General features: G+C 48.1%; 1 protein-coding gene across 1 annotated transcript; it reads right to left on the bottom strand.

Annotated features, from left to right (window-relative positions):
• Window positions 1–38,864: 38,864 nt before the first annotated feature.
• Window positions 38,865–41,235, bottom strand: LOC103641952 (protein DETOXIFICATION 49). The gene has a single exon (XM_008665251.2). It carries the CDS (start codon window positions 40,726–40,728, stop codon window positions 39,007–39,009), a length of 1,722 nt encoding a protein of 573 aa, XP_008663473.1. The 5' UTR covers window positions 40,729–41,235; the 3' UTR covers window positions 38,865–39,006.
• Between the last annotated feature and the right edge of the window lie 30,854 nt (window positions 41,236–72,089).

Consider the following 72,089-nt stretch of genomic DNA (forward strand, 5'->3'; position numbering starts at 1 on the left):
CCTGGGAAGCGCGTCCAGCCCCTCGGGCGACTCGACCTCCCAGTCTGCTTCGGGACACCCTCCAACTTCCGAAGGGAGACCCTGACGTTCGACGTGGTCGGGTTCCGAGGAACCTACCACGCCGTGTTAGGGAGGCCATGCTACGCGAAGTTCATGGCCGTCCCCAACTACACCTACCTGAAGCTCAAGATGTCGGGCCCCAACGGGGTCATCACCGTCGGCCCCACGTACAAACACGCGTTCGAATGCGACGTGGAGTGCGTGGAGTACGCCGAGGCCCTCGCCGAGTCCGAGGCCCTCATCGCCGACCTGGAGAACCTCTCCAAGGAGGTCCCAGACGTGAAGCGCCATGCCGGCAACTTCGAGCCAGCGGAGACGGTCAAGGCCGTCCCCCTCGACCCCAGCGGCGACACCACCAAGCAGATCCGGATCGGTTCCGGGCTCGACCCCAAATAGGAAGCAGTGCTCGTCGACTTTCTCCGCGCAAACGCCGACGTCTTTGCGTGGAGTCCCTCGGACATGCCCGGCATACCGAGGGATGTCGCCGAGCACTCGCTGGATATTCGGGCCGGAGCCCGACCCGTCAGGCAGCCTCTGCGCCGATTCGACGAGGAGAAGCGCAGAGCGATTGGCGAAGAGATCCACAAGCTAATGGCGGCAGGGTTCATCAAAGAGGTATTCCATCCCGAATGGCTTGCCAACCCTGTGCTTGTGAGGAAGAAAGGGGGGAAATGGCGGATGTGTGTAGACTACACTGGTCTCAACAAAGCATGTCCGAAGGTTCCCTACCCTCTGCCTCGCATCGACCAAATCGTGGATTCCACTGCTGGGTGCGAAACCCTGTCCTTCCTCGATGCCTACTCGGGGTATCACCAGATCCGGATGAAAGAGTCCGACCAGCTCGCGACTTCTTTCATCACGCCGTTCGGCATGTACTGCTACGTCACCATGCCGTTCGGCCTGAGGAATGCAGGCGCGACGTACCAGCGGTGCATGAACCATGTGTTCGGCGAACACATCGGTCGCACAGTCGAGGCCTACGTCGATGACATCGTAGTCAAGACACGGAAGGCTCCCAACCTCCTCTCCGACCTTGAAGTGACATTCCGGTGTCTCAAGGCGAAAGGAGTCAAGCTTAATCCTGAGAAGTGTGTCTTCGGGGTGCCCCGAGGCATGCTCCTAGGTTTCATCGTCTCCGAGCGAGGCATCGAGGCCAACCCGGAGAAGATCGCGGCCATCACCAGCATGGGACCCATCAAGGACTTAAAAGGGGTACAGAGGGTCATGGGATGCCTCGCGGCCCTGAGCCGCTTCATCTCACGCCTCGGCGAAAGAGGTCTGCCTCTGTACCGCCTCTTAAGGAAGGCCGAATGTTTCGCTTGGACCCCTAAGGCCGAGGAAGCCCTCGGCAACCTAAAGGCGCTCCTTACAAAGGCGCCAGTCTTGGTGCCGCCGGCGGACGGAGAAACCCTCTTGGTCTACGTCGCCGCGACCACTCAGGTGGTTAGCGCCGCGATTGTGGTCGAAAGGCAGGAGGAAGGGCATACATTGCCCGTTCAGAGGCCGGTTTACTTCATCAGCGAAGTGCTGTCCGAGACTAAGATCCACTACCCACAAGTTCAAAAGCTGCTGTATGCTGTGATCCTGACGAGGCGGAAGCTACGACACTACTTCGAGTCCCATCCGGTGACTGTGGTGTCATCCTTCCCCCTGGGGGAGATCATCCAGTGCCGAGAGGCCTCGGGCAGGATCGCAAAGTGGGCAGTGGAGATCATGGGCGAAACGATCTCGTTCGCCCCTCGGAAGGCCATCAAGTCCCAAGTGTTGGCGGATTTCGTGGCTGAATGGGTCGATACCCAACTACCAACGGCTCCGATCCAACCGGAGCTCTGGACCATGTTTTTCGACGGATCGCTGATGAAGACAGGAGCCGGCGCGGGCCTGCTCTTCATCTCGCCCCTCGGGAAGCACTTGCGCTACGTGCTGCGCCTCCACTTCCCGGCGTCCAACAATGTGGCCGAATACGAAGCTCTGGTCAACGGATTGCGGATCGCCATCGAGCTAGGGGTCAGACGCCTCGACGCCCGCGGTGATTCGCAGCTCGTCATCGACCAAGTCATGAAGAACTCCCACTGCCGCGACCCAAAGATGGAGGCCTACCGCGACGAGGTCCGGCGCCTGGAAGACAAGTTCTTCGGGCTCGAGCTCAACCACATCGCTCGGCGCTACAACGAAACCGCAGACGAGCTGGCGAAGATAGCCTCGGGACGAACGACAGTCCCCCCGGACGTCTTCTCCCGGGATCTGCATCAACCCTCCGTCAAGCTCGACGACGCGCCCGAGCCCGAGGTACCCTCGGCTCAGCCCGAGGTACCCTCGGCTCAGCCCGAGCCAACCTCGGCCCGGCCCGAGGTACCCTCGGCCCCCGAGGGCGGGGCATTGAACGTCGAGGAAGGGCAGAGCGGGGCCACGCCAGACCAAGATTGGCAGGCCCCGTACCTGCAATATCTCCGCCGAGGAGAGCTACCCCTCGACCAAGCCGAGGCTCGGCGGGTAGCGCGACGCGCCAAGTCATTCGTCTTGCTGGGCGACAAAGAGGAGCTCTACCATCGCAGCCCCTCGGGCATCCTCCAGCGATGCATCTCCATCGCCGAGGGTCGGGAACTGCTGCAAGAAGTACACTCGGGGGCTTGCGGCCACCACGCAGCACCCCGAGCCCTTGTCGGAAATGCTTTCCGGCAAGGCTTCTACTGGCCAACGGCGGTGGCTGACGCCACTAGAATTGTCCGCACCTGCGAAGGGTGCCAGTTCTATGCGAAGCGGACCCGCCTGCCCGCTCAGGCTCTGCAGACAATACCCATCACCTGGCCCTTCGCTGTGTGGGGTCTGGACCTCGTCGGTCCCTTGCAAAAGGCGCCTGGGGGCTACACGCACCTGCTGGTCGCCATCGACAAATTCTCCAAGTGGATCGAGGTCTGACCTCTGAACAGCATCAGGTCCGAGCAGGCGGTGGCATTCTTCACCAACATCATCCATCGCTTCGGGGTCCCGAACTCCATCATCACCGACAACGGCACCCAGTTCACCGGCAAAAAATTCTTGGATTTTTGCGAGGATCATCATATCCGGGTGGACTGGGCCGCCGTGGCTCATCCCATGTCAAATGGGCAAGTAGAGCGTGCCAACGGCATGATTCTACAGGGGCTCAAGCCTCGGATCTACAACGACCTCAACCAGTTCGGCAGGCGATGGATGAAGGAACTCCCCTCTGTGGTCTGGAGCCTAAGGACGACGCCGAGTCGTGCCACGGGCTTCACGCCGTTTTTCCTGGTCTACGGGGCTGAAGCTATCTTGCCCACTGACCTGGAATACGGCTCCCCGAGGGCGAGGGCATACACCGAACAAAGCAACCAAGCTAGCCGAGAAGATTCGCTGGACCAGCTGGAGGAGGCTCGGGACAGGGCCTTACTACACTCGGCGCGGTACCAACAGTCCCTGCGACGTTACCACGCCCGAGGGGTCCGGTCCCGAGAACTCCAGGTGGGCGACCTGGTGCTTCGGCTGCGACAAGACGTCCGAGGGAGGCACAAGCTCACGCCCCCCTGGGAAGGGCCGTTCGTCATCGCCAAAGTTCTGAAGCCCGGAACATACAAGCTGGCCAACAATCAAGGCGAGATCTACGGCAACGCTTGGAACATCAAACAGCTACGTCGCTTCTACCCTTAAGATGTTTTCAAGTTGTTCATATACCTCGCACCTACGCAAAGTTTAGTTGTCAAGGAAGGGTCGGCCTAGCCTCGGCAAGGCCCGACCCTCCCTCGGGGGCTAAAAGGGGGGAGACCCCCTCTGCGTCGAATTTTTTCCTCGAAAAAGGACCTCTTTTTAGCAGGATTTCTTCCGTGCTTCTTGACTACTTCGGAAAGCGGATCCTGGAAACGACGAGGTACACGTAAGCAGCCAAGGCTGACCGAGCCGAGGGACTCCTACGCCTCCGGGATACGGATACCTCACTCGTCCCCTTCTGCGATAAGTAACTTGCGCTCGGATAAAGCGACTCCGTGGACCGAACGAGTCATCACGTTCGGAAGCTCTCCCGCCGAAGCAGTCCTTCAAGCTTTCTCGACTAAATCGGGGACAGGGCCTCATGGACGGGTGAAAGTACGCGTAAGCGGCAAGGCCGACCGAGCCGAGGGATTCCCACGCCTCTGGGATACGGATACCTCACTCGTCCCTTCCGCGAAAAGCAACTCTCACACAAACATCCCTATTACCGACAGAGTCCAGATGTTCGAAACAAGAGGAAAAAAGGACGCAGCTTCGCAAGCGCGGCGAGGGCGTGTTCTTCTGGCCTCGGCGGCCGCAGAAAACACACGCTACAAGACGATCTGATCCTGCAGGCTCGGGTCTTCACGCCGAAGGGAGCCGTAGCACCATCGGCATCGACGACGTCTACAACAAAGCCCGACCCAGCCTCGGGCGGCGCCGAGGTCCAGGGGCTCCTCCGGGAATCCGGCCCGAGCAGGCGGCTCAACCGGTTACCCCTGGGGCCTCGGGCAACCGGCTTCCAAGGGCGCTAGCCCGATCCGAGGCCTCGACTGACCGACTTGGGCGTCGGCACCGCTGACGGGCGACACGGCTAGGCTCCGGCCAACCAGGTTCCCCATTCTCGAGCCAACTCTGCCTCTGTTCATACTGATATCGCTACCCCCGGCCTCGATCCACCAAAGGGCGGCCGAGGGGTCCCTTCAACTAAGCTAGAGGAGCCTCACGTAACAAGGCCAAACGGGCCGAGGGATTCCTACGCCTCCGGGATACGGATACCTCACCCGTCACCTTGACACGGGGCAACTCATGCTTGGTAAAGCGGTTCAGATAATAAAACAGGCGAGACTTAGTGCTCAAAAATGAGGAAAAAACACGGCTCCGTGCCGAAATTACATACACGTTCAGGCCTTGACAGCCACAATGAACGAACACACTGGCATACGAGATGCCACTACCAACGGAACTCCGGTTCCCCCTCCGCAGGTGCGAACAACCCCACTTCGAAGGGGAAGGCCTGCGGAGTAACTGAAGAACGATGGACGGCTCGCTGCCGCCCGATTCCAACTGCGACGACCACCACCCCCGCCCCAGACAGCGAAGCAGCTTGAGCAGCGGCTTTGGGGGGAGGTGTCACAGCAGAAGGGCTCCCCCCCGCTGAAGACGAGAACCAGCCATTCAGGCAGGGAGACGGGGACCCAGGGCCCCTAGCGCCCCGCGTATCCTGGCATGGCTGGAGGAAGTCTCCGTGGGGCTTAAGGACGCCCTTCACCCCCGGGCGCAGGGGGAAGAAAGGGGCAGCCGACCCGCGCGGAGGCGGCCCCCCGACTCGCCTCATCTTCCATCTTGGCCTGGATGACGAAAATCCTTGAGGCCAAGGGAGGAGTAGAGGCCGCGGCCTGGCCCGTTTTCCCCACCGTCGAACTGGAGGTCACCATCTTGGGTGACCGCCGGTGGCGGAGTATGGCCAGGCTGCGTGATGAAAATCCTTGAAGCCGAACGATGGCTGAGAGGTACCAACTCCCATGGAGTTGCGTTCCTCCAACGAGGGGGCGGAAAGGCGGCGGATACCCCCCATCCGGGGGCTTGGAAGACGGGAAGACCCGGCGCTTAAGGGAGGAAGAAGACATGGTTGCCTTACGAAAGGAGCCTCCCTCCTTTTAAAGGCAACTCCCCCTACGTGCGCCCCCAGGCGCCGCGGGCCGAGTCTTCTCCAGCACGCTCCAAGGCCCTCCCCTGCGACTCGGGGGCTGGGTCCCGCATGTCATGAAAGCCGGCTCAGGGCAGAAGAAGCCAAACCGCCGCGCATGGTGCGCACGCCCGTCCAGCGGTTACAGGCGACCCCCCATTTCCGCCCAGACCAACGGGCAGAAGGGGCGGGCAGCCATGCAGGCGGCATACAACCGCGCCAGATGGACGCGCTTCTCCGACTTCTGACACGCCAGCTTGGAACCCAGGCCCACGCGTCGAGCAACCGGCACGACAGTTGCTGCATGCAAGCAACCGCACCGCCACTTGTGCCACCATCGCGCCTCTTCGGTTGCGAAGCCTATGCCACGACTCGAGGCGACCCAACAGCGCCAGACTGGCGCGTCGGTCAAAGCAACCGAAAGTGGGACGGCAGTAATGGCGGTGGCAGGCGGGCGGGCGCAGCGGTCGCGTCGTCAGCCGGGCTCACGTCCCATCCTGAGACAGCGAGAGAGCCTCCTCTCACGGCGTGAAGACGGTGCACCCGTGACCCGTTCCTCGAACGGATCGCACACGTGTAGCGGCCGCCCCGCCAACCACTCGCCCCGTCGCATTAACTCCGCGGCGGGACACGCGGCGCTTCTGGCAGGAGGAGCGCGCGACGCTTCACCTTCGCCTTAATAACCGCGTCAGAAAAGGTACGCCACGTCGTCCGATTTCGTATCCTTTTCCGTTTTCCTCTTTCTCTATCTCTTGCAACAGGGACCGGGGAAGGGGGATACCCCGAAAGGGATCCTTCTCCACGAAGGAACCGGGCTCCGCGCCCCCCATTACTGATCAGGGGTTCGAAGGCTGGCCCCCCGAGGGTTCAACAGCCGCCTCAGATCGCGTGGGCCCGACACCCACTACTGGTCAGGGGTTCGAAGGCCAGCCCTCCGAAGGGCTCCATGGCCGCCTCAGGCTACTCGGGCTCCGCGCCCATTACTGATCAGGGGTTCGAAGGCTGGCCCCCGAAGGGTTCACAGTCGCCTCAGACACCGAGCGAGGGATGACCAGGGGTACGTTCGATACATAACCGAGGCTCGGGCTGCGCTCCCGAGGTACCCTAGGACATTTCCGAGACCAGCGGGAACGATCTTGTAACGGAATCCCATCGGAGGGAGGCATCGAGCCCTCGGACCCCGTCGCCAGGGGACCGGGTCCGGCAAATCACCCGCAGGTACTTTTGGGCGTGCCTCTGGGCCCCTAGCCGACCCCCAACGAACGGGGCACGGACGTCCACTCGGATTACCCGCTTGCAGCTCACCGGAGACACCATGTTCGGTGCCCATCGAGGGTAACATGGCGCACTCCCCCCCCTCCTCCTTGCGGAAAGGCGACGTAGGGGCGTATGTAAAAAGCCGAGTCTGTCCCTGATCGTCCTCTCGCCCTGCGCAGAGGCTCGGGGGCTGCTCTCGCAAAAACCGGCTCCGGCCAAATCGTTGACAGCGTCAACATACCAGCCCGAGAGCTTGGGCCCCGACCGTGCACCCGGGCTACGGCCAGTTCGCATGAGGGAACGACCAGACCAGCCGAAGCGTAAAGCGAAGCATTAAGACCTCGAAGGAGTGTAACCACTCCTCCGAGGCCTCGGGGGCTACACCCGGCGGGTGCGCTCGCGCGCACCCACCGGAACGAAATGCAACCGAGAAAGGCTGGTCCCCTTGCAAAAAAGTGCGACGAAAGCCTCCAAGCGAGTGCTAACACTCCCTTCGAGGCTCGGGGGCTACTGTCGGGGACCATAATTAGGGGTACCCTCAAGACGCCTAATTCTCAGCTGGTAACCCCCATCAGCATAAAGCTGCAAAGGCCTGATGGGCACGATTAAGTCAGGGATCAGTCCGCACGAGTGACTCGATCACGCTTCACCCGAGCCTAGCCTCGGCCGAAGGCAGCCGACCTCGAGAGACTTCCATCTCGCCCGAGGCCCCCTTTTTATGGCGGACACATCACCGGCTTGCCCAAGGTCTTGGCTTCGCTCAGAAGCAACCTTGACTAAATCACCACACCGACTGACCAAATTGCAGGGGCATTTAACGCAAAGGTGGCCTGACACCTCTATCCTGACACGCGCCCCCGGCAGAGCCGAGGTGACCGCCGTCACTCCACCGCTCCACTGGCCAGTCTGACAGAAGGACAGCGCCGCCTGCGCCACTCCGACTGCAGTGCCACTCGACAGAGTGAGTCTGACAGGCAATTAGGCCTTGCCGAAGGCGCCACGGCGAACTCCGCTCCGCCCGACCCCAGGGCTCGGACTCGGGCTAAGACCCAGAAGACGGCGAACTCCGCTCCGCCCGACCCCAGGGCTCGGACTCGGGCTAAGACCCGGAAGACGGCGAACTCCGCTCCGCCCGACCCCAGGGCTCGGACTCGGGCTAAGACCCGGAAGACGGCGAACTCCGCTCCGCCCGACCCCAGGGCTCGGACTCGGGCTAAGACCCGGAAGACGGCGAACTCCGCTCCGCCCGACCCCAGGGCTCGGACTCGGGCTAAGACCCGGAAGACGGCGAACTCCGCTCCGCCCGACCCCAGGGCTCGGACTCAGGCTAAGACCCGGAAGACGACGAAACTCCGCCTCGCCCGACCCCAGGGCTCGGACTCCGCCCTGGCCTCGGCCGGACGACTTCCGCCTCGCCCGACCCCCTGGCTCGGGCTCGGCCACGGCAGCAGAAGGCAGACTCAACCTCGGCTTCGGAGGAAACCCCACGTCGCCCTGCCTAGAGCACAGACCGCCACGTCAACAGGAGGCGCCATCATCATCCTACCCCGAATTGACTCGGGTCACGGAGAACAAGACCGGCGTCTCGTCCGGCCAGCTCCGCCAGAGGGGCAATGATGGCGCTCCACAAGCTCTATGACGACGGCGGCCCCCAGCTCTCTTACGGAAGCAGGACAACGTCAGCAGGGACTCGACCGCCCCAACAGCTGTCCCTCCATCAGGCTCCGCCGCACCTCCGATAGCCACGACATCACGCCAGCAGGATGCCCAGATCTCTCCGGCTGCCACATCGGCATGTACCTAGGGCACTAGCTCTCCCTCCGCTAGACACGTAGCACTCTGCTACATCCCCATTGTACACCTGGGTCCTCTCCTTACGACTATAAAAGGAAGGACCAGGGCCTTCTCAGAGAAGGTTGGCCGCGCGGGACCGAGGACGGGACAGGCGCTCTCTTGGGGCCGCTCGCTTCCCTCACCCGCGTGGACGCTTGTAACCCCCCTACTGCAAGCGCACCTGACCTGGGCGCGGGACGAACACGAAGGCCGCGGGACTTCCACCTCTCTCACGCTCGGCTCCGGCCGCCTCGCCTCTCCCCCCTCCGCGCTCGCCCACACGCTCGACCCATCTGGGCTGGGGCACGCAGCACACTCACTCGTCGGCTTAGGGACCCCCCCGTCTCGAAACGCCGACAATACCGGTCAATGATAGGGTCTTTACTTTATTTATGTGCTAGTAGACCGGATATTATGCTTAGCGTATGCATGTGTGCTAGATTTCAATCCGATCCTAAGGAATGTCACTTAGTGGCGGTGAAGCGAATTCTTAGATATTTAGTTGCTACGCCTTGCTTCGGGCTCTGGTATCCAAAGGGGTCTACTTTTGACTTGGTTGGATACTCAGACTCCGACTATGCTGGATGTAAGGTCGATAGGAAGAGTACATCGGGGACGTGCCAATTCTTAGGAAGGTCCCTGGTGTCATGGAATTCTAAGAAACAAACCTCCGTTGCCCTATCCACCGCTGAGGCCGAGTATGTTGCCGCAGGACAATGCTGCGCGCAACTACTTTGGATGAGGCAAACCCTCAGGGACTTTGGCTACAATCTGAGCAAAGTCCCACTCCTATGTGATAATGAGAGTGCTATCCGCATGGCAGAAAATCCTGTTGAACACAGCCGCACAAAGCACATAGACATCCGGCATCACTTTTTGAGAGACCACCAGCAAAAGGGAGATATCGAAGTGTTTCATGTTAGCACCGAGAACCAGCTAGCCGATATCTTTACCAAGCCTCTAGATGAGAAGACCTTTTGCAGGCTGCGTAGTGAGCTAAATGTCTTAGATTCGCGGAACTTGGATTGAATTGTAGCATACATGTGCTTATGCCTTTGATCATGTTCATTCTGCATTTTGTTGCTTATTGATGGTGCTCAAGTTGTACAAACAATCCCTGGACCTCACAAGTCCGTTGCAAAGTGATGCACTTGTTTAGGGGGAGATGTGTTACAACTTGACCCTTTGAGACTAACCATATGCTTGAGTTTGCTTGATTTAGTCTCGAAGGAGAATTGAAAGGGAAAAGGTGGACTTGGACCATGAAAGTCTTCCACTGCACTCCGATGAGAGGGTAACTAATTCCAAGTTCATCTCATGAAATCTTATTGCCATTTGCTCTTAATTGAAGACTTTGGTGAGGCAATGGGGTTAAAAGGCCAAGATTGATCCCGTTTTGGTGCTTGATGCCAAAGGGGGAGAAAATAAAGGCCAAAGCGATAAATGGATCAGCTACCACTTGAGAGATTTGAAAATAGTAGAGTAGAGCTTTTGTTTTGTCAAAACTCTCTTATTGTCTCTTTTGTGAAAAGTTGGAGTAGAGCTTTTGTTTTGTCAAAACTCTCTTATTGTCTCTTTTGTGAAAAGTTGGCTTCTTGTGGGGAGAAGTATTGATTATGGGATTTAGGGGGAGTTTTTGAAATCTTTGATCAATCTCTTTTGGAATGACTCTCTTTATACTTCAACATGTGTGTTTGACTTAGAGATAGAGATTTGAGTTTGATTTGCAAAAACAAACCAAGTGGTGGCAAAAGATGATCCATATATGCCAAAATTGAATAAAACTCAAAGTCAGTTTTTATTTGAAGTGATTTTGCACTTGTTCTAGTTACTTTATGTTGTGTTGGCATAAATCACCAAAAAGGGGGAGATTGAAAGGGAAATGTGCCCTTGGGCCATTTCTAAGTATTTTGGTGATTGAGTGCAAACACAAGTGCTTAAATGTGAAAATATGCCTATGGATGAACAAAGTGCAAATCACAAGTAAAGGTATGTTTCTAAGCCTTAGTACAGTAGTTTTGTGTACTAACATCTTGTCTAAGTGGTAGAAACAGGAGAAAGAAGAAAAGAAAAGAAGTGGAGAGTGGCTGTGTACAGCCAAAGGCTGCTTCGGACTGGGGCACCGGACTGTCCGGTGTGCACCGGACAGTGTCCGGTGCGCCAGACCAGCACAGTGCAAACCGGCCGCTCTCGGGTTTTTCTCCGGCGACTTCGGCTATAATTCACCGGACTGTCCGGTGTGCACCGGACTGTCCGGTGAGCCAACGGTCAGCCGGGCCAACGGTCGGCCGCGCGATCGGCGCGCGACACGTGGCCGAGCCAACGGTCAGGAAGGGGCACCGGACTGTCCGGTGTGCACCGGACATGTCCGGTGCGCCAACGGTGCGCAGATCTGACTCAGACAGCAACGGTCGGATGTGCTGTTTAAGGAAACAAATCGGGCACCGGACAGTGTCCGGTGTGCACCGGACTGTCCGGTGCGCCCGACGACAGAAGGCAAGGATAGCCTTCTGGATTTGTTCTCAACGGCTCCTAGCTGCCTTGGGGCTATAAAAGGGACCCCGAGACGCATGGAGGAGTACACCAAGCATTCCTTGAGCACTCTTGATCACTCACACATCAATCTCGCGCACTTGTTCGACATTCTAGTGATTTGAGCTCCGTTCTAGTGTGCTAGTCTTTTGAGCTCAAGTCTGGGTCTTGTGTGTGCGTATTCGCTGTGATCTTTGTGTCGTGTGTGAGTTGCTAATCCCTCCCTTGCTCTGTGATTCTCTGTGAACATCTTTTGTAAGGGCGAGAGGCTCCAAGTTGTGGAGATTCCTCGCAAACGGGATTGAGAAAAGAAAAGCAAGAACACCGTGGTATTCAAGTTGATCATTGGATCACTTGAGAGGAGTTGAGTGCAACTCTCGTCCGTTGGGACGCCACAACGTGGAGTAGGCAAGTTTTGTACTTGGCCGAACCACGGGATAACCACTGTGTCATCTCTGTGATTGGATTCTTGTGGTTATTTGACTCCTCTCTAGCCACTTGGCATAAACTGTGCTAACGCCTAATCAAGTTTTGTGGCTATAAGTTTAGTTTTTACAGGATCACCTATTCACCCCCCCCCCTCTAGGTGCTCTCACTATAGTGTATCCCTCCATGATTGAACCCTCTGGGTGAGCGCGATTTCGCACATAACCTTTTAATACTCCTAGGTATCGCTCCAACTGAAACATATGATGTAAATATAGTGGCCCTAATATTTTTATCTGATCCACGAGATGTATGATTAGGTGTACTTGCATATCAAAAAATGATGGAGGAAAACACATTTCAAGCTTGCACATAGTCTCGGTGATGTATGCCTTTAGATAGTCCAAGTCTTCTAAAGCTATTACTTTTTGTGAAACCGCATTGAAAAAGTAACACAAGCGTGTGATGACAACTTTGACATGCTCTGTTTCGAGGGCTCTTACCACAATTGGGAGGAACACCGTCATCATCACATGGCAGTCATGAGAGTTGTAGCCAAATAGAGACAAGTCCTTCATCCTGACTAGTTTGCTGATATTGGATGAGAAACCTGTGGGCACTTTGACCCCACGCAAACATTTGCAAATCTTTGTTCTCTCCTCAACTGACAAGTTGTAGCTAGCTGGGGGAGGTAAGGCTTCCCTTTGCCACTATCCACTGGATGAAGTTCCGGTCTGATTTGAAGATCTACTAGATCATTACGTGATTTAAGTTTGTCCTTTGTCTTACTCGGCATGCCCAGCAAGGTTCCAATGATGTTGTCAAAAACATTCTTTGTTACATGCATCAAATCAATGCTGTGGAAAATTTCCATATCCTTCCAGTATGGGAGGTACTTGAAAAAAATTGATTGCTTCTTGAAAGTTGTGTAAGTTGAAGGGTCAGTTCTCTTTCTCTTTTCTCCTTTGTTTTTTCCCTTTCCGAATACAACATGAATGTTCTTTACAATTTCAAAAACAAGTTTCCCACTATAAGGCTTTGGTGCACCTTCACTTTCCAGTTCATTGTTAAATTCCTTTTTCATCTTTCGGTACTTATGCTGATTCATCAAGAACCGTCTGTGTCCCATGAACACCAACTTCTTGGATGATTTAAGGTACATGGAAGCAGTTCCATCGACACACACTACACAACCATTCTTTCCTTTAGTCTTTTGCCCTGATAGTGTGGCGCCACCGGGAGAATCATGGATGGTAACAAATATAATTGCTCTTAAGTTGAAATACTCATGGCAATACTCATCCCATATTCTAACTCCTTCATTCCAGAGCTTTGTCATATCTTCCATAAGAGGTTCTAGGAACACATCAATATCAACACCAGCTGATTTCGGACCTTGAATAAGAATAGTCAACATAATATACTTTCTTTTGTGACACAGCCATGATGGAAGGTTGTACATCGTTAAAGTCACGGGCCAGGTGCTATGTACACTTCTTTTTTCACCAAATGTATTCATTCCGTCTATACCCAAAGCAAATCTTACATTTCTGGTTTCTTTGGCAAACTCAGGATACATAAGATCGAAATTTTTCCATTGTGATGCATCAACAGGGTGTCGAATCTGTTTGTTATTCTGCTTGCGATTTTCAGCATGCCAACGCATAAGCTCAGCCTCCCTATGATTTGAGAACAAACGTTTTAAGCGATCAATTACTGGAAGATACCACATCACCAAAGCTGAGATCTTTGACTTCTTTTTCCCATCCATGTCATCAAAAGTGTCATCGTCACTTTCAGGTCCAGTAGTGGATTTCTTGTTTTTATTTTTCCTCGGGAATTTTTTTACACAGTCTTGATTGTAGCTCTTCTTGTATCGACTGACATTGCAAACTGGGCATCTTGATGCATTCTCAAAATCGCCATGATACAGAATACAATGGTTCGGACATGCATGAATTTTTTGCACACCCAGAGCTATGGGAGATATAAGCTTCTTCGCTTTATAAGTGCTTGTTGGTAGTTTGTTGGGTTTTGGTAGTAATTGGGACAGAAAATTCAAAAGATCTGTGAAGCTACTATCAGACCATCCCGCGCTAGCCTTCAACTTAAGAAGTTCTAGAACTGTACGCAGTGTAGTAAACTCTTTGTCACAACCCTTTGATTCATCATATAAAGGTTCTTTTGAGGCACTTTCCAGTCCCTCCATTTTAGATAGTCCTTTCTGCGATCCCACAGAACTCAACATTTCTGGTTCCATATGGCGCAACATCTCTTCGCAATCAAATTCTTCAAAATCTTGATTAGCATCCACATAATCCACTTTACCATCAACTTTAAGATCTAAAATTCTGACAACTCTCTCGTCATTACCAGGCACTTCACACGGATCCAACTCACCATGTTCTGACCATATCGTGTAATTATCTTTAAACCCTCTTTTTAGCAGATGTGATTGGATTACTCCTGTATCTCTCCAAGCTATCTTATTATCACAATTGATGCATGGACATAATATCTCCTTACTCTTTCGCAAATTCGCGTGCTTGTTGGCCGCTTCAATAAAGCTTCTCAAATTTCGAATGTACGACGGATGTGGTCTTGGCACATTGTACATCCAACCTCGGTCCATTACCTATCCCTATAAAGATTAACATCAATAAAATCATTAATTAATTGAATTCATCCATAAAACATGAAACGAATTGATGTGCATAAAAATGAAACAAACATTGCAGCAATAGGTACCTTGAGGTGAGACAACTGTGTTTCTAAATAATCTTTTAATTAGATCAACTACTACAAGTCCAAATCTTGGAATTCCTAAGCTTTTCTTCAAATCCGATCTATATTACAAAATTGAGGCAAAATCGCATCAAAATGAGAAAGAAAACAAACAGAGATCATATATATGCATAAACTATTGAAATCAATCAATAAATTCAAAAACAAAACCTTCTCCCTATAGATCTCAAAAAACACCCGCCGCCGCTACAGTGTTGTGACTGTTCTGGGAGTTAGGGTTCTGGAACCCGTGGGCTAGTCCTTTTATAGTGTACACACATCGCAGGCGGTTTTTTATTCCGACCGCCTGTGAAGTTAATCTATCACAGGCGGTCGGAATAAAAAACCACCTGTGATGTTATATATCACAAGCGGTTTTTCTTAAAATCCGCCTGCGATGTGTGTACACTATAAAAGGCTTTGGTTCCGGCAGGAACCCTAACTCGTCCCGCCCGAGCTTACACAGTTGCGCCGCTAGGCTGCCGCGCCCGTCCACGAGCCCAAGCGTCGCGCCGTCCCCGTCCCCGAGCCCGAGAGTCGCCGTCCCCATCCCCGAGCCCGAGCACCGCCGTCCCTGTCCCCGAGCCCGAGCGCCGAGTGCGCCGCCGTCCCCATCTCCGAGCCCGAGCGCCGCCTTCCCCGTCCCCGAGCCCGAGCGCCGCCGTCCCCGTCCCCGAGCCCGAGCGTTGCCGAGTGCGCCGCCGTCCCCATCTCCGAGCCCACAGGTACAAGTGATGTGTCTTGTTACAATCTGCTTGAACACAAGTGAAAGCAAGTGATGAAAGTGATGAATCATCCATTGGAGGAAATATGTGTCTTGTTACCTACAACTACAAAAAAAATATTAAGTTATTATTCATCAGCAGCATTTTAATTGCCCTTCATCATCCACATTTGTCTTGATTTAGTTAGCCTTTTTCTTAGTTCAACTTATATTAAGTTACTTTTACTGTTCGTGCTAGCCAATTGAGTTTTTGTACTAAAAAAGTATGTTACATTAGCTTCTTCGGATTTAAACATGTTGATTTATACTGAAAGTGCTCCTGTCTCCAACTTGTTTCTCTCAGTTGTGTGTTGTATCCAACTTACATATTTTGTAGATTACTTGTTTATTGCAGGCCTTGAAAGTTTATAAGCGCCGAGTGCTTGTTGCCATCAATTTGTAGATTACTTGTTAATTGATGGCCCTTCAACACATCATGTCCAAAAGCCTCTTGATGGCAGATTACTTGTTAATTGATGGCAGATTACTTGATGGCAGATTAATTGACTTGCTAGAATCAGTGGATTACTTGTTAGAATCAGTGGATTAATTACTTGTTAGAATCAGTGGATTAATTGAATCATAGCTTTCCAAATTTCAGAAGTTAATTTATGGCAGATTACTTGTTACAGACTTTGTGTTGTTACTGTATTGTTCCCCTGATTATCAGTGCTTAGATTAATTATTGTTGATCTTATATTGTCACTATTGGTCATTATGCTTATATTGTTGGTGTTTTCACTTACATATTTTGTTAAGGTAATCATTTTTGCTTTAGTAGCTTGTTGCCAGTCAGTTATAAGATACTTGCTAGCTGTGTATGCTTATTGCTTGGTTGTCAATTACTTCTCATGTATCAGTTTTTTATTTCTTTTATCCCTTCTGATTAAATGTTTGTATACCATAAAGGTGTTAGTATCCTTCGAATGAAGAATTTTGTGTCCCTCCATCGATGTCAGTTGTTTGATCTTGTCATGGATAGTTGATGCAACTACTAGGACCCCTTCTTGGTAGAAAATCTCCATAGTGATTGGGGCAACAAGTCTATTTTTAGTGTTTTTTGACTACCTATCTTTGTTTGATAATCATTAGGGCAAATGTGCTTATGGCCACATACATCATGGAAGTACATCATGGAACCCCTTATCGAGCACTGAGTATGTGCATTGTTGGCACACATGAATTCCCTGTGCTTCCCAACCCTATGTTATATATAAGCCACATGACAGTGTTATTTGGACCCCTCTTTTTCTTATCTCCCTTCTTTGACTTGTTCATAGCCATGACAGTGTTATTTGGACCCCTCTTTTTGCCCTATAAGCCACATCCTTGTTTTCCCTCTGATCCCTGCCTTTGTTGCAATCTCAATTTTGATTGTGAGACTTGGTCATTTTTAGTTTCAGAGATGGAAAAAGAGCCACTTGACATGGTTGAGAGCTTAGTTCGAGTCATCGAGACACATGTTGACATCATTCGCAGTCTAGTGACTGATGGGGTTGTGGATACTAGTGAACCGGAATCACTGTACACACTTAAGACCACTTTGTTTCAAATTGGAGATGTATGCGACATGCTTGAGAAGTGTGCTTTGTCCATCAAAAAGTATGTTGACTCCAAGAGGGCTAAAATTATTCAAGATGAAGCCCTGCAATATGCTGAAGATGATGAAGCTGCAGATGATTTGGAGGAACTCCCAAGCCCAGATCTCCTTACTCAAGCCGACATATTGGAAAAATATTTTGGAATTGAGTATGATAGCGACCAGTCAAGGGGTTGTTGATGTTTAGTCCTAAACAACATGATATGAGTATCGTAGGTTTCACTATTTGAGATAATGTATTTTGTATGAACCTCTTAGAGAGTGTCAAGTCAATGAACTATCTTCGAGTACTATTGGGAAGTGGATCTCTTTGATGTATTTGTTTTCCCTAGTGATATCGATGGTGCCGAGTAGCACCAAATTTGGACTTGTGTCCATATCTATAGATGCTAGTAGTTGAGCACTAGCGCCTACAATCTTGACTACCTCATCCCTATTCTCTATTTGGGACTTATATGGAGAATGGCATCGGCTGAATGCCTGAATCGGGTCGGGAAGCACGGAGCAGATAGAAGTGCACTTTCCAATGCAGATAGACAGAGAAGGCATGGTTGTGATGTTATAATGCTGAAGGACCCCAAGAAGAGATTATGGTCTGTCGTCCACCACCACTGCCCGTTATTTGTAGGCTTCACCGAGGGTTGGAAACATTTGGTGACAGCAAACGACCTTCGGGCTGGGGACGTCTGCGAGCTTGTTAAGGGGCTAGACGATGGTGAGCTGGTGTACTACGTCCGGATGTGTGGTCACAAAATTTAAAGCCACCCAGACTTCATATATGAAAGGCCATTAATTGTTTCAATATATAGATTTCAAATGAAGAGAAGAAATATGATGCATGTTCTACACGAAACACGAAGGATGCTCTGATGCCTGAATCATCCGTTTCACATAAGCGGAAACGAGGGCGACGAGGTCCGAATCTGATGAAAGAAGGTGCAGTCATGTACATAACAAAACTAAATGCAGAGGGGTTTCCTGAAGAACCACTTGACGTGGTTACAAAGTTTCGAAATTCTTGCGGGTCTACTGTTAGAGATATAGTGCCAATCACACTTCAAAAATGGAAGGATTTAGATGAAGACACCCGCAATAAGCTATGGGCTAAGTTGTCTGAGTCATTCAAGGTCCCAAAAGGCACAGAGGATGCAGTAAGGAAGTCGATGCTCTCTGCTATGGGCAAGATGTTTCGTGGGTGGAAGGCCGAGATGAATAGGGAATTTGTTAAGAAGAATAAGGTTCCTCCGCCCAAGAAAATGGGGAAAATCACTCAAGCTCAGTGGGAGGAATTTGTTCGTCAGAAGACCGAACTGAAGGCCAAAGAACTGGGCGAAACTAATTCTCAGAGAGCAAAGATGAACAAACACCCCCATCGCCTGGGGTCAACCGGATATCACCATAAAGTTGTGCAGTGGAACAGGATAATCGAGGAAGCTATAGCTAACGACACTTTGGACCCAATATTAAAAGATATCGATGAGCGAGCTATTCGTTGGATCTTAGGTCGGGTAGGTTTGAGTGAGGACGGCAAACTTTTGCATCCAGAATTGGTAGGCGAAGTTTCGACAAAAATTCAAGAATATGCAGATAAGAGAAAGAAGGGCGAATTTAAGCCTCGAAGGGAGAATGACATACTAATTGCAGCACTAGGCAATCCTGAACACACTGGACGGGCTCGAGGAATCTCTTCTAAGATTTCCTGGAGAGAGGCATTTCCAGAGTATGCGGTGTCATATAGGAAACACGAGAAGTCGAAAAGGACCCTTGAAGAGACTATTGATGAAAGGGTACAAAAGGCTATTAATGACGTGATGAACAAAATGAAGAAAACAGAATGCATATCATTTGAACTCAAGCCAGGCCACATGAGTCCACCTATAGTCCCTAGCAGCGTAGGATCTGTGCAAGATTTCACCAAGTACCCTGTAGACGATATTGTTGAGGACAAGCCTTGCTTTCTTCATATTCCAATCAATCGATCTGGTACCAAAACAAAACAAGCTGCTACTGGTTTGGTAAAACCAGGACTTGTTAACTACAAGGATAATCCTGTCCCGCCATACTATGCTGTGGTCCAAGTTCTAGAGATCACAGACAGTGGTTGTGAAGATTGGGAGATAGACTTTCCAGTTGAGGGGATCATAACTTTGCAGGAGGCAATGAATGAGTTGGTCCTTTGGCATCGAGCGACATCAAGTTGGGTGATGAGCCGATCTTAAGCCGTGTATCGCGTCATAAGTCACCAACGCCGAATTCAACACCAATGCAACAGAAAGATAGTTCGATCATTCCATACCCCATGGTGCAGGAAAATATGACACCGACCTCCAAAAAAATCGTTGAAACAATCATATCAGCTCTTGCGAAGGAACTCAACGAGGGGGACGCAAACATCAAAAAGGAAGCAAAGGTTGACACCAATGTTGAAGGGCCAACTATTTCAAAGAAAATTCATCAGCGAATCGCCACTAACGATGTCAAGAAACCGTCAGACTCAGTGGCCCTACCTGCATAAATTGCAGAGAGTTATGACAAATCAATCAAAAGCGGAATCAACATCTCATGGAGTAGGCACACGGTCCCAAATAGACAATTTTGAAGTATGGGAAGAAGATGGAATGATTCATACTCGAGAATCATTACATGTAAAAACCAATATCTCGATATACAAGAAGGAGGATGTTCCTCCTAAATTTGTGAATGGGAGGCCGTTCTTGACGACGGTGCAACTTTCTAAGTTGTTGACTCCGGAGATTAGAATGCATGAGTGGTACATGGTGGCTAGCAACAAATACAAACTCGAGGACTTCACATTTGTTGTGCCAGAAGATGCATTTTGGAGCAAAGATAATATAGATCCTGTGCGGCATTTATTCTTTGACGATCTCTGGTCGTTGTACCACCGACAAAGGATGGAAACCAACTACTTAACCCTCTTTTGCTTGTAAGTACCTCTAAACTTTCATATTTGTTAGTTTTGTACACGCACACATAAACGAGAGTCTAACGATTAACACTTTTACACGTACGATGCAATACATGGATGATAAGAAGAAACACCTTAAGACAGGGTTTCTTGACCCGTTGATGATATCCCAAGCTCGCTACAAAGAAGTTGCTCGGAGACATGAAGAAGAATACAAAGACTTGGATGATGTTGAATTTGAGAAAGCCGTCAAACAGAATCAGAGAAAGAAAATGAAGGTAATGGCGGCATACATTGGATGAGCCATGTATAATCATGTACAACATTGCAAGGACTTAATAATAGCTCCGCACCACTTTAAGTAAGTTCTCGACATGGTTTTGAACTATAAATTATGGCAATCGTGATCTTAACATGTGTTTTCGTCTATGTCTATATAGTGACCACTACATTTGTATCATGATCTTTCCAAAGCATGGTAAAGTCGTGGTCTTCGACTCACTGAGAATGGAAAAGGCTACGTATAATGACTTCTTGAAGATTTTAGAGAAGTATGATTATTATTGCACACTTGTACTTATTACAACTTAACAAATGTATTCTTAATCTCACAATGCTATTCTTATATGCAGTGCATACCGTTTTTATTGGAAAGATCTTGGCGGCAAACATCCAGAGGACAAGCCTAATTTGTCAATATCATTATTTCCATATGGTGACAAACAACCTCCGGGTACTGTCCTGTGCGGTTATTATGTATGCGAATGGTGTCGTGTCACCTTCCATTACATGGTCAATCGTGAGGATGTAAGTTCGCTATCATTGTCTATGTTGCAATTTTTATGTTATATAGTTGCTCATCACATTACTCTTAGCACTGCTTGCTTTTTGCTTTCATGCAGGTTCCTAAATCCAAGATCAATGCTGAATGGTTAGAAAGAGATATGGTTTCCGTCGGCGTGGCTAAGGTTGTAAAAGACTTGCTTTACTTTATGCGCCGTGAAGTTCTTCATCAACAAGGGCTATTCTACAATACAAATGGAAATTTACAACAATTCCCAGAACTAAGTTTGTACACAATATCACACGGTGTTTAGATCTTTAGTTAGGAACTTTAGATGTTTAGTTGTCTATGGAACTTTGAGATGTTGAGTTGTTATGCAACTTGATATGTGTATAAATCTGTGTATGATGGAACTTGATATGTGGATGAATCTGTGTATGGAACCTGTTATGGAACTTGATATGTATAAATCTGTGTATGGAATCTGTGTATAATCTGTGTATGGAATCTGTGTTGAATCTGTGTTTGAAAATTCTGTATATGAATCTGTATATTGAAAATCGCCTGTGATTTATATTGAATACAGTCGGACTTATATTAAAAACCGCCTGTGATGTGTGGCTAACACAAGCGGCTAAGATTAGAACGCCTGTGATGTGTGTCTATCACAAGCGGTTCCTTTAAACTGGACCGCCTGTAATGTGTGTCTATCACAAGCGGTTTTTGATTGACCGCCTGTGATGTTGTTTTACATCACAGGCGGTGCACCACAAGCGGTTCCTGGAACCGCCTGTGTAGAGGCTAACCGGACCGCCTGTACAGATGTTTACTGTAGTAGTGACCAGCAGAGCAATGACTCCTTCGCGCAACGGTCAACTGCAAAAGCTGAAGATTCAGATGAACAGTGAAGAACAGTGTGCGTAGAGTCAGAGCCGCCCGTCAGAGGCGCACCAGACTGTATGGTGCCACTAGAAGACAAAGCCTCTAACGATCACAAGCTCCAGAACCCGAGAGTGACACCGTGCATGGCCCGCACATAGAACGCTTAGGTCACACCGTGCATGGCCGGATCATCCGGGTACAACCCCGGACAATTCGGCCCCATCACGGACCGTCCGATACATTACGCCGGATCGTCTATGTAACACCCCTGATGTTATTGGAAACTAAAACTTGGCATGACATCATATGCATTGGCATCTTTGTGTTGTAATACATTTAGAATGCATTCACTAGGACCAAGAAAAACTCTAAGTGTGATGTGGTGATGGATACAGAGTGGAAAACCTAGTTTGAAAAACTCCAGTTTTGATCCCAAAAGTGAAATGTGTGATCTCGTCACATTTTGTCAAAATTCAAAATATTAAATTTATAGAGTTTTCTATACCAAACAAGTTATATGTATATATTTTTAAGATTTATAGGAAAGAGTAGAGGAAAACTTAGAAAATGGTTGTGAGCTAGGGTTATGACTTCTGATGGAATTATGAGCTAGTTTGGCTTGACCTTGATAACCTTGAATCTATTCATGGATTGAGGTTGGTTACTACAGCAAACCTATAGAGTTACACTAGGTGTGCAAAATGGATTAACTCACCCAACCCTAAGTCCATATGGAACTAGTAGAAAATTTGTCTCAAAGACCCTATCCTCAAATCTGAAATCTCAGACTTAGTACAGTTCAGATTTTAAAAAATTTGTATGATTGGTCTAACTTTGGGGCCCTTTTGTGGATGATCAGTGGAGTATTGGGCCATACTTGTTATAGAAGAATTGTAGATTATATATCAGGGCTCAAGTTTGTTTAAAGGTGATTGGTTGAGTAATACATAAAGGGTGGAGTTAATGACACCTAAAGATGGGCTGTCAGACGCTTAGAATTTTTCAGATAAGGAATAGTGAACATATCTGAATTCTAGTGTTTGGCTTAACTTTGGAACTATATGGTGTTTATTATGGATAGTTTTGGAATGGGATCTTTATAGAAAAGTTGAAGAGTAGATATTGGTGTACAAGTTTACTTAACAATGATTAACTTGGTACCATTGCAAAATAAGTAGTAAAATACCCTTAAAGTTGCCTTGACAGTCGGCAAGTCTGGGTTTAGTTTCAGTAAACTGAAACTATGGTCCTTGTTTGATGTGCCTCACTTTGGGGCACTATAACTCGAGACCTATGTAGTATTTGAAAGGGAAATAGGGTTAACCTTTTCCCACAATTAATTTTGGTGGTTGAATGCCCAACACAAATAATGGACTAACTAGATTGCTCTAGATTATATTTCTACAGGTGCATAAAGGTTCAACTCAAACCAATAAATATACAAGATAGGGTTCAATTCAAAGGAGCAAATAGAAACCGAGTGTGCCCTGGTCTGGCGCACCGGACTGTCCGGTGTGCCACCGGACAGTGTCCGATGCACCAGGACCGTACAAGATCAAACTCGCCACTCTCGGGTTTCTCAGAGGCGCGCTCCGCTATAATTCATCGGACTGTCTGGTGCACCAGCGGAGCAACGGCTCCTTCGTGTAACGGTCGACTGCAAAAGCTGAAGATTCAGATGAACAGTGAAGAACAGTGCGCGCAGAGTCAGAGCCGCCTGTCAGAGGCGCACCGCACCGGACAGTGAACAGTACCTGTCCGGTGCCACTAGAAGACAAAGCCTTCAACGGTCACAAGCTCCAGAACCCTAACGGTCGGGTGACATGGCTGGCGCACCGGACTGTCCAGTGCGCCCATCGACAGCAGCCACCCCCAACGGTTGTTTGGTGGTTGAGGGCTATAAATAACCCCCAACCACCACCACTCCAAGTATCTAAGATTTCTGAGCATCACAGTCATTACAAAAGCTCTAGCATTCACTCCTAGACACAATTCAAAAGGTCAAAGCCCCTCCAAGTCCCAATTCCATCTCAAATACTTAGTAACTTGCGAGAGAGTGATTTTGTGTTCTTTTGAGCTCTTGCCTCTTGTATTGCTTTCTTCCTTCCTCATTCTTGTTCCCAAGTGTTTTGTAAGCAAGGCAAGAGACACCAATTGTTTGGTGGTCCTTGCGGGGTCTAAGTGACCGTTTGAGAGAGGGAAAGGGTTGAAAGAGACCCAGTCTTTGTGACCACCTCAACGGGGACTAAGTTCTTTAGAACCGAACCTCGGTAAAATAAATCACTGTGTCATCCGCTTTATTTCTTAGTTGATTGTTTTCCCCCTCTCTCCCGGACTCAGATTTTATTCTAACGCTAACCCCGGCTTGTAGTTTGTTTTTAAAGTTGTAAATTTCAGATTACGCCTATTCACCTCCCCTCTAGGCGACTTTCAGTATTGATCTTGGAAGTTTACAGCATAGTGATAGACTAATGTTCAGTAAGCAAGTTTGATGTGGGGAGGTAGCTTGGTTCTTATGGAGAAATTGGAGAAAGGGAGGGATAAAAATTGAGTCTGCAGCCGACTGAGACAGATCAGGTCTGTGCAAAACTCTGAAAACATATCCATCCCTAGTAGACATTGTGGTAATTTCAGAGGGTGCCATTTTTAGATGAACCTCTGTTTAAGATCTCGGCCATTGTAGTACTATGTTTTTTATGCGAAATGAGCATGTGAATAAGTATTAATATTTGGAAAAAAGATAATGGTGAGCGGTAAAAACTCTAAAGTCGGTGGCGTCAAAAGAAGAAAAAAAAATCTCCCCAAACCAGTGACTTAGCTGCAACCGTGCTCCTCTGTGAAAACCTCAGCTCACTCTTCAGACTTTCCCTCACTGTAGCTGGTTGTACGTGGATAGAAAAGGTTGAAGCCGCGTGCACCATTCTCTGCGAGTCCAGCTGAATAGCCTGAGCGCCCGATAAAAACAGACTCTACAGGCTGCTTCATTTACAAATCAGTTAGTGATCACCTGCGAGCCACTCGGCCTGAGACCGTCTGGATAAAGATCGTGCCCTGCAAAAATTGGTGAGCATGCCGTCAATATCTCCTATTATCATAATCCGTCGAACTCGATGCTGATAATATGTATAATCACCTGTTATGTATTCCTTTGGTAATAATAAAGCTTTTGTAGCCTTGGGCAGGGTAGATTAGGCGCGATATCAATACGATTTCAGAACTAGGTCTGACCGGTCCATTAAGGAATGGATTCGTGAAGGCTACCTTCGCCGGAGAGGTTCATCAACCACCGGTTTTTGCGCGCGGTTCAGGCTTTGACATGAGTTTGTCGCCTGCATGCAGTCTTGGACCGGAGTTGCGAATTAACCAAAGGGAAAGGACCTCGGTGCAAAATACCCATGACACATGAAATAGTAGCACGAGTTCCTGTGTGATTATAACGTAATGGAGACGACGACCGCTGTATTCAGTCATCTGTATTCAGTCATCGGAGCAGATTTTCTGGTTTTTAATGGGCCTTTAGAATGAATTTCAGCCCATTACTGCTCCATGGTTTTTCTTTTAAACTATAAACTGATACTTAGAAAACCTAGTCCAATTGGAAAAAAATGCCAAAATAATGAAATAAATTATGCAGAATCCACCAAAATAGGTAGTTCTATTGAAATTATTTTTCAGAATTTTTGCAACAACAAGTAAAAACTTTTATCGTTTAAATGTACCCTTAGAGAGATTAAAAGAATTTTAGAAATAAAACCATAGGTCCAAAAATCATAGAAATTTGTGAGAAATTTATATGCCTTTAGAATAGCTCCTAGTCAAAGTTTGAGTCTGTTTGAAATTTATTTAACTAGAAAACCAGAAGCTAATCAAGTATAAGTATTTAAAACACCCTAATCATTGATAATAATTTAGGATTAGATCAAACTTGAGTCGCACACAATGTCAAACACCAATATTGGCAAGCTTTGGAGTATATATTCTCTGATACTTTGAAATAGATTTTGTTGGACCACTTTGGGCCAACATTAGGTAACCTAAAACTATAAGTATAATAACTATATGTTTACTTAAGAGTAATTGATCATTCCACCTCTCCCTTGTGAGAGTTGCATTTCATAACATTTCATAAGCATCTATATACTTGTAATTGACTTGTAGAGCACCTAGAAGAAGTGGAAGTGGAAAGAGAGCCTGTTCCTCCATCTGAAACTCATCTCGCTGAGGTTGTCACTGAAGGTCCTCCAAAAGGTGTCCCATTTTGATTTGCTGCTAACTGCAATATCCTTGTAGAAGAGCCTGACTCTCCTCCTCACCAAGGCAAGCTCTGGTGCATTTGTCACCTCCTTCCTGTTTTAAAACTTTTATCACTTATATGCTGCATTAGGTGATAGAAATTGAGTGATGAAACAATTGATGCATTACCATTCCTTGGAAATTGATTATCTTCCTTGATACCTGTTTTATAAAAAAATTACTGAGGCTTAGCCCTGCTTAGAAAAACTAAAAGTTGTTTCTTTTAAAAAGAATGATATGTAACACTGGATATGGGTTTTATGAAAAAGGGACTTGCGGTAATGAAGTCATCACTCGCGATGATGAATTCATTATTCAAGTATTGTACCTCTGTCAGGTACATGGTTTTGGGAGATAAATAATAAGATGAGACCAGACGTTGAGCAGGAAAATTCTCCCGTCTGTGTCGCTTAAGGACCGTTCCAATTGTTGGCCTGCTGATCTAGGACCCTTTAACTGACCACATGTCTCATCATGGGTAAGCTTAGCCTTGGCTGGACCAATACTAGAACGGTCGGTCCGCAATGGGAGTGGAGAGATGGCGAGAGTATCGTGTATCCACCTGGCAAGAGGCTGGATGGTGGGGTACTGAGCTCTCGGTTGGCGGGGACCCGTTCTGGTCTTGAGAAACCCGTGGGCAAGTTGACATATTCAAGGGTTAAGTGTTACATATGTCGTGTGGTTGCAGATCCCCAGCTAGGTATTAATCGATTCGGGTCGCCGAACTTCTCGGATATGAAGACTGGATCTTCGACCTTCAGCGTAGATAACAAGTGAAACTAAAGTGGATAAAATGAAGCTAGTGTAGGACAAGTGAATGCTCTAGATTAGGCAAATCTAGATTCAGGAAACATATTTAACTTGTGAAGTAAAATTTTGGCATAAGGATCCACTACTAGTAAGCTTTCCTGCAAAACTGAGTCTTTGAAATTTGGTAAGCTTTACCTTGATTCCCGATAAACCAGCATACCCTTGAGAGTCTTTTCTTTAGTCGGGTAAGTCTTGCTGAGTAATTCCATACTCAGGGTTTTATTCCCATCGTTGCTGCAAGAGAAACTATCAACGCGTATGAGTTTTGTTAAACTCATAATGGTGACTTTTACTTATGTGCTTTATGTGTGTACTATGGGAAGATGGGTCCTTCCCGGTTGATGTAATAAGTTAGCACTTTAACTCTACCTCGGGCATGTAATAATAAATACTTCTTGGTTAGTAAACTTATTAGCTCGTTAATGTATATTATCTCATTGTAAAGTCTTCCACTCAACTCCTGTTTTTAAAGTTTATGTCCTTGTCTGGTTATTGTAATATTTGCAACTTTGGGTGAATGATCCTTGGAAATGAACGAGTTCATCGAAACTCGGCACCTCGAGTAAGTTATCTGATCCACTTACATATCTATCCGAGGCCTTGATGGCAAGGATTGGTGTACGTGGGCCCGATAACATGGTTGGATTGTGATAGCCTAGATATGTCGCAGACCGTCCGGATATGTTGCTGACCTTCTGATATCTTACGTCGGACCGTCCGGATATGGCATGAACCGGCCAGTGTATTACGCCGGACCATCCAACTCTACACGAGTCCACGCGCATATCATTCAAATTGCGCCATATATGACCGAACCGTCCGGGTACATCCCTGGACCATTCGACTCGATCGCGGACCGTCCAGCCCTTTACGACGGACGGTCCGGGTACGGGACTACCCAGGCAGCATCATATACGAATGGACAGTCCGGATATACCTTTGGACCATTTGGCCCGGTTGCGGACCATTCGGCCCCTTACGTTGGACCGTCCGGGCATGCGTACGTAGAACCGAGAGCTGCACAATACACACAGTTCCCACACTCATCGCAGCAACATTATGGTGCCCCACCAACAACACATTATAACCATACCATACCAACTCATGGACACAGGGCTGAATACGGTTCGGACACTAGAGAGCCTGAGAGGTATAGGGCAGGAGCTAATGACATTAAGAGGACACCTAACACACACCTCAGACATCCCTAGGAGGAAAGTCGGTAGAGTGATATCAGGCAACCAAAGATTTTCACCCACAAACTTAATGGATGGTTGCCAGACATGACGGAGAGGATCAAAGACGAGGTAGCCGGGATGTTCAGGGACAACTCGGTGTTAATGGAATGGTACGACGATGATTCCATGGTACATGCATAGTCCCTTTGTCTATCTAGACTGGGGGGCACCTCCATTCTATTCCTTTTGATCCATTGATCAAATGGTCATGGCCGAGAAAGATACAATCTGAAACAACCTTTATACATTGGTGCTTTATTGAATGATCTCCATATTGAAAAGCCGGTGACTTACATCAGGTTTAGTTCATATGCTTTTGGTTCGTCAACCTCCACCAAAATGCAGGGGGCATATGTTGAGTGAGGAAAAGGGCGGAGCGGACGGTCCGGCCCTGAGGCCGAACGGTCCGCGATAGTGGCGCGGACGGTCCGCGCGTGCGCAGAATCGGTTAGGGTTCCGATTTTCTTGCGGAATTTGTTAGCTAAAACCATGGGATTAGCTCGGGAAACGATTTGTAACGGGTCCAGACCTCCCCTTTTATATAGATGAAGGGCTACGGCCGATTGAGGCCCCCAACAATCGATCAAATCAAGTTTATTTCTCGTTCTTACCTTTTACATTATGAGTAGTTCTAGTTTAGCCATAGTTTAGCCTCTTAATCCCTAAATTTTTCGCTTCTTTTCAGCTCTATGTCGATTAGATGTGTTTAGGTCGGCCTGCCGAGTCTAGACAACACCTAGGATCTCTCCTTCCGACGGGGTCCCTCTCGGGATCGAGATCCAGGCGCCGGCGGCAATCTTCGCCGACTCCGCGTACGCGCGGACCGTCTAGTCTATAGGCGCAGACCGTCCGGTCCGTTAGTGAAAGTCGCCTAGAGGGGGGGTGAATAGGGCGAAACTGTAATTCTCAGAAATAATCACAACTACAAGCCGGGTTAGCGTTAGAAATATAATAGAGTCCGCGAGAGAGGGTGCAAAACAAATCGCAAGCGAATGAAGAGTGAGACACGTGGATTTGTTTTACCGAGGTTCGGTTCTCGCAAACCTACTCCCCGTTGAGGAGGCCACAGAGGCCGGGTCTCTTTCAACCCTTACCCTCTCTCAAACGGTCCCTCGGACCGAGTGAGCTTTCTCTTCTCAATCACTCGGAACACAAAGTTCCCACAAGGATCACCACAAAATTGGTGTCTCTTGCCTCAATTACAAGTGATTTTGATCGCAAGAAAGAATCAAGAAGGAAGAAAGCAATCCAAGCGCAAGAGCTCGAAAGAACACAAGCAAATCTCTCTCACTAATCACTAGGGCGTTGTGTGGAGTTTGGAGAGGATTTGATCTCTTTGGTGTGTCTAGAATTGAATGCTAGAGCTCTTGTAAGTAGTTGGGAAGTGGAAAACTTGGATGCAATGAATGGTGGGTGGTTGGGGGTATTTATAGCCCCAACCACCAAACTAGCCGTTTGGTGAGGCTGTCTGCTCGATGGCGCATCGGACAGTCCGGTGCACACCGGACATGTCCGGTGCGACAGCCACGTCACCAAAACCGTTGGATTCCGACCGTTGGAGCTTCTGTCTTCTGGGCCCGCCTGGGTGTCCGGTGCACACCGGACATGTACTGTTCAATGTCCGGTGCGCCAGTATGGGCGTGCCTGACTTCTGCGCGCTTCTGGCGCGCATTGAATGCGCCTGCAGGTGTCCGTTGGCGCGAAGTAGTCGTTGCTCCGTGGATGCACCGGACAGTCCGGTGTACACCGGACATGTCCGGTGAATTATAGCGGAGCAGACGTTCCGATTTCCCGAGGCTGACGAGTTCCTGAGGCAGCTCTTCTTTGGAGCACCGGACATGTCCGGTGTACACCGGACAGTCCGGTGAATTATAGCGGAGTTGCCTCTGGAAATTCCCGAAGGTGAAGAGTTTGAAGTCGGTCTTCCCTGGTGCACCGGACATGTCCGGTGGTGCACCGGACAGTCCGGTGCACCAGTCCAGGGTGCCTTCGGTTGGCCCTTTGCTCCTTTGTTGAATCCAATATTTGATCTTTTGATTGGCTAAGTGTGAACCTTTTACACCTGTATAGCTTATACACTAGAGCAAACTAGTTAGTCCAATTATTTGTGTTGGGCAATTCAACCACCAAAATTCTTTAGGAACTAGGTGTAAGCCTAATTCCCTTTCAATCTCCCCCTTTTTGGTGATTGATGCCAACACAAACCAAAGCAAATATAGAAGTGCATAAATTGAACTAGTTTGCATAATTTAAGTGCAAAGGTTGCTTGGAATTTAGCCAATATAAATACTTACATGATGTTCATGGATTGTTTCTTTGTTTTTTAACATATTGGACCACGCTTGCACCACATGTTTTGTTTTTGCAAAATCTTTTGTAAATTTTTTTTTAAAGTTCTTTTGCAAATAGTCAAAGGTAAATGAATAAGAGTTTGCAAAGCATTTTCAAGTTTTGAAATTTTCTCCCCCTGTTTTAAATGTTTTTCCTTTGACCAACCAAAACTCCCCCTAAATGAAATCCTCTTCTTAGTGTTCAAGAGGGTTTTGATGAATCAATTTTGAAATACTACTTTCTCCCCTTTTTGAACATATTAAGATACCAAATTGACAATTGAAAATTATATTTTAAAATTAGGTGATGGTGCGGTCCTTTTGCTTTGGGCTAATACTTTCTCCCCCTTTGGCATGAATCGCCAAAAACGGAGTCATTAGAGCCCTTTAAATTACTTTCTCCTCCTTTGGTCATAAATAAAAGAGTGAAGATTAAACCAAAGTAGGAGTCCTTTTGCTTTGCTCTCTCCCCCAAAGATAGAGAGCGGTTCGGAGTGACGACGAAGGATGAGTTACGGAGTGGAAGCCTTTGTCTTCGTCGAAGACTCCAATTCCCTTTCAATACACCTATGACTTGGTTTGAAATAGACTTGACAACACATTAGTCATAGCATATAAGAGACATGATCAAAGGTATATTTATGAGCTATGTGTGCAAGTTAGCAAAGGAAATTTCTAGAATCAAGAATATTGAGCTCATGCCTAAGTTTGGTAAAAGTTTGTTCATCAAGTGGCTTGGTAAAGATATCGGCTAATTGATCTTTAGTATTAATGTATGCAATCTCGATATCTCCCTTTTGTTGGTGATCCCTAAGAAAATGATACCGAATGGCTATGTGCTTAGTGCGGCTATGCTCGACGAGATTGTCGGCCATTTTGATTGCACTCTCATTATCACATAGCAAAGGGACTTTGGTTAATTTGTAACCGTAGTCCCGCAGGGTTTGCCTCATCCAAAGCAATTGCGCGCAACAATGACCTGCGGCAATGTACTCGGCTTCGGCGGTTGAAAGAGCGACCGAATTTTGCTTCTTTGAAGCCCAAGACACCAAGGATCTTCCCAAAAACTGGCAAGTCCCCGATGTGCTCTTTCTATTAATCTTACACCCCGCCCAATCGGCATCCGAATAACCAATTAAATCAAAAGTGGATCCCCGAGGGTACCAAAGCCCAAACTTAGGAGTATAAGCCAAATATCTCAATATTCGTTTTACGGCCGTAAGGTGGGATTCCTTAGGGTCGGATTGGAACCTTGCACACATGCAAACGGAAAGCATAATATCCGGTCGAGATGCACATAAATAGAGTAAAGAACCTATCATCGACCGGTATACCTTTTGATCCACGGACTTACCTCCCGTGTCGAGGTCGAGATGCCCATTAGTTCCCATGGGTGTCTTGATGGGCTTGGCATCCTTCATTCCAAACTTGTTTAGAATGTCTTGAGTATACTTTGTTTGGCTAATGAAGGAGCCCTCTTGGAGTTGCTTCACTTGAAATCCTAAGAAGTACTTCAACTCCCCCATCATAGACATCTCGAACTTTTGTGTCATGATCCTACTAAACTCTTCACATGTAGATTCGTTAGTAGACCCAAATATAATATCATCAACATAAATTTGGCATACAAACAAATCATTCTCAAGTGTTTTGGTAAATAGCGTAGGATCGGCCTTTCCGACTTTGAAGCCATTAGCAATAAGGAAATCTCTAAGGCATTCATATCATGCTCTTGGGGCTTGCTTGAGCCCATAAAGCGCCTTAGAGAGCTTATAGACATGGTTAGGGTACTCACTATCTTCAAAGCCGGGAGGTTGCTCAACATAGACCTCTTCCTTGATTGGTCCATTGAGGAAGGCACTTTTCACGTCCATTTGATAAAGCTTAAAGCCATGGTAAGTAGCATAGGCCAATAATATGGGAATTGACTCAAGTCTAGCTACGGGTGCATAGGTTTCACCGAAATCCAAACCTTCGACTTGGGAGTATCCCTTGGCCACAAGTCGTGCTTTGTTCCTTGTCACCACACCATGCTCATCTTGCTTGTTGCGGAAAACCCATTTGGTTCCTACAACATTTTGATTAGGACGTGAAACTAAATGCCATACCTCATTTCTAGTGAAGTTGTTGAGCTCCTCTTGCATCGCCACCACCCAATCCGAATCTTGTAGTGCTTCCTCTACCCTGTGTGGCTCAATAGAGGAAACAAACGAGTAATGTTCACAAAAATGTGCAACACGAGATCTAGTAGTTACCCCCTTATGAATGTCGCCGAGGATGGTGTCGACGGGGTGATCTCGTTGTATTGCTTGGTGGACTCTTGGGTGTGGCGGCCTTGGTTCTTGCTGATCCTCCTTTTCTTGATCATTTGCATCTCCCCCTTGATCATTTCCATCATCTTGAGGTGGCTCATTTGCTTGATCTTCTACTTCATCAACTTGAGCTTCAACCTCATTTTGAGTCGGTGGAGATGCTTGCGTGGAGGAGCATGGTTGATCTTGTGCTTTTGGAGGCTCTTCAGATTCCTTAGGACACACATCCCCAATGGACATGTTCCTTAGCGCTATGCACGGAGCCTCTTCATCACCTATCTCATCAAGATCAACTTGCTCTTCTTGAGAGCCGTTAGTTTCATCAAACACAACGTCACATGAGACTTCAACTAGTCCAGTGGACTTGTTAAAGACCCTATATGCCCTTGTGTTTGAGTCATAACCAAGTAAAAAACCTTCTACAGTCTTAGGAGCAAATTTAGATTTTCTACCTCTTTTAACAAGAATAAAGCATTTGCTACCAAAGACTCTAAAATATGAAATGTTGGGCTTTTTACCGGTTAGGAGTTCATAGGATGTCTTCTTGAGGATTCGGTGTAGATATAACCGGTTGATGGCGTAGCAGGCGGTGTTGACCGCCTCGGCCCAAAACCGATCTGAAGTCTTGTACTCATCAAGCATGGTCCTTGCCATGTCCAATAGAGTTCGATTCTTCCTCTCCACTACACCATTTTGTTGAGGTGTGTAGGGAGAAGAGAACTCATGCTTGATGCCCTCCTCCTCAAGGAAACCTTCGATTTGAGAGTTCTTGAACTTCGTCCCGTTGTCGCTTCTTATTTTCTTGATCCTTAAGCCGAACTCATTTTGAGCTCGTCTCAAGAATCCCTTTAAGGTCTCTTGGGTTTGAGATTTTTCCTGTAAAAAGAATACCCAAGTGAAGCGAGAATAATCATCCACAATAACTAGACAGTACTTACTCCCACCGATGCTTATGTAAGCAATCGGGCCGAATAGATCCATGTGTAGGAGCTCCAGTGGCCTGTCGGTCGTCATGATGTTTTTGTGTGGATGATGGGCTCCAACTTGCTTCCCTGCCTGGCATGCGCTACAAATCCTGTCTTTCTCAAAATGAACATTTGTTAATCCTAAAATGTGTTCTCCTTTTAGAAGCTTATGAAGATTCTTCATCCCAACATGGGCTAGTCGACGATGCCAGAGCCAACCCAAGTTAGTCTTAGCAATTAAGCAAGTGTCGAGTTCAGCTCTATCAAAATCTACCAAGTATAGCTGACCCTCCAACACTCCCTTAAATGCTATTGAATCATCACTTCTTCTAAAGACAGTGACACTTACATCAGTAAATAGACAGTTGTAGCCCATTTGACAAAGTTGCGAAACGGAAAGCAAATTGTAATCTAAAGAGTCTACAAGAAAAACATTGGAAATAGTATGGTCAGGTGATATAGCAATTTTACCCAAACCTTTGACCAAACCTTGATTTCCATCCCCGAATGTGATAGCTCGTTGGGGATCTTGGTTTTTCTCATATGAGGAGAACATCTTTTTCTCCCCTGTCATATGGTTTGTGCACCCGCTGTCGAGTATCCAACTTGAGCCCCCGGATGCATAAACCTACAAAACAATTTTAGTTCTTGACTTTAGGTACCCAAACGGTTTTGGGTCCTTTGGCATTAGAAACAAGAACTTTGGGTACCCAAACACAAGTCTTGGAGCCCTTGTGTTTGCCCCCAACAAACTTGGCAACTACCTTGCCGAATTTGTTAGTTAAAACATATGATGCATCAAAAGTTTTAAAAGAAATGTCATGCTCATTTGATGCACTAGGAGTTTTCTTCTTAGGCAACTTAGCACGGGTTGGTTGCCTAGAGCTAGATGTCTCACCCTTATACATAAAAGCATGGTTAGGGCCAGAGTGAGACTTCCTAGAGTGAATTTTCCTAATTTTGCTCTCAGGATAACCGGCAGGGTATAAAATGTAACCCTCGTTATCCTGAGGCATGGGAGCCTTGCCCTTAACAAAATTTGACAATCTTTTAGGAGGGGCACTAAGTTTGACATTGTCTCCCCTTTGGTAGCCAATGTCATCCTTAATGCCAGGGTGTCTCCCATTATAGAGCATACTTCTAGCAAATTTAAACTTTTCATTTTCTAAGTTATGCTCGGCAATTTTTGCATCTAATATTGCTATATGATCATTTTGTTGTTTAATCAAAGTCATGTGATCATGAATAGCATTAATATCAACATCTCTACATCTAGTACAAATGGAAACATGCTCAACACTAGATGTAGAGGGTTTGCATGAATTAAGTTCAACGATCTTAGCACGCAAGATATCATTATTATCTCTAAGATCGGAAATTGTAACATTGCAAACATCTAGTTCTTTAGCCTTAGCAATTAAATTTTCATTTTCTACTCTAAGGCTAGCAAGAGAAATGTTTAATTCTTCAATCTTAGCGAGCAAATCATCATTATCATTTCTAAGATTGGGAATTGAAACATTACAAACATGTGAGTCAACCTTAGCATTTAAACTAGCATTTTCATTTCTAAGGTTGGTAATAGTATCATGGCAAGTACTTAGCTCACTAGATAATTTCTCACATTTTTCTACATCTAGAGCATAAGCATTTTTAACCTTAACATGCTTTTTTATTTTCCTTGATTAGGAAGTCCTCTTGGGAGTCCAAGAGGTCATCCTTTTCATGGATGGCACTAATTAGCTCATTTAGTTTTCCCTTTTGTTCCATGTTAAGGTTGGCAAAAAGAACGCGCAAGTTATCCTCCTCATTGCTAGCATCATCCTCATCACTAGAGGTTTCATATTTAGTGGAGGATTTTGATTTTACCTTCTTCCTTTTGCCGTCCTTTGCCATGAGGCACTTGTGGCTGACGTTTGGGAAGAGGAGTCCCTTGGTGACGGCGATGTTGGCGGCGTCCTCATCGGAGGAGGAGTCGGTGGAGCTCTCGTCGGAGTCCCACTCGCGGCACACGTGGGCATCGCCGCCCCTCTTCTTGTGGTACCTCTTCTTTTCTTTCCTCTTTCCCTTCTTGTCGTTATCCCTGTCACTGTCACTTGATAATGGACATTTAGCGATAAAGTGACCGGGCTTACCACACTTGTAGCAAACCTTCTTGAAACGGGATTTGTAATCCTTCCCCTTCCGTTGCCTGAGGATTTGGCGAAAGCTTTTGATGATTAAAGCCATTTCCTCATTGTCGAGCTTGGAGGCATCAATTGGTTGTCTACTTGGTGTAGACTCCTCCTTCTTCTCCTCCGTCGCCTTAAATGCCACCGGTTGTGCTTCGGACGTGGAGGGTTCATCAAGCTCGTTGATCTTCTTGGAGCCCTTGATCATACATTCAAAGCTCACAAAATTCCCGATAACTTCCTCGGGGGTCATTTGAGTATATCTAGGATTACCACGAATTAATTGAACTTGAGTGGGGTTAAGGAAAATGAGTGATCTAAGAATAACCTTAACCACCTCGTGGTCATCCCACTTCTTGCTCCCGAGGTTGCGCACTTGGTTCACCAAAGTCTTGAGCCGGTTGTACATGTCTTGTGGCTCTTCCCCTTGGCAAAGTCGAAAGCGACCGAGCTCCCCCTCGATCGTTTCCCTCTTGGTGATCTTTGTTAGTTCATCACCCTCGTGTGCGGTCTTGAGGAGGTCCCAAATTTCCTTTGCATTCTTCAACCCTTGCACCTTGTTGTATTCCTCTCTATTTAGAGAGGCCAAGAGTATGGTTGTGGCTTGGGAGTTGAAGTGCTCGATTTGGGCCACCTCGTCCTCATCATAATCCTCATCCCCTACGGATGGTACCTGTGCTCCAAACTCAACAACATTCCATATACTTTTGTGGAGTGAGGTTAGATGAAAATTCATTAAATCACTCCACCTAGCATAATCTTCACCGTCAAATGTTGGCGGTTTGCTTAATGGAACGGAAAGTAATGGAGTATGTCTAGATGTACGAGGATAGTGTAAGGGGATCTTACTAAACTTCTTACGCTCTTGGCGTTTAGAAGTTACGGAGGGCGCATCGGAGCCGGAGGTCGATGTTGATGAAGTGTCGGTCTCGTAGTAGACCACTTTCCTCATCCTCTTGTGCTTGTCCCCACTCCGATGTGGCTTGTGAGAGGAAGATCTCTCCTTCTTCTCTTTGTGGTGAGAAGAAGATTTCTTCTCCTTCCCTTTGTTGGAGGAGCTCTTCTTCTTCTCCTTCCTCTTGGTGCGGGACTCTTCCGATGAAGTGCTCCCGTGGCTTGTAGTGGGCTTTTCGCCGGTCTCCATCTCCTTCTTGGCGTGATCTCCCGACATCACTTCGAGCGGTTAGGCTCTAATGAAGCACCGGGCTCTGATACCAATTGAAAGTCGCCTAGAGGGGGGGTGAATAGGGCGAAACTGTAATTCTCAGAAATAATCACAACTACAAGCCGGGTTAGCGTTAGAAATATAATAGAGTCCGCGAGAGAGGGTGCAAAACAAATCGCAAGCGAATAAAGAGTGAGACACGTGGATTTGTTTTACCGAGGTTCGGTTCTCGCAAACCTACTCCCCGTTGAGGAGGCCACAGAGGCTGGGTCTCTTTCAACCCTTACCCTCTCTCAAACGGTCCCTCGGACCGAGTGAGCTTTCTCTTCTCAATCACTCGGAACACAAAGTTCCCACAAGGATCACCACAAAATTGGTGTCTCTTGCCTCAATTACAAGTGATTTTGATCGCAAGAAAGAATCAAGAAGGAAGAAAGCAATTCAAGCGCAAGAGCTCGAAAGAACACAAGCAAATCTCTCTCACTAATCACTAGGGCGTTGTGTGGAGTTTGGAGAGGATTTGATCTCTTTGGTGTGTCTAGAATTGAATGCTAGAGCTCTTGTAAGTAGTTGGGAAGTGGAAAACTTGGATGCAATGAATGGTGGGTGGTTGGGGGTATTTATAGCCCCAACCACCAAACTAGCCGTTTGGTGAGGCTGTCTGCTCGATGGCGCACCGGACAGTCCGGTGCACACCGGACATGTCCGGTGCGACAGCCACGTCACCAAAGCCGTTGGATTCCGACCGTTGGAGCTTCTGTCTTCTAGGCCCGCCTGGGTGTCCGGTGCACACCGGACATGTACTGTTCAATGTCTGGTGCGCCAGTATGGGCGTGCCTGACTTCTGCGTGCTTCTGGCGCGCATTGAATGCGCCTGCAGGTGTCCGTTGGCGCGAAGTAGCCGTTGCTCCGTGGATGCACCGGACAGTCCGGTGTACACCGGACATGTCCGGTGAATTATAGCGGAGCAGACGTTCCGATTTCCTGAGGCTGACGAGTTCCTGAGGCAGCTCTTCTTTGGAGCACCGGACATGTCTGGTGTACACCGGACAGTCCGGTGAATTATAGCGGAGTTGCCTCTGGAAATTCCCGAAGGTGAAGAGTTTGAAGTCGGTCTTCCCTGGTGCACCGGACATGTCCGGTGGTGCACCGGACAGTCCGGTGCACCAGTCCAGGGTGCCTTCGGTTAGCCCTTTGCTCCTTTGTTGAATCCAATATTTGATCTTTTGATTGGCTAAGTGTGAACCTTTTACACCTGTATAGCTTATACACTAGAGCAAACTAGTTAGTCCAATTATTTGTGTTGGGCAATTCAACCACCAAAATTCTTTAGGAACTAGGTGTAAGCCTAATTTCCTTTCAGTTAGGCAGGAACATGAGCCTCTGTACCAGGTCGCGGACCGTCCGCGTCTCTAAAAAGAGCACCATCGCTGGTTGCTATCGCAGTGATTGGCGTCTAAATCGACGTCAACAAATACATTCGCAGCTAAAAATGGGAGCGTGTTCGCAGGATCCCTGTCGTCAGACCTCTCGTGGAAACAGACTAACAGAGAGCCTGGTTCTTATAGGTTAGGCTTGCACACGTGTCTTTACTAGTCAGGCTTCGGTCTCTTTATGCAAATCACGTGCCACAAACAATTTCGGCGCACCCTCTTTCGCGCTTGCACGAGAGGAAGAAAGTGCCGTCGTTTTGACGTCCGACGGCTGCGCGGCGCAAGATTGCATGGCGGGGCCCCCTCGCACTAGCCGCATGGTTTGGTGATTGACACCGCCACATCATGTTGGACCCGGTGTGGTGTGCTACACGGCACCTACACTACACCACACCACTCGTTAGCCCGCGCCGGCGACCAGGTCGTCACGCGGCTCGCCTCAGTGAGCACCGGGCACTGACCCGGAAGCCGGTCGCTGGAGCAAACAAGCTGCGGTTTGTGTTTTGTTCCCACCTCACGTCCTCGCATCACCATAAATAAATACTCTATTTTATTTCCATTTTCAGATTGAAAACGAAAACGGTGAAACGAAAAAAAGAATCTTTCGTGTCAGCTCTAGATACTGTATGTGATCATAATCAGCAAAATCTTTACATGTCAAATGGTGAACAAAATTGTCACTCTGTCAGCCTCTGGTTCCTCCTCCCCGCCACACAAAATGAGGGGGAAAGAGAGTAGATTAGAGCACACATGCGGCTCGCGCTGCAGCTATCAACACTGATCAGCAGAGTGAGCATTCGCTTGTTCCATGTCCGTGTAGAACAGCAAGCGCGACTTCTCGTCTCCGCCAGCCTTGACGTCGCTGTCCTTGGCCACGGCGCCGCCGGCTCCGGTGAGCTCCCTCGAGCGCTTGGCCTCGCACGCCCAGTCCGTGCGGCCGATGACCAGCAGCATGCGCACCATGCAGGTGGCTTGCGCCGCCAGGAGCCCGAACCAGAGGCCCTTGAAGTCGTAGTGGAGCCAGAAGGCCAGGACGAGCGCCACCGGCGTCCCCACGAGGTAGAAGGAGCGGAGGTTGATGCTGGCGGCGTCCTTGGGCCTGGCGCTGCCGCGCAGCACGCCGCAGCCCGTCGTCTGCGGGCAGTTGCCGAGCTCGCACAGGCCTAGGATGGGCAGCACCGACGCGGTGAGCGCGACGATCGCCGGGTCGGCCGTGAACATGCTCGCCCACACGTTCCGCACCAGGAACGCGAACGCGGAGGCCAGGCCGCCGGAGGCGAAGCCGAGCACGAGCCCCACCGCGGCGGCGCGGCTCGCCTCCTCGGGCCGGTTCGCTCCCAGCTCGTTGCTGACGCGGGTGGACACGCCGAAGCTGAGGGAGGAGGGGAAGATGTAGATGAGCGACGTGGTCTGGATCAGGATGCCCATGGACGCCACCGTGGCCTGCGGGTTCAGCAGCAGGCCGCACAGCAGGATCATGATCTCGTACCACCACCACTCGAGGCAGACGCTCACGCAGCTCGGCAGCGCGAGGCTGACGAGCTCGCCCCAGCCCCGGAAGCTCTCGCGGGAGAGCACGAAGCCGCCGGTGCGCCTGTGGACGCCCCTGAAGAGGATGTAGGCGAGGAGGAAGAGGAGGAGGTTCAGGTTCGCAAGCACGGAGGCGAACGCCACCCCCCTGATGCCGAGGCCGAGGACGGTGACGAGGACGTAGTTGACGGGGAGGTGTATGGCAATGGCTAGCGCGGCGCAGACCGTGAGCGGCAGGTTGATGGACTGCGCCCGGAGGTATATCCGCACGGGGTGGATGAACGCCTGGAGGACGAGGTCCGGGAGCGAGGCCAGAATGTAGGTCTCGGCGACCGACGCGATGCCCGTGTCCTGGCCGCACAGGAGGAGGAGAGGCCGCATGTGCATCCACAGGCCACCGATGGGAACGGCCGCCGCGACGAGCAGCAGCACCGTCCTCTGCGTGGTGACTCCGAGGAGCGGGAAGTTGCCCGCGCCGAATGCCTGGCCGCATATGGGCTCCATGCCCATGGCGAGGCCGGAGAGCACGGAGTACCCCGTGATGTTGGCAAAGCCGATGGCGAGCGACCCGCCAGCGAGGGCCAGCCCGCCGAGGCGACCGAGGAAGAGCATCGAGATCATGGAGCGGAGGTACAGCAGGAGGCCCGTCAGGATCATCGGGAGCGCGAGGCCCAGAATCGACCGCGCCTCTCCACGCGCCTCGCTGGACGACACCAACGGCGTCGTCGGGAACGCCACGCCCAGGGATACGGACAGAGCCTCCCTCACCGCGGTGGCGAGCCGCCCGGGCGACTTGCTCGTGAGCACGGGCACGGGCACGGCCGGCGCCTCGTCTCCAGCCACCGGGATGTGGACCTCCGCAGCCTTGTCGAGCAATGGGTAGACGATGACGCAGGCCGCGTCCCCGAGCCGTCGCGCATCGTCCCGGCACGCCACCGTGGCGTCTCCCGCGCACGACGTCATGGCTGCTGGAGAAACAGAGAAACTGCTCTGCTCTGCTCTGCGCGCGTGTGTCGCGAGGAGGCCAAGGGAGTGAATGGCCTTTGCGGCGCACGGGCGCAGGTAAACTCCAAGGCAATTTACGAGATCGTACGTAGTTCCTGTTGTGGGGGGGAGATGAGGGAGCGCTTCTCGGCTTGTCTCCCCTTTGGAAGCTGGGATGCTTGGTTGGTGGAGTCGAGAACCGCGCGGCGCGGGGGACTGGGAAGCCCGGCGACACCTTTTTATAGGCGTCGAGGCCTCGAAGGAGGCGGGAGCCGGGAGAGAGAGGCCTGGCCGCTCGCTCGGGTGGCAAAGAGCTAAAGAAGATCCCCCTCTGTCACTAGCTTTTCTCGGTCCTTGACAGCGCTTGGATCGCTTCTGTGTTTTGTTTAGTTGTTGCTGTATCTATCAACCCAGAGCCGACCAGAATTCATATTTACTCCCGCACTGGACTGTACAATAATATGTACCTGAAACGGAATACTAAAATATCTGTGCATAACATATGACATGGTATAATTTTCCTGGACATACATGCTGGATGTACTGGCAGCACTTTTATATATTCGGCTTCGGTTACAAACATATTTTTTTCGTAACTCCGGTACTTAGCATTAATCTGGGCAATAAAAATCAAGTTTTGATATTTATGAGCGCTTCGTTTTTTTTACTTTAAGAGTAAGTTACTTTTTTTTAACGCAGAGTAAGTTACTTTTGCGGCTATTAGTTTTTTATTTAATGTTGTTTCGTTTGACTAAACTTTTCCATAGAATTAAGAACGGCAGGAGTATAAACAAGGCAGCTTACTCGTTTGGATGCATATATTGGTGTACATAATTGAGAATTTAAATCAGTTTTTCTAAATTCTGTTGTTTGATTGCACATGGAATTAAGATTTAGAATCGGAGAGTCAATTCTGCGGTATTGCACTATAACTAGAAACTCTCGCTCCCAATTCGGAGTGTCATCGCTCTGTATTGCATGGAATTAGACCACCTAATTCAAACTCCAATACTTCGACATCCGAACAATAGAATTGAAATTGTATCTTATTTATTTCAATACCACCAATTCAATTCTATACCCTTCAATACCGTCATCCAAATTGAGCAAAGATATAGGTTTTTTTAAATCAGACTTTTACATAGTATTACAGGATAATTAATTCCCTGCGACCTGCTCAAGTAAACGAAATTAATTAAGCTAGCTCTATAACAGGATAATGTTCAGATTCTTTGTCCATGCGTTTCGGTCGGCCGATCCATTACAGAATTCCAAACGGGAGTACGGTTGTTCAAATGTGGCTCATGTCCTGCCTATGTGGTTGACAAATGGAGGCCTGAACGGATGGATACTTGAATTGTCTGTTTTTCCGTCTTCTATGTTTAACCCTATGTCCGCTATGCTTTAAAAATTGTAGAACCTGGGTAGTTTTTGACTTTTTGCTAGTGCGATCCGGATGAACCTAAAGCTTACTAGCAAGTAGATGCACAGCTCAACGAGTACCGTAGTTTCTTTAGAGGAAACCAACTCGAATCTTGCTTCTATCTGAACTTTGAGTTCGCTACAGCCTACAGTACAGGACGGCGTCACGACTGCCTTTAGACTTTTATTTGGTCAACTCATTTTTTTAGGGTGCCTGCAGTGAGTTGGTACAGCCTCTGTTGCAGACCATCAACGAGAAAAGAAAAGAAATGAACTAACCACCGGCCCGTTGTATTTTATAATAACATATGTGTAGAAGGTCAACTAATCTGTTCGTTTAGACAATTGTTTTTTTTTAAGATAAGCCGGCAATAATATTTCAAGAATTAATTGTCGGGACGGCATCGTGCCATGGGTGTCTTGAAGCTAATCCATGGGGAAACAATGTCTCATTATATGGTGAACAATGAGATCTCTGTTTTTATGCACGATCTTTGTTGTTATGTTGCCTGCACTTCTGTGCACAAAAGTTTACATCTTTTTGTCAATGTGTTTTTTTTTTTGGGGGGGGGGGGGGGGGGGGGGGCCATTCGCTATGACTCAGATTGATAAAAGTTCACAGGCTCCTTAGACCAATGCTTGAATTCTATGTAAGAAAGGGTGTCGTATGCAGGGGTTTCTCGGCCAGTGACTAACCAGCCGGCACGGCAAATGCCCAAGGGCGGTGCCACTGTGCGCTAGCTGCGGCGTTGGACAGGAAGAGCTCCTCCAAGGCTCTGGCATTGTTTTGCCTTGGCGAGGTGGCTGCATGTGTGGGCGATGGTCCAACCCATAAGCATTGGCTCGCCCGGCTGAGTGTAAAAACAAGGAGCAGGTACTAGTACGTACGTGCATAACCTCCGCCTACTGTTTTGTTGCATGCGTGCGTGTTTATTCTGCCGCATATGTCTTGTTGTCGACGGCACAACGAAGCAAAGCAGCTGCTGTCGTTAGCCTGGCGCGACGTGGACACAGCGGCCAAAAAAACGCTTCGCCTCGCCTTCGTTTTTGGGCTTTTGGCGTCGGCGATGGAGCCGTGGAGAAAATATGCGCGCACGCGCGGGCGGAAGCGTTTGTCCCGTGGCCAACGTGACAAGGTCTCTGAACTCAGCGCTGCGCGGTCCACATGGGGTACTTCACGGGCACGCAGGCAGCTGAGCGAGAATTATAGAGAACATTTGTGCACATGAAAGTTTAGTGCGCATTGTGTACATATTAAACCAGCATTATTTATTTTATATCTAACGTCTCTAGTTGTTCGGTATATTTTGCTAAGCACATTCTCCGACGTGGTGGGATGTAGTAGTGGAGGTGTTATTTATAAATTGCAATGATCAACCAGAGACGTTAGATCTAAGATGGATGATGATAATTTAATATATGCACCATGTGCACTAATCTTTCATGTACACCAAATATGTCCTCAAAATTATAACCCACACGCTCATCCACTACACCCCACACATGTATCTTAATTTTTAAAAATATCACAATACATATTTATACGATATATAAAAATCATATCAAAGCATAGGCAACTGGCTAGTTTTAAAATTATAATTCAATTATAACTAAATTATACTACTTACAGTATTTGCTTATAGATTATATAATCTGGATTATAATCTAAATTATATAATCCAAATTATAATCTATATGTAGTTGTTTGGTAGTGTAGATTATATAATTGTAGATTATTCAAAAAGACAACAACACTCTTGTTTGTTTATTTGAGGCGAGGAAAGAAGGATGACATATATTGTAATTTCTATTTACATAACCATAGGTAGTGGGTCTTTGCCAAAAATAATCTCAAATAAGTTACTCTTGAGGAGATTATGAGATTATCATAATCTGGGCTTTAGATTATATAATCTGAACCTATAATCTAGATGTTTGTTTAACTGCTGGATTATTTGCGCTGGATAATATAATCTGGAGAGATTATAATCCGAAACAAACAGGGCCATAATACAAAACCTTAGAGAAATAGTCAAGGGCAAATAGACACCCACTCTGTTCCGGAACGAGATCCTCTGACGTGGGGAGAGGGCACTGCCGCGTGGCCCCCGCGTGCGACAGGGCCCGCGCGCAGTGACCCTACTGCCCCCTGCAGTACGTCAGAGGAACCGGCTCCCTCTGTTCCATAGTGTATATTACTATCCTGTTTGCGGTCTTGTGGGGGAAAGAAAGTCTAATTAAATCCCGAAAAAAAAAACAAATGTGTAACGATTATACTATAAGTATGTAACCACTTTCAAGACATTAAAACATGGTCAGAGAATAAATATATGCGACAGTTTTTCTACGTGCTAGCATCAAAATTAAGGCAGTTCTTTTGATGTGTTTTGGAGGAATTTTGCTGGGAATCCGACCGACGTAATATTATCGTGTGTGTGGCAGAGTCAATGCTTATCTTTTCAGATGCGTGGAGAAAAATTATCTGCCAAAAAGAACCGTTTTTCAGACATGGGGTGAATCATTTGTAATAAAGTGAAGAGAAGAGATTGGGGAGAGGGAGAATATTTGGCACTGCAGCCACCATGGACACTGCAGCCACCATCGTCATCTCCAAATTTTATCCTCTATGCTCCATCTTCTCAAATTTTTCACTACCATTTTAATACAAATTTTTCCAAAATCCACAATCGAAGCATGTCCAGCAAAACAAAGAGTGTGGTTCAACACCACTTATCTTCCACTTGATGTTTTGGAGCTAGCAAGTGAGTTGCACAGATACTTTCCATTTTCCTGAATAATTTGAGACATTACGTATATCTTGTGAGAATATATATATACTAGCACTAGGTATTTTAATTTGAAATTTGCTAGAATAATATCGGAGAAGAAATTTAGTGTATATAAGGTCTTCAGCAAATTGGCCTGAGTAGCTAGTTAACTACAGTTGAACAAACATTTAAACAAGGGTCAAATTTTTATGCGTGACTCGGTCTAAGTCAAGTATCATTATCGATTTTATTTTACTATAATGTAATACGGAGAAGTTGGAAAACACGCATTATTTTGAATGTTTTCTGTGGTTTCAGTTCCACCTCTATCTGGAATTGGACGTGTGAAAATGCTTGCTCGGAGTCATGGGCAGGACTTAATAAGTCAAAAAAAACACCGTGGTCAAAATGTAGGTGTAATGGCAGTAACTTATATAAACTTGTTCTAATAATGCGACGTGTTGGATATATATGCACATGGAAGGTTTTGCTTTCAATTGACCGGATAACAAAGCCCAACCCAACCTGCACATGTGCATGCAATTTCTTATACACAAATATAATCATTTGCATCTATGTATTCTAAATATCGTCGTATGAAAGATTTCTTAACATGAGGCCGGACGGTCCGCGGTCCGGACAGTCCGCGTCTGTGGGCCGGACGGTCCGCGCGTGCGCAGAACAGATTAGGGTTCCAAGTTTTGTGCTACGGTTGTTAGCTATATTCGCGGAATTAGCTCGGAATCAGTTGTGTAAAGGGTCCAGCCCCCCTCCTCTATAAATAGAGAGGTCTACGGCCGATTTGCAATCATCAATCGAATCAATACAACTTCTATTCGCATTTATTTCCAGTACAATTAGGAGTAGTTCTAGTTTAGCCTCTCAATCCCCAAATTCTTCGCCTCTCTTCGACTCTACGCCGATTAGAGGAGTTTAGGTCGGCCGGCCCGAGCCTAGACAACCCCTAGGATCTCTCCTCCCCGACGGGGTCCCTCCCAGGAGCGAGATCCAGGCGCCGCCGGTGATCTTCCGCCGCCCCTGCGCACGTGCGGACCGTCCGGCCCCAGGGCGCGGACCGTCCGGCCGTCAGGCAGGAAACCCTAGCCCCTGTGCCAGGTCGCGGACCATCCGGCCCCAGGCCGCGGACCGTCCACGCCTGACCAGAGAGCACCGCCGCCGGTTCTTCTTGAGTATTTGGCTCCAAAAAAGCGTCAACATACTTTTTGGCGACTCCACTGGGGACATACATATCTAAGCTCATCAAATCGGCCCTCAATGGCCGGTTCAAGGGATAGCTCTGATATTTCTCCAAGCAACATCATAGAGCCGACTTGGGAAACCTTGTCGGCTGACGAGCAGCTCCAGTTCGAGGAGCACAAGGAGCGGATGATCCAGGAGGCGAAAGCAAAGTTCTTGGCCAACTTCAAAGTGGACAGGAACAACAAGGTCGTCCGACATCGGGCGACGGATCCGGCTTCGCTCCAACCCACGCCAGATATCCCCAATGTAAGTAATACCAACGATCTGCAATCTCTTAGAAATTATGTAGAAGATCAACGTGAACAAATGCAGAACATCATAGGGGGTATGCAAAGCGATCTTAAGAGACTAGTACGTGTATTTGATAAATCTAGTATCACAAATTTTCCTTCGCACGAGGTTGAGTTAGGAGGTAACACGCGTAACACATCGGCTACAGGTTGTCACGACCAGTCACAACCCCTTTATGGGATGCCGATGGACATATACCCTGAGCAACCGCAAATCGGCAGCAAATCAGTCGATCTGCACATGCCCGGACCGTCCGCACGTGAGTGCGGACCGTCCGGACCAACAACAGTCGGGCCGATTTTTAATGAGTTACCTAGATATGCGCCCGAACCACCACACACGACATAGAATCTAAACTACCCAGTCGGACCGTCCGCGTACAACAACGGACGGTCCGCACATAATCACGGACGGTCCGGGCCAATGTCCGGACAGTCCGCACATGACCTTTTTGAGGAGGATTGTTACCGGAATCCTCACCCGTCCCAGCAGCACTTCCCATCGCACTATACAATGCATCAACCCATTAATTCAAGATCCAGAGCCCAGGAAAGCTTTCCGGCCCCACCCAGGCGGCCGGAAAGAAACGATCAAACCTATGACCCATATAGAGCAAATGAAAATGCACCACATAACTCAAACCAATGGGGGGAAAGACAACATGCTAATATTCAGCCAACCCCACCTATGTTTGACCAGAGAGCCGGTGGTCTCGCACCGGCTGCCATTGATATAGTAAGGGAAGAAATAGCCGGGGCGTTCCGAGATAAGCTCGGAGTAAGCATGGTCCCTGGGGGGCAATCATATCGGAAACCTTATGACAGCCGATTTGATCACCACCCATACCCACAGGGAACCAGGATACCCAAATTCGCAAAATTTTCGGGTGATCAAGGGAAAAACACACGCGAACATATAGGCCAGTTCTTAGCATAATTGGGAGAATTGGCCGACACAGAGGCATTTCGCGTACGTTTATTTTCATTATCGCTAACAGGAACCGCGTTTGCATGGTATGCCACTTTACCTCCTAATTCCATTTCATCATGGGGGGATCTAAAACAAAAATTTCATGATCATTTTTTCTCCGGTGACTATGAGTTGGATTTGGTAGATTTAGTGTCGTTGCGATAGACAAAAGATGAATCGGTTAATGATTACATCCGGAGATTCCGAGATACAAGAAACCGATGCTTTCAAATTCATTTAGCAGAGAAATAGCTAGTAGGATTAGCCTTTAATGGTCTGCGATATTATTTAAAAGAAAGATTAGAAGGCATCCAATTTTTTACACTAGCACAGTTACACCAGAAAGCTTTGGCTTGCGAAAGCCGGAGCAAAGAAACTGCTAAAACAATGCGTCACAACGTACACATAGTAGAATGCGACCAAAGTAGCTCAGATGACGAATCAGCAGAAGTGTACGCTGCTGAAATGGTTTGGCCAAAGCAGGCCAAATCTTCGGCTTGTGCTTCCTTACAGCCGGTTCAAAAGAAACGGCAAGAGGAGGTAAAGTTTACATTTAATGTTGGTAAATGTGATAAAATATTTGATGAGTTACTTAAAAATGGCAATATTAAAATAAATCACACTGTTCCATCCGCCGACGAGCTAAAACGTCGTGCGTACTGCAAGTGGCATAACTCATTTTCTCATGCCACTAATGATTGTAATGTATTTCGGCGACAGATTCAATCGGCCATTAACGAAGGACGATTGAAATTTCAGGAAATGCAGGTGGATACAGAGCCCTTTCCGATGAACATGATTGACTTCGAGGGCAAGAAAGTCCTGGTTCGGCCAAATACAGCCGATAAAGGCAAAGGCAAGGAAACAATCATCGGCAATGCTAAAAAGGCCGATGGGGATTGTAAAGTTTCTTGCAGGAAAGTGGTGGCCGAGAAGACTCCCGATGGAGGGGAGACCCTGAAGGTGACCATCACAGCCTCTAGCACTGCGGGGCAAGCGCAGACAGGGAGACAGTTGCGGGAACCCGTGCTGCGCATCACGGACAGTCCACCGTCCCGACGCGGACGGTCCGACGCTTCTCCGGACGGTCCGGAGGACTCTGGCGGACGGTCCGGCCATGCTCAGGACTCGCAGCGACCACGTACCTTCAAACCACGACGACCAGAGATAGGTACGTGGAAAACAAATACATTTTAAAGTAGCTGGTCGGCTGATCAAGCTTGGCCCGACTTTCGATCAATTGTTGTCTAAATATGTGAAAAAGAAGGCCGTCCCGAGTGACCGGCCACCGAAGCGACCCCGCTCACCCATTCATGAGCAACGTCAAGTCAGGACGATTGGACCACCTCACCAATCGGAAGAAATGAAAGGTCCTATTGTACAATTGAGACCTAACATGCCGACATGGACCCCTCCACCTCCTTATCCATCTATGCCATATCCATACACATACTTACCTCCACCATATGTCCCAAATCAAATGTGGGGCATGCCACCATATCCATTTGGAATGCCACAGTACCCCGCCTGGGGGCACCCCAAACATCCGTTTTTGATAGGTTGGCGCCGCCAGTGCAAGACCGATTGAGCGCTGCTGAATCCGGTCACCAGGCACATGCCCAACAAGATTGCCGGACTACTCGGCCTCCTAGGCCGACCAATCCGGCAGGGGGCATATGCCTGTAGCAACTCAAAGAACAACAAAAAAGGACATCATCAAAATAAGCACTGCAGATGTTGTCATACGGGGAGACAATAAAGGGTCGATGATTTTCGGCGAATCGGCCAACACAACCGAAAAGGATACGGCTACCATCAAAACAGCCGATCCAAAATACTCCATGCCTCGATGGTGCCCAGCGGGATTGACACGATCCCAAAAGAGAAAATTACAGCGCCTAAGAGCAAAGGAGAGCCAGGAGAAGGAGGCGGAAAAGACATTTAATGACACACATCCACTATACCCGCCACCGCAAAAGAAATGGAGACCGAAGGCCGTTGAGAAAAAACAAACGGCCACAGAAATAGAAAGTCAACCTGCACCAGGCGCGGACCGTCCGGCCCCCACGCACGGACCGTCCGCCGTTCACCATGAAGCCTCTGGACAACCTGCACCAGGCGCGGACCGTCCGGCCCCCGCGTGCGGACCGTCCGCCGTTCACCAGGAGGCCTCCAACGACACGACAACATCAATGGAAGAGGACGACTTGCTGGGAGAAGACCTGGTCGACTACGAGGCTTCTCCAGAACGCCTAGGTATGGATGTAAATATTATTACATTTTCTGCCGATTGTACTATCATCGGCGACGATGAACCTGTTGTTGCCCAGTTTGATTTTGGTCCTAAAGAAGCCGCCTTTACTAAACCAAAGGAATCGGTAAATCATTTAAAGCCGCTCTTCGTGCGCGGTCACATTGATGGGATACCGATTGCTAAGATGTTGGTAGACGGAGGGGCGGCTGTAAATCTAATGCCTTATTCATTATACAGAAAATTAGGTAAACAAGATGACGAACTTGTCAAGACCAACATGACCCTCAGCGGTGTTGGAACTGATAGTTCGATCAAAGCCAGGGGAGTCACGTCCGTTGAATTAACCATCGGGACTAAGACCCTTGCTGCTGCATTCTTCGGCGCTGATGTAGAAGGAAATTACAGTTTAATTCTAGGCAGAGATTGGATTCACGCCAATCAATGTATACCTTCTACATTACATCAAATGCTAATACAATGGGTAGGCGATGACATAGAACAAGTACATGCTGATGTATCGGCCTGCATCGCTGTGGCCGATGCCCCTGTACTCTGGACTTATGAGACTGCTACATGTCTTACAGGAGTAGATTTTTCTGATTATCAATTCATAAGTATAGATAAGAAAGGTTTCATTCCTGTAATGCTAGAGCCGATGGAGAATCGGCTAAATCCTAAATAAAGTTTAAATGATGAATACACACAAAACTCATGAGTCTCTGGCCACGGACAGTTCGGCTTCCAAGGCCGGATGGTCTGGTCTTTCACAAAAGGGTTCGGACTTTAAGACCGAACATATATCACAGCAGAAGGATAGTGTTATGGATGATCCGGTCCCCGAGACCGGAAAGTCTGCCATCATACAAAGATCATCTAATTCCTCTGCGAGGAACATGATAGAGGAATTCCGAGATCTTGATAAACTAGGACAGGGGTTTACATCGGTCGATCCTTTGGAGGAGATTGACATAGGAGATGGTAAAACTCCAAGGCCGACTTTTGTAAACAAGACCCTGGAAACCGATCCTAGAGATGAGATGATCAGTCTATTGAAGAAATATTCAGATTGCTTTGCTTGGAATTACACTGAGATGCCTGGATTAAGCCGAGAGATCGTAGAGCATCGGCTGCCTATCAAGTCTGGTTTCAGACCTTTCAAGCAAAGAGCTAGAACATTTTGTCCAGATCTTCTCCCACGCATTAAGGACGAAATCCACCGGCTACTAGAAGCTGATTTTATCAGACCTTGCAGATACGCAGAGTGGGTCTCCAATATTGTGCCGGTGGAGAAGGAGTCAGGTAAACTTAGAGTATGCATTGATTTTCGCAATTTAAATAGAGCAACTCCTAAAGACGAATACCCCATGCCCATAGCCGACACATTAATCAATAATGCATCAGGAAATAGAATTATTAGCTTCCTTGATGGTAATGCCGGATATAATCAGATTTTCATGGCCGAAGAAGATGCGTATAAAACGGCTTTATATGTCCAGGCTTCATTGGTTTATTTGAGTGGGTTGTCATGACATTTGGTCTGAAAAATGCTGGTGCCACTTATCAGAGGGCTATGAATTTGATCTTCCATGAATTGTTAGGAAACACTGTGGAAGTTTACATTGATGATATTGTAGTCAAATCGGCTGAGTTTAGTTCTCATATAGCTGATTTGCGTAAAGCCTTTGATAAAATGCGTTAGTATGGTTTGAAAATGAACCCACGTAAATGTGCTTTTGGAGTGTCGGCTGGTAAGTTTTTAGGATTTGTCATACATGAACATGGTATAGAGATAGACCCTGACCGAATCAAGTCTATTCGGAATGTGGGGCCTCCGACCTGTAAGGTCGAGGTACAGAGGTTACTCGGCAAGGTGAATTATTTACGAAGGTTTATTTCTAACCTAGCCGGGAAGATTGATGCGTTTACCCCTATTCTTCGGCTTAAGAATGATGTCGAATTCGCTTGGGGGGCAGAACAGCAAGAAGCATTTGATCTCATCAAAAAAATACTTATCTTCGGCTCCCGTATTAAAAGCACCACGAGCAGGAGTGCCATTTCGATTATACATTGCAGCTGAGGATAAGGTCATTGGGGCTGTTCTGACACAAGAAACTGAGGGGAAGGAGCATGTGGTGACATATCTAAGCTGAAGGTTGGTGGATGCTGAAACAAGGTACACTTTTATTGAAAAGCTATGCTTATGCTTGTTTTATGCCTGCACCAAATGTAGATGTTATTTACTGTCTAGTCATTGCACTGTTTCTGGTCAAGCCGATGTGATCAAATACATGTTGCATAACCCAATTATGAGTGGTAGAATTGGTAAGTGGGCTTATGCACTAATAGAATATGACTTGGCCTATGAACCACTGAAATCTATGAAAGGCCAAGTCGTAGCAGATTTCATTGTAGAACATCGGGTTAATGATATTCATGAGCTAGACATGTCATACCTCACTATTACTCCTTGGACTTTATATTTTGATGGATCGGTTTGCAATGAAGGGCAATGAATTGGCATTGTACTTGTTTCACCAAGTAATGTCTCCTTTGACTTCTCTAGCCGATTGAAAACTTATTGCACTAATAATCAAGCTGAATATGAGGCCCTCCTATTCGGCTTAGAACTCTTAAATGGTATGGGAGTAAAACATGTGAAGGTATTTGGTGATTCTCAGCTGGTTGTCCAACAAGTGTTAGAAGAATATCAATGTTTTGATGGTACTCTAAATAGTTACCTTGAGAAATGTTGGAGCATAATCCATTCATTTGACGAATTCAGTATTCGGTATATCTCTAGAGTTGAGAATCATAGAGCTAATGATTTGGCACAAGATGCATCAGGTTATCGGATAAAGAGAGGGAAGTTTCACAAAACTGAAAATCTGATAACTAGTGCAAAGCCAAATTCCCAGGTCGCGGACTGTCCGCGTGATGACGCCGGACCGTCCGGGGTTACCAGAAATGTTCTTTTCATCAATTCGGCTGACAATGAAGCCGATGCAAGTGATTGGAGGACACCTATACTTAATTATTTATGAAATCCCAATATCAGGACAAATAAGAACATTCGGCGAACAGCTTTCAAGTATATTTTGATGAGTGATGAACTTTACCGCCGAACAGTCAATGACATCCTGCTTAAGTGCTTGGGCCCAGATGATGCTATATTAGCCATGGCCGAAGTACATGAGGGAATTTGTGGTACTCATCAATCAGCTCCAAAGATGAAGTGGTTGTTGCGAAGGTCTGGTTTTTATTGGCCTAGTATGATAGCTGATTGTTTCAAGTACTACAAGGGTTGCCAAGTGTGTCAAAAATTCGGCGACCTACAGTTGGTCCCTGCAGCTGAATTACATCCTATTATCAAGCCTTGGCCGTTCAGAGGATGGGGATTAGACTTTATTGGAGAAATTCATCCTTCATCATCAAAGGGGCATCGGTTTGTGTTAGTTGCCACTGACTACTTCACCAAATGGACTGAAGTCGTTGCTCTAAAGAACATGACACACAAAGAGGTAATTGAGTTTATAACTGAGCATATCATTCATAGATTCGGCATTCCCCAGACCTTAACTACAGATCAAGGTACTTCTTTTATGTCAAAGGAGGTACGTGAATTTGCTGAATTATACAGAATTAAGCTGCTTAATTCATCTCCATATTATGCTCAGGCCAATGGTCAGGCCGAGTCTAGCAATAGGACATTGATTAATTTGATAAAAAAGAAAATATCTGATAATCCTAAACATTGGCATAAGATTTTGTCCGAAGCTTTATGGGCTCATAGAATATCTAAACATAGTGCTACTAAAGTATCTCCTTTTGAGCTTGTCTATGGGCAGGAAGCAGTATTGCCTGTGGAAATAAGTTTGAATGTTGTCAGGTTCGCCAGACAAAATGATCTAACTATCACTGATTATTATAATTCAATGATGGATAATATTGATGAGGTGACCGACAAGAGGGTGATAGCTTTGGGAGCAGTAGAAAAGGACAAGATTATGGTAGCCAGGGCCTACAATAAGAAGGTCAAAGCAAAGTCATTTTAAGTAGGGGATCTGGTGTGGAAGACCATCTTGCCTCTAAGGAATAAAGACCGGAAGTTTGGGAAATGGTCGCCAAGCTGGGAGGGTCCTTATAAAGTAAAACAGGTAATGTCTGGTAACGTCTATTTGCTACAAACATTACAAGGCAAGGATTTACCAAAGGCTTTGAATGGGCGTTTCCTCAAACAGTACCATCCTAGTATGTGGCAAGATGCCTAAGAGAACCGATGTGATCACATCGAGTTAGTTGCTTTTGGTTCGCCCAGCTCCACCAAAAGGCAGGGGGCATATGTTTGAACCAAAAAAGAGCTGGAGGACGGTCCGGCCATGAGGCCGGACGGTCCGCGCGTGCGCATAACAGATTAGGGTTCCGAGTTTTGTGCTACGGTTGTTAGCTATATTCGCGTAATTAGCTCGGAATCAGTTGTGTAAAGGGTCCAGCCCCCTCCTCTATAAATAGAGAGGTCTACGACCGATTTGCAATCATCAATCGAATCAATACAACTTCTATTCGCATTTATTTCCAGTACAATTAGAAGTAGTTCTAGTCTAGTTCTAGTTTAGCCTCTCAATCCCCAAATTTTTCGCCTCTCTTCGACTCTACGCCGATTAGAGGAGTCTAGGTCGGCCGGCCCGAGCCTAGACAACCCCTAGGATCTCTCCTCCCCGACGGGGTCCCTCCCGGGAGCGAGATCCAGGCGCCACCGGTGATCTTCCGCCGCCCCTGCGCACGCGCGGACCGTCCGGCCCCAGGGCGCGGACCGTCCGGCCGTCAGGCAGGAAACCCTAGCCCCTGTGCCAGGTCGCGGACCGTCCGCACCTGACCAGAGAGCACCGCCGCCGGTTCTTCTTGAGTATTTGGCGCTCCAAAAAAGCGTCAACAATTTCAATTACAGATATTTACGTCCAAAGTAAATCATGATGAAACCAGCTTCTGTAGTTTTATAAGTCGGCAAAAACTGTTTGGTAACTTTCAGGAGGAAGAAATACACATAAGGGCTAGTTTAGGAACTACATTTTTTAAGAGATTTTTATTTTTCCAAGGGAAAATGGAATAATTTCTCTTAGAAAAATGAAAATTCCGTGGAAAATTAGGGTTCGCAAACTAGCTTTAAAAGTTGTAGCCGTTGCTGATTGGCTGTGTTTGTGTTTAATTTGTCCCGTAGAAGCAGTTTGGCCGTAACAGTAGCCACTAGCCAGCCTGCTTCTACCCGGAAGTCCTGGACGCGTTTGGTCTTGTACATTCGTGTGAAGTCTCAGACCGATTCGTTTTGACCGTACTTGAGCTGAGAGCGCACCTCGCTTTCGCTATGTGAACCGAAGCATGGCATGTCAAACAAAGCAAACGCACGGCGGGACAAATTATAAATTTGAATGCTACCAAAGCAACACAGATACGGTTCTAGATGCATGCGTCGTAATGAGTTTTAGCAGCATGTGCGTGACTTATCGGAGCCGACATGCATGGTTTATACTACCTCCGTTCTCAAAATGTGATAAATAAAAAAAGCCGGAGGAAGTACTTACTCTGTAGTAAGCAACATAATACACGTACGTACGTGTCAAGAGAGACCCCAACTGAGCAACGGAGCTACAATGACAATAGCAATAGACGTACTATCTGTACGAAATTTAAATAATGTAATTCTCACCTTCCCACGAATCGAATAAATTTAAACTGAACTAACTTCATGCAAGAAAGTAATAATATTATAATTCTGAATAAGTACTATCCAAAAACTTGTAATATATATTTTATCATAAATATGTTCAAAATATAATTATTGATATTGGTTTTTATAAATATGACTAAATCTAAAAATATCGATTGGTCCGTATTTTTTAGACTAAGGGAGTAGTACAGTAGAAAGCCTGAACAGATAAAGGTTGAACTGCGACCAATGGCAGCAACTACAATATTTTAGATATCGTAAAGGTTGAACAGATCAAGTACTACTGTCGACGGTCAAAATAAAATTGAGAAGCACCAAAAGATATATTTTAGATATCGTGTCGTTGTCCTAAACACAACGACAGTTAATAAGACACCGAAAAGAGTAATTCACAAGAACAGCCCGGACAGACGTGAAGACCAGACCACCACAATCCCAAGAGGCTAGTCAACATTCTGTAAACAGACGCGTGATAAAAAAGAATTATTTGCATTCAGGATGTAAAAAATCTCTTTTACAGTCCTTCACATCCATTATTTGGTGGTCCATATAAATAGAAGAAAAATTAATTACTAAAGTGTTAAGTTGTAAATTTCGATATGTTTTTATGGTTTAAGTGGTACATATAAAGGGCTATAAAACAGGCTGTTGGCATCCTGTATGGCTGTATGTACAGAATGTTTTCGGCGTGGTGGCCCCAGGTACGTCGGCCTCCGCCTGACTGCCTTAGGCTAATCATAATAGAGGTTTTATGAGGTGTTTCATGTATTAATTAGCCTGCCACATCAGCTATTTTGATGACATGTCATATCATTTAAGAAGGAAGAGTTTCATGGGGATGAAACCATGTTAACTCGTTTCCAAGGTCTTGGAAACTGTGTGAAACCTCCACTGAGAGTGTTTTGTTTCATCTTCATATAATTGAGTAAATCCTATTGGTTATTTATATGCAGCATTTAAGAAGTATGTTGACATATGAAATAGTGAGATGAAACTCTTTATTGAGAGAGGGTGTTTCATTCATCCATAAAGTTGATGTGGCATTTTTGGAAATAGGAACATGAAATCCTCACTTTGATTGGCCTTAGTATCCAGCATGCACTGTGGCCCAATTTCCTAGACCAAAAGATCGTGTCATCGATCGATCCAGCACGTGACACAAGAGCCATTGGCTTTGCAGCTAGAGATGTCCAAACGGACCGGGCTTACCGGCCGGTCCGAAACCCGGCACAGATTTGGCCCGGCATGAACCCGGCACAACACATAGTGAACTGGGCTCGTATCAGCCCGCCCGGTGAAAGGGAATTAGGCTTACACCTAGTTCCTAAATAATTTTGGTGGTTGAATTGCCCAACACAAATCTTTGGACTAACTAGTTTGCTCTAGTGTATAAGTTATACAGGTGTCAAAGGTTCACACTTAGCCAATAAAAAGACCAAGTGTTGGGTTCAACAAAAATGCAAAGGAGCAACCGAAGGCTCCTCTGGTCTGGGGCACCGGACTGTCCGGTGCGCCACCGGACATGTCCGATGCACCAGAGGACTCAGGTTTCAAACTCGTCACCTTCGGGAATTTCCAGAGGCCACTCCGCTATAATTCACCGGACTGTCCGGTGTGCACCGGACATGTCCGGTGCTCCAAGGAAGGGCGGCCCCAGGAACTCGCCAGCCTCGGGTTTTCATTCCAGCCGCTCCGCTATAATTCACCGGACTGTCCGGTGTGCACCGGACTGTCCGGTGCATCTGCGCAGCAACGGCTACTTCAGGCGCCAACGGCTACCTGCAGCGCATTTATTGCGCGCCAGCGCGCGCAGAGGTCAGGCACGCCCATGCTGGCGCACCGGACACTCTACAGTACATGTCCGGTGCGCCACCGGACATCAAGGCGGGCCCAGAAGTCAGAACTCCAACGGTCGATTTCCAACGGCACTGGTGACGTGGCGGGGGCACCGGACTATCCGGTGTGCACTGGACTGTCCGGTGCACCATCGAACAGACAGCCCAGCCAACGGTCAAGTTTGGTGGTTGGGGCTATAAATACCCCAACCACCCCACCATTCATTGCATCCAAGTTCTCTACTTCCCAACTACTACAAGAGCTCTAGCATTCAATTCTAGACACACCAAAGAGATCAAATCCTCTCCATATTCCACACAACGCCCTAGTGACTAGAGAGAGAGATTTGCTTGTGTTCTTTCGAGCTCTTGCGCTTGGATTGCTTCCTTCTTTCTTGATTCTTTCTTGTGATCAAACACTCACTTGTAATTGAGGCAAGAGGCACCAATTGTGTGGTGGCCCTTGCGGGAAGTTTGATTCCCAAGTGATTAGAGAAGAGAAGCTCACTCGGTCCCAGGGACCGATTGAGAGAGGGAAGGGTTGAAAGAGACCCGGCCTTTGTGGCCTCCTCAACGGGGAGTAGGTTTGCAAGAACCGAACCTCGGTAAAACAAATCCGCGTGTCACACTCTTCATTTGCTTGCGATTTGTTTTGCTCCCTCTCTCGTGGACTCGTTTATATTTCTAACGCTAACCCGGCTTGTAGTTGTGATTATTTTTGAGAATTTCAGTTTCGCCCTATTCACCCCCCCCCCCTCTAGGCGACTTTCAATTGGTATCGGAGCCCGGTGCTTCATTAGAGCCTAACCGCTCGAAGTGATGTCGGGAGATCACGCCAAGAAGGAGATGGAGACCGGCGAAAAGCCCACTACAAGCCACGAGAGCACTTCATCGGAAGAGTCCCGCACCAAGAGGAAGGAGAAGAAGAAGAGCTCCTCCAACAAAGGGAAGGAGAAGAAATCTTCTTCGCACCACAAAGAGAAGAAGGAGAGATCTTCCTCCCACAAGCCACATCGGAAAGGGGACAAGCACAAAAGGATGAGGAAAGTGGTCTACTACGAGACCGACACTTCATCAACATCGACCTCCGACTCCGATGCGCCCTCCGTAACTTCTAAACGCCAAGAGCGTAAGAAGTTTAGTAAGATCCCCCTACATTACCCTCGCATTTCTAAAAATGCACCTTTACTTTCCGTCCCGTTAGGCAAACCACCAACTTTTGATGGTGAAGATTATGCTAGGTGGAGTGATTTAATGCGATTTCATCTAACCTCACTCCACAAAAGTATATGGGATGTTGTTGAGTTTGGTGCACAGGTACCATCCGTAGGGGACAAGAATTATGATGAGGATGAGGTGGCCCAAATCGAGCACTTCAACTCTCAAGCGACAACAATACTCCTCGCCTCTTTAAGTAGAGAGGAGTATAACAAAGTTCAAGGGTTGAAGAGCGCCAAGGAGGTTTGGGATGTGCTCAAAACCGCGCACGAAGGAGATGAGCTCACCAAGATCACCAAGCGGGAAACGATCGAGGGGGAGCTCGGTCGGTTCCGGCTTCGCAAAGGGGAGGAGCCACAACACATGTACAACCGGCTCAAGACTTTGGTGAACCAAGTACGCAACCTCGGGAGCGTCAAGTGGGACGACCACGAAATGGTTAAGGTTATTCTAAGATCTCTCATTTTCCTTAACCCCACTCAAGTTCAATTAATTCGTGGTAATCCTAGATATACTAAAATGACCCCCGAGGAAGTTATCGGGCATTTTGTAAGTTTTGAGTGCATGATCGAAGGCTCGAGGAAGATCAACGAGCTTGATGATCCATCTACATCCGAAGCTCAACCCGTCGCATTCAAGGCGACGGAAGAAAAGAAGGAGGAGTCTACACCAAGTAGACAACCAATCGACGCCTCCAAGCTTGACAATGAGGAGATGGCGCTCGTCATCAAGAGCTTCCGCCAAATCCTCAAACAAAGGAGGGGGAAAGACTACAAGTCCCGCTCCAAGAAGGTTTGCTACAAATGTGGTAAGCCCGGTCATTTTATTGCTAAATGTCCTATATCAAGTGACAGTGACCGAGGCGACGACAAGAAGGGGAGAAGAAAGGAGAAAAAGAAGTACTACAAGAAGAAGGGCGGCGATGCCCATGTTTGTCGGGAGTGGGATTCCGACGAAAGCTCAAGCGACTCCTCCGACGACGAGGACGCCGCCAACATCGCCGTCACCAAGGGACTTCTCTTCCCCAACGTCGGCCACAAGTGCCTCATGGCAAAGGACGGCAAACGGAAGAAGGTTAAATCTAACTCCTCCACTAAATATGAGTCTTCTAGTGATGATAATAATAGTGATGAGGAGGATAATCTGCGTGTCCTCTTTGCCAATCTTAACATGGAGCAAAAAGAAAAATTAAATGAGTTGATTAGTGCTATTCATGAAAAGGATGACCTTTTGGACTCCCAAGAGGATTGTCTAATTAAAGAAAACAAGAAACATGTTAAGGTTAAAAAGGCTTATGCACTAGAAGTAGAAAAATGTGAAAAATTATCTAGTGAGCTAAGCACTTGCCGTGAAATGATTGACAACCTTAGGAATGAAAATGCTAGTTTAAATGCTAAGGTTGATTCTCATGTTTGCATTGTTTCAACTTCCAATCCTAAAGATAATAATGATGATTTGCTTGCTAGGATTGAAGAATTGAATATTTCTCTTGCTAGCCTTAGAGTAGAAAATAAAAATTTAATTGCTAAGGCTAAAGATTATGATGTTTGCAAAGTTACAATTTCCGATCTTAGAGATAAAAATGATATTCTTCATGCTAAGATTGTTGAACTTAATTCTTGCAAACCCTCTACATCTATTGTTGAGCATGTATCTATTTGTACTAGATGTAGAGATGTTGATGTTAATGCTATTCATGATCATATGGCTTTAATTAAACAACAAAATGATCATATAGCAAAACTAGATGCTAAAATTGCCGAGCACAACTTAGAAAATGAGAAATTTAAATTTGCTCGTAGCATGCTTTATAATGGGAGACGCCCGGGCATCAAGGATGGCATTGGCTTCCAAAGGGGAGACAATGTCAAAATTAGTGCCCCTCCTAAAAGATTGTCTAATTTTGTTAAGGGCAAGGCTCCCATGCCTCAGGATAACGAGGGTTACATTTTATACCCTGCCGGTTATCCCGAGAGCAAAATTAGGAGAATTCATTCTAGGAAGTCTCACTCTGGCCCTAATCATGCTTTTATGTATAAGGGTGAGACATCTAGCTCTACGCAACCAACCCATGCTAAGTTGCCTAGAAAGAAAACTCCTAGTGCATCAAATGATCATAATATTTCATTTAAAACTTTTGATGCATCTTATGTTTTGACTAACAAATCCGGCAAGATAGTTGCCAAATATGTTGGGGGCAAGCACAAGGGCTCCAAGACTTGTGTTTGGGTACCCAAAGTTCTTGTGTCTAATGCCAAAGGACCCAAAACCATTTGGGTACCTAAAGTCAAGAACTAAACTTGTTTTATAGGTTTATGCATCCGGGGGCTCAAGTTGGATAGTCGATAGCGGGTGCACAAACCACATGACTGGGGAGAAGAAGATGTTCTCCTCATATGAGAAAAACCAAGATCCCCAACGAGCTATCACATTCGGGGATGGAAATCAAGGTTTGGTCAAAGGATTGGGTAAAATTGCTATATCACCTGACCATACTATTTCCAATGTTTTTCTTGTAGATTCTTTAGATTACAATTTGCTTTCCGTATCCCAATTATGTCAAATGGGCTACAACTGTCTATTTACTGATGTAGGTGTCACCGTCTTTAGAAGAAGTGATGATTCAATAGCATTTAAGGGTGTGTTGGAGGGTCAGCTATACTTGGTAGATTTTGATAGAGCTGAACTCGACACATGCTTAATTGCTAAGACTAACATGGGTTGGCTCTGGCACCGCCGACTAGCCCATGTTGGGATGAAGAATCTTCATAAGCTTCTAAAGGGGGAACACATTTTAGGATTAACCAATGTTCATTTTGAGAAAGACAGGATTTGTAGCGCATGCCAAGCCGGAAAGCAAGTTGGTACCCATCATCCACACAAAAACATCATGACGACCGACAGGCCACTGGAGCTCCTACACATGGACCTATTCGGCCCGATTGCTTACATAAGCATCGGCGGGAGTAAGTACTGTCTAGTTATTGTGGATGATTATTCTCGCTTCACTTGGGTATTCTTTTTGCAGGACAAATCTCATACCCAAGAGACCTTAAAGGGATTCTTGAGACGGGCTCAAAATGAGTTCGGCTTAAGGATCAAGAAAATTAGAAGCGACAATGGGACGGAGTTCAAGAACTCACAAATAGAAGGTTTCCTTGAGGAGGAGGGCATCAAGCATGAGTTCTCTTCTCCCTACACGCCACAACAAAATGGTGTAGTGGAGAGGAAGAATCGAACTCTTTTGGATATGGCTAGAACCATGCTTGATGAGTACAAGACACCGGATCGGTTTTGGGCCGAGGCGGTCAACACCGCTTGCTACGCCATCAACCGGTTATATCTACACCGAATCCTCAAGAAGACATCCTATGAACTCCTAACCGGTAAAAAGCCCAACATTTCCTATTTTAGAGTTTTTGGTAGCAAATGCTTTATTCTTGTTAAAAGAGGTAGAAAATCTAAATTTGCTCCTAAAACTGTAGAAGGCTTTTTACTAGGATATGACTCAAACACAAGGGCATATAGAGTCTTTAACAAGTCTTCAGGACTTGTTGAAGTTTCTTGTGACGTTGTGTTTGATGAAACTAACGGCTCTCAAGTAGAGCAAGTTGATCTTGATGAGATAGGTGAAGAACAGGCTCTGTGCATCGCGCTAAGGAACATGTCCATTGGGGATGTGTGCCCTAAGGAATTCGAAGAGCCTCCAAATACACAAGATCAACCATCCTCCTCCACGCAAGCATCTCCACCAACCCATGATGAGGACGAGGCTCAAGTTGATGAAGGAGAGGATCAAAAGGATGAGCCACCTCAAGATGATGGCAACGATCAAGGGGGAGATGCAAATGATGAAGACAAGGAGGACGAACAACCAAGGCCGCCACACCCAAGAGTCCACCAAGCAATCCAACGAGATCACCCCGTCGACACCATTCTAGGCGACATTCATAAGGGGGTAACCACTCGATCTCGTGTTGCACATTTTTGTGAGCATTACTCCTTTGTTTCCTCTATTGAGCCACAAAGGGTAGAGGAAGCACTCCAAGATGCGGATTGGGTGATGGCGATGCAAGAGGAGCTCAACAATTTCACAAGGAACGAGGTATGGCGCTTAGTTCCACGTCCTAACCAAAATGTTGTAGGAACCAAATGGGTCTTCCGCAACAAGCAAGATGAGCATGGTGTGGTGACAAGGAACAAAGCTCGACTTGTGGCCAAAGGATACTCCCAAGTCGAAGGTTTGGATTTCGGTGAAACCTATGCACCCGTAGCTAGGCTTGAATCAATTCGCATATTATTAGCCTATGCTACTTACCATGGCTTCAAGCTTTATCAAATGGATGTGAAGAGTGCCTTCCTCAACGGACCAATCAAGGAAGAGGTCTATGTTGAGCAACCTCCCGGTTTTGAAGACAGTGAGTATCCTAACCATGTCTATAAGCTCTCTAAGGCGCTTTACGGGCTAAAGCAAGCCCCAAGAGCATGGTATGAATGCCTTAGAGATTTCCTTATTGCAAATGGCTTCAAAGTCGGCAAGGCCGATCCTACTCTATTCACTAAAACTCTTGACAATGATTTGTTTGTATGCCAAATTTATGTTGATGATATCATATTTGGGTCTACTAACGAATCTACTTGTGAGGAATTTAGTAGGATCATGACACAGAAATTCGAGATGTCTATGATGGGGGAGTTGAAGTACTTCTTAGGATTTCAAGTGAAGCAACTCCAAGAGGGCACCTTCCTTAGCCAAACGAAGTATACTCAAGATATTCTAAGCAAGTTTGGGATGAAGGATGCCAAGCCCATCAAGACACCCATGGGAACCAATGGGCATCTCGACCTCGACACGGGAGGTAAGTCCGTGGATCAAAAGGTATACCGGTCGATGATAGGTTCCTTACTCTATTTATGTGCTTCTCGACCGGACATTATGCTTTCCGTTTGCATGTGTGCAAGATTCCAATCCGACCCTAAGGAATCCCACCTTACGGCCGTAAAACGAATCTTGAGATATTTGGCTTATACTCCTAAGTTTGGGCTTTGGTACCCTCGGGGATCCACATTTGATTTGATTGGTTATTCGGATGCCGATTGGGCGGGGTGTAAGATTAACAGGAAGAGCACATCAGGGACTTGCCAGTTCTTGGGGAGATCCTTGGTGTCTTGGGCTTCAAAGAAGCAAAATTCGGTCGCTCTTTCAACCGCCGAAGCCGAGTACATTGCCGCAGGTCATTGTTGCGCGCAATTACTTTGGATGAGGCAAACCCTGCGGGACTACGGTTACAAATTAACCAAAGTTCCTTTGCTATGTGATAATGAGAGTGCAATCAAAATGGCCGACAATCCCGTCGAGCATAGCGGCACTAAGCACATAGCCATTCGGTATCATTTTCTTAGGGATCACCAACAAAAGGGAGATATCGAGATTGCTTACATTAATACTAAAGATCAATTAGCCGATTACTTTACCAAGCCACTTGATGAACAAACTTTTACCAAACTTAGGCATGAGCTCAATATTCTTGATTCCCGCAACTTCTTTTGTTAGATTGCACACATAGCTCATTTATATACTCTTGATCATATCTCTTTTATATGCTATGACTAATGTGTTTCCAAGTCTATTTCAAATCAAGTCGTAGGTATATTGAAAGGGAATTGGAGTTTTAGGCGAAGACAAAGGCTTCCACTCCGCAACCCATCCTTCGTCGTCGCTCCAAGCCACTCTCCATCTTTGGGGGAGAGAACAAAAGGACTTCATCTTTGGTATAATCTTAACTCATTTGTTTATGACCAAAGAGGAAGACATTACTTCGAGGGCTCTAATAATTCCGTTTTTGGCGATTCATGCCAAAGGGGGAGAGAGTATGAGCCCAAAGCAAAAGGACCGCACCACCACCAATTTCAAAAACTTAGTGTTTTCCAAGAGTATTTATCAATTGGTATCCTATTGTGTTCAAAAGAGGGAGAAAGTAGTATTTCAAAAATGATGTATCAAAACCCTCTTGAACACTAAGAGGAGGATCTCCTTTAGGGGGAGTTTTTGTTTAGTCAAAGGAAAAGCATTTGAAACAGGGAGAGATAATTTCAAATCTTGAAAATGCTTTGCAAAATCCTATTCATTTACCTTTGACCATTTGCAAAAGAACTTTGAAAAGGATTTACAAAAGAGTTTGCAAAAACAAAACATGTGGTGCAAGCGTGGTCCAAAATGTTAAATAAGAAAGAAACAATCCATGCATATCTTGTAAGTAGTTATATTGGCTCAATTCCAAGCAACCTTTACACTTACATTATGCAAACTAGTTCAATTATGCACTTCTATATTTGCTTTGGTTTGTGTTGGCATCAATCACCAAAAAGGGGGAGATTGAAAGGGAATTAGGCTTACACCTAGTTCCTAAATAATTTTGGTGGTTGAATTGCCCAACACAAATCTTTGGACTAACTAGTTTGCTCTAGTGTATAAGTTATACAGGTGTCAAAGGTTCACACTTAGCCAATAAAAAGACCAAGTGTTGGGTTCAACAAAAATGCAAAGGAGCAACCGAAGGCTCCTCTGGTCTGGGGCACCGGACTGTCCGGTGCGCCACCGGACATGTCCGGTGCACCAGAGGACTCAGTTTTCAAACTCGTCACCTTCGGGAATTTCCAGAGGCCACTCCGCTATAATTCACCGGACTGTCCGGTGTGCACCGGACATGTCCGGTGCTCCAAGGAAGGGCGGCCCCAGGAACTCGCCAGCCTCGGGTTTTCATTCCAGCCGCTCCGCTATAATTCAACGGACTGTCTGGTGTGCACCGGACTGTCCGGTGCATCTGCGCAGCAACGGCTACTTCAGGCGCCAACGGCTACCTGCAGCGCATTTATTGCGCGCCAGCGCGCGCAGAGGTCAGGCACGCCCATGCTGGCGCACCGGACACTCTACAATACATGTCCGGTGCGCCACCGGACATCAAGGCGGGCCCAGAAGTCAGAACTCCAATGGTCGATTTCCAACGGCACTGGTGACGTGGCGGGGGCACCGGACTGTCCGGTGTGCACCGGACTGTCCGGTGCACCATCGAACAGACAGCCCAGCCAACGGTCAAGTTTGGTGGTTGGGGCTATAAATACCCCAACCACCCCACCATTCATTGCATCCAAGTTCTCTACTTCCCAACTACTACAAGAGCTCTAGCATTCAATTCTAGACACACCAAAGAGATCAAATCCTCTCCATATTCCACACAACGCCCTAGTGACTAGAGAGAGAGATTTGCTTGTGTTCTTTCGAGCTCTTGCGCTTGGATTGCTTCCTTCTTTCTTGATTCTTTCTTGTGATCAAACACTCACTTGTAATTGAGGCAAGAGGCACCAATTGTGTGGTGGCCCTTGCGGGAAGTTTGATTCCCAAGTGATTAGAGAAGAGAAGCTCACTCGGTCCCAGGGACCGATTGAGAGAGGGAAGGGTTGAAAGAGACCCGGCCTTTGTGGCCTCCTCAACGGGGAGTAGGTTTGCAAGAACCGAACCTCGGTAAAACAAATCCGCGTGTCACACTCTTCATTTGCTTGCGATTTATTTTGCTCCCTCTCTCGCGGACTCGTTTATATTTCTAACGCTAACCCGGCTTGTAGTTGTGATTATTTTTGAGAATTTCAGTTTCGCCCTATTCACCCCCCCCTCTAGGCGACTTTCACCCGGTCACTAGGTCGTGCAGGAACCAAAGGCGTGGCACGGTGGGTTAGGGGCGGCACGGCCCGGTTTTATTTTTTCTATTTTTTCATATAAATACATATATTATACTTGAATATAGAGTATAAAATACAAGAAACAAGTGTTTTTGTTGGTTATGTGGGTGTAAATAAATGTTTAGAGCTAATAAATATGGTTTCAACCCTTAAAATGCATATTTTTAGGATATTTTTATCATTTAAACGTCATATGTTGTTATGGCCCGTTAGGGCCGTCGGGCCGTGGACCGCCCCGGCACGATTATTAACCTAACGGGTCGTGCTTGGGCCTCTCTTGGGGCCCGTGGGCCGACACGACACGGCCCGCTAGCCAATCCGGGCTAGGCCGGCACGGTCCTAATCCGTGCCGGGCATAGCCGTGCTCAGGCCGGTACGGCCCGTCCATTTGGACATGTATACTTGCAGTTGTAGTTTGATCGGTCCAGGCTTGGTCTATGTAGAAGGCGTCGTCGTCTTGCGGCTTGCGCGCATTCAGGTGGACCTAAATTTTATTTAAAAAGCATATCATACAAATTTTTATCTACAATCTTAAGAAAATAATTGTTTATTAGGTAAACAATAATAGATAAATCTGATTCAAAGGAATTAAGTAACATGATAAGTTTTAAATTGAAATATTAAACTAAAACTACAGTAAATTATAATATGAATATCAACACAAATAATGCAATATTAATAATTTAAAATATAGATAAAACATTATGGACTCTTTGACAGAGCTCTACTCCATGATTCTCTAGCTTCGAGAGATGATTCTCCAGTAGAGTGATTCTTTAGCAGGAGCGAATCCATTTGACAAAAAAACGTTTGGCAAACGGTCTGTGAAGTGGTTCCTAAAGGGTTAGAAAGCGGGAGTAGTTTTTTTATTTCACTCTCTTGTACAAAATATATAGACTAGATTCACTTCGCTCTCCACCATTAAGCGGTTCATTTTTTTTATCGTTGGGCTACGCGAGAGTGATTATAGTTGGGGCATGGGGGCAGAGGTGTGAGAGCTCTCCCAAACGCCCTCACTACCGGAAACGGGCGCTTTGCCGAGTGCCCGAAGCACTCGGCAAATCCATAAAAACACTCGGCAAAGCCTTTGCCGAGTGTCGTACTCGGCAAAGAAGGATCGGCAAACAGTGCATCGGCAAAGCCTTCTTTGCCGAGTACTTTTCTCGGGCACTCAGCAAAGAGGTTTGTCGAGTGCCAGGGAGCACTCGGCAAAGAAAAGTGGCCGTTACGGCGACGGGGTGACGGAGACGGCTTCTTTGCCGAGTGACTCGGTAAAGGAGTTAACTTTACCGAGTGTCTGCCCAGTAGCACTCGGCAAAGATTCAACCTTTGCCGAGTGCCCCTTGGGACACTCAGCAAAGAGCCCGCCAGAGAGGGTCCCCATGTCAGGTTCTTTGCCGAGTGCTTTGTGCGGCACTCGGCAAAGCGTGCCTCTTTGCCGAGTGCCAGCGACATAACACTCGACAAAGTCCCTAAACCGGTGCCCAGGTCTTTGCTCTTTGCCGAGTGTTATGACCCTGACACTCGGCAAAACACCTTTTTGTTGAGTGTTACACTCGGCAAAGTGACCAGTATATACCTTTTTTATTTGTTTTTTGTATTCCATCCACACAAACAAAAGTTATCACACATATACAACATATATACATCACATATATCATCACAAACATAAATAGCCAACACAAACATAAAACCGTCACCACAAACATAAATATCCATCACAAACATAAGTGTTCAACATAAGTATCAAACACAAACATAAGTCTCAAACGTCTCAAGCTCTCACATAAGTATCAAACACAAATATAAGTATTATACACAAGTTCTGAAGTCTAAACAATGAAAACACAATACTCATGGAGGTGGGCGGTTTGACCGGGGCTGCGTTGGGCTGAACCCTTCCGGAGGGTTGTTGGATGCCGCTCCAGATTGGCCCTGCACAGAGAAGAGATTGCATGTGTTATACCAGATGCATTACAAACATCTAACTACAATTTTGATACTCACAGGAGTGTGGAAGAGAGCAGGGTCAACTGGAGGGAACAATGGAGGTGGCAGAGCGATGCCCTGTGCGGCGCCAAGGCTCTATATGTGTCGGCGTTTCGAGACAGGGGGGTCCCAAAGCCGACGAGTGAGTGTGCTGCGTGCCCCAGCCCAGATGGGTCGAGCGCGTGGGCGAGCGTGAAGGGGGGAGAGGCGAGGTGGCCGGAGTCGAGCGTGAGAGAGGTGGAAGTCCCGCGGCCTTCGTGTTCGTCCCGCGCCCAGGTCGGGTGCGCTTGCAGTAGGGGGGTTACAAGCGTCCACGCGGGTGAGGGAAGCGAGCGGCCCCAAGAGAGCGCCTGTCCCGTCCTCGGTCCCGCGCGGCCAACCTTCTCTAAGAAGGCCCTGGTCCTCCCTTTTATAGTCGTAAGGAGAGGATCCAGGTGTACAGTGGGGGGTGTAGCAGAGTGCTACGTGTCTAGCGGAGAGAGAGCTAGCGCCCTAGGTACATGCCAATGTGGCAGCCGGAGAGGTCTTGGCACCTTGCTGGCGTGATGTCGTGGCTGTCGGAGGTGCGACGGAGCCTGGCGGAGGGACAGCTGTTGGAGCGGTCGAGTCCTTGCTGACGTCGCCCTGCTTCCGTAAGAGAGCTGGGGGCCGCCGTCGTCACAGAGCTTGTGGAGCGCCATCATTGCCCATCCGGCGGAGCTGGCCGGATGGGACGCCGGTCTTGTTCTCCGTGACCCGAGTCGATTCGGGGTAGGACGATGATGGCGCTTCCTGTTGACGTGTCGGGTCTGTGCCCTAGGCAGGGTGACGTGGGGGCTCCTCCGAAGCCGAGGTTGAGTCTGTCTTCTGTTGCCGAGGCCGAGTCCGAGCCATGGGGTCGGGCGAGGCGGAGGTCGTTCGACCGAGGCCAGGGCGGAGTCCGAGCCCTGGGGTCGGGCGAGGCGGAGTTTCGTCGTCTTCCGGGTCTTAGCCCGAGTCCGAGCCCTGGGGTCGGGCGGAGCGGAATTCGCCGTCTTCCGGGTCTTAGCCCGAGTCCGAGCCCTGGGGTCGGCGCGGAGCGGAGTTCGTCGTCTTCCGGGCCTTAGCCCGAGTCCGAGCCCTGGGGTCGGGCGGAGCGGAGTTCGCCGTCTTCCGGGTCTTAGCCCGAGTCCGAGCCCTGGGGTCGGGCGGAGCGGAGTTCGCCGTCTTCCGGGTCTTAGCCCGAGTCCGAGCCCTGGGGTCGGGCGGAGTGGAGTTCGCCGTCTTCCGGGTCTTAGCCCGAGTCCGAGCCCTAGGGTCGGGCGGAGCGGAGTTCGCCGTCTTCTGGGTCTTAGCCCGAGTCCGAGCCTTGGGGTCGGGCGGAGCGGAGTTCGCCGTGGCGCCTTTGGCAAGGCCTGACTGTCTGTCAGACTCACTCTGTCGAGTGGCACCGCAGTCGGAGTGGCGCAGGCGGCGCTGTCCTTCTGTCAGACTGGTCAGTGGAGCGGTGGAGTGACGACGGTCACGTCGGCTCTGCCGGGGGGGCGCGTGTCAGGATAAAGGTGTCAGGCCACCTTTGCGTTAAATGCTCCTGCAACTCGGTCAGTCGGTGTGGCGATTTAGTCAGGATTGCTTCTGAGCGAAGCCAAGGCCTCGGGCGAGCCGGTGATGTGTCCGCCGTAAAAAAGGGGGGCCTCGGGCGAGACGGAAGTCTCTCGAGGTCGACTGCCCTTGGCCGAGGCTAGGCTCGGGTGAAGCGTGATCGAGTCACTCGTGTGGACTGATCCCTGACTTAATCGTACCCATCAGGCCTTTGCAGCTTTATGCTGATGGGGGTTACCAGCTGAGAATTAGGCGTCTTGAGGGTACCCCTAATTATGGTCCCCGACAGTAGCCCCCGAGCCTCGAAGGGAGTGTTAGCACTCGCTTGGAGGCTTTCGTCGCACTTTTTTGCAAGGGGACCAGCCTTTCTCGGTTGCATTTTGTTCCGGTGGGTGCGCGCGAGCGCACCCGCCGGGTGTAGCCCCCGAGGCCTCGGAGGAGTGGTTACACTCCTTCGAGGTCTTAATACCTTGCGTAATGCTTCGGCTGGTCTGGTCGTTCCCTCATGCGAACTGGCCGTAGCCCGGGTGCACGGTCGGGGCCCAAGCTCTCGGGCTGGTATGTTGACGCTGTCAACGGTTTGGCCGGAGCCGGTTTTTTGCGAGAGCAGCCCCCGAGCCTCTGCACAGGGCGAGAGGACGATCAGGGACAGACTCGACTTTTTACATACGCCCCTACGTCGCCTTTCTGCAAGGAGGAGGGGGGGAGTGCGCCATGTTACCCTCGATGGGCACCGAACATGGTGTCTCCGGTGAGCTGCAAGCGGGTAATCCGAGTGGACGTCCGTGCCCCGTTTGTTGGGGGTCGGCTAGGGGCCCAGAGGCACGCCCAAAAGTACCTGCGGGTGATTTGCCGGACCCGGTCCCCTGGCGACGGGGTCCGAGGGCTCGATGCCTCCCTCCGATGGGATTCCGTTACAAGATCGTTCCCGCTGGTCTCGGAAATGTCCTAGGGTACCTCGGGAGCGCAGCCCGAGCCTCGGTTATGTATCGAACGTACACCTGGTCATCCCTCGCTCGGTGTCTGAGGCGACTGTGAACCCTTCGGGGGCCAGCCTTCGAACCCCTGATCAGTAATGGGCGCGGAGCCCAAGTAGCCTGAGGCGGCCATGGAACCCTTCGGGGGGCTGGCCTTCGAACCCCTGACCAGTAGTGGGTGTCGGGCCCACGCGATCTGAGGCGACTGTTGAACCCTTCGGAGGGCCAGTCCTCGAACCCCTGATCAGTAGGGGGGGCTCGGAGCCCGGTTCCTTCGCGGAAAAGGATCCTTTTCGGGCCATCCCCCTTTCCCGGTCCCTGTTGCAAGAGATAGAGAAAGAGGAAAAAGGAAAAGGATACGAAATCGAACTACGTGGCGTACCTTTTCTGACGCGGTTATTACGGCGAAGGTGAAGCGTCGCGCGCTCCTCCCGCCAGAGGCGCCGCGTGTCCCGCCGCAGAGTTAATGCGACGGGGCGAGTGGTTGGCGGGGCGGCCGTTGCGCGTGCGCGATCCGTTCGAGGAACGGGTCACGGGTGCACCGTCTTCACGCCGTGGGAGGAGGCTCTCTTGCTGTCCCAGGATGAGACGTGAGCCTGGCTGACGACGTGTCTGCTGCGCCCGCCCGCCTGCCACCGCCATTACTGCCGGCCCACTTTCGGTCGCTTTGACCAACGCGCCAGGCTGGCGCTGCTGGGTCGCGCGCCGGGTCGCCTCGAGTCGCGGCATAGGCTCCGCAACCGAAGAGGCGCGACGGTGGCACAAGTGGCGGTGCGGTCGCTTGCATGCAGCAACTGGCGCGCCGGTTGCTTGACGCGTGGGCCTGGGCTTCCAAGCTGGCGTGTCAGAAGTCGGAGAAGCGCGTCCACCTGGCGCGGTTGCATGCCGCCTGCATGGCTGCCCGCCCCTTCCGCCCGTTGGTCTGGGCAAAAGTGGGGGGTCACTCGTAACCGCTGGGCGGTCGTGCGCACCACGCGCGGCGGTTTGGCTTCTTCTGCCCTGAGCCGGTTTGCATGACATGCGGGACCCAGCCCCCGAGTCGCAGGGGAGGGCCTTGGAGCGCGTTGGAGAAGACTCAGCCCGTGGCGTCTGGGGGCGCACGTAGGGAGAGTTGCCTTTAAAAGGAGGGAGACTCCTTTCAGAAGGCAACCATGTCTTCTTCCTCCCTTATGCGTCGTGTCTTTCCATCTTCCAAGCCCCCGGATGGGGGGTATCCGCCGCCTTTCTGCCTCCTCGTTGGAGGAACGCAACTCTATGGGAGTTGGTACCTCTCAGCCATCGTTCGGCTTCAAGGATTTTCATCATGCAGCCCGGCTGCTCCCCTCCACCGGCGGTCAC

This window comes from Zea mays, chromosome 10, assembly GCF_902167145.1.
Source record: "Zea mays cultivar B73 chromosome 10, Zm-B73-REFERENCE-NAM-5.0, whole genome shotgun sequence".
In the NCBI taxonomy this organism is placed as follows: domain Eukaryota; kingdom Viridiplantae; phylum Streptophyta; class Magnoliopsida; order Poales; family Poaceae; genus Zea; species Zea mays.

Excerpts from the sequence above, each read along its gene's own strand:
- LOC103641952 (XM_008665251.2), bottom strand. The coding sequence starts at position 40,728 with ATGACGTCGTGCGCGGGAGACGCCACGGTGGCGTGCCGGGACGATGCG.